This window comes from Perna viridis, chromosome 6 (assembly GCF_037379345.1).
Source record: "Perna viridis isolate PV_CMFRI_1.1 ecotype Kerala chromosome 6, ASM3737934v1, whole genome shotgun sequence".
NCBI lineage: Eukaryota > Metazoa > Mollusca > Bivalvia > Mytilida > Mytilidae > Perna > Perna viridis.
Genome location: NC_142450.1, coordinates 36,563,553 through 36,635,641, shown reverse-complemented (window position 1 = coordinate 36,635,641; position 72,089 = coordinate 36,563,553). Strand labels below are relative to the sequence as shown.

The window sequence follows — 72,089 nt, the reverse complement described above, 5'->3', positions numbered from 1 at the left end:
CTGAAATATAAAAGGCTTTTTCATTGGTGTTATTTTAGGTAGTTTTGTGAACCAATAGTCGATAATTAGACTATACTGATCCTACTATTCCGCAATGAAGGTTAGACGATACTTTGGAGACACACTACATCTTGAGTAAAAGCAATGGTTTGATGACGTTAGCTTTACTGAATATAACACGATATAAAATATGTTTGTTTTTGTGATTAGCAGCTCCTGCGTTCGAACAAATAAGTAATTCGTGCCTGACAGAGCTTTCAAGTTCTTTAAAACTATGACTTTTAAGATGGAAAAAATTCAAACGGGTAACAAATATTTTCATTCACATACTATTAGTCGACAGCACAATGCTTAATATGAATATTTTACTTGTTATGTTAATCAATCGATACGTCACTACGAATTTCAATTGCCCCGTGCAGGTCCGGGTGTTAAAGAATAGGCCTGCAGCAGCGCTAAGCTTGTCGTAAAAGGCGACTAAATAGTGCTCAGAACCCTATCCAGGGGCAAGGGCGCTTTGCCCACAGAGCAACTGGGATGTGTGCCCCAGGTGGTTGAATGGGGTACCCCTGGCGTGTTACATGCTGGGGTTGTCAGGCTATAATACGGAAAACCTGACCGCAAACCATAGTTGTGCACCGTGTTGGGAAAGATGCCACGTTCCTCGCACGTTAAAGAACCCTACTATAGTATTCTCCCGGAGTAGCAACCATAGGGCTCCGCCACAGGAGGCTAAATTGCCCAACCCTACCCACCTCTCCCTATTTCCAGTGGCAATCAACATTTGGCGACCCCATTGTCCTTGTGTCCCATCCCTTTTTCATTTCATCGTCATTTCATGTTCATTTTATCATCAATTTTATGTTCATCGTCTTAATATAGCTGAAATATTGCTGCTCGGACGTTAAACCCCAACAAACAAACAAACAAACAAATTTCAATTTGAACACATATGTCATTATTTTTACTAGATACTCAACTTTCGTAACGGATTTGTGTGTTAAGTGAATTTAAGCATTAAGTTATATTTTACAGGTGAACTGGAGGTTTTAAAAAAAACGTAGAAAAATGGTTTTCAAAACTTGCATGTTGTGTATGTGACACAGCTATATGAACATTTTCTTTACGACTTCAATTTCTGTTGGTCGGTTATATAGATTCCATGCAATAATACAAAAATCTTAACAAGCTGTCTTTGTCAGATGTGCAAAATCTGAAATATGTGATACACCCCAAAAAATGGCTACATATTTTTATTTTTGTAATTAAGTTGTTTTATGGGTCTATGCTATGAAATGTGTAATTATTCATTCAAATCTGCCTGCTCTTAGGAGTTAATCAACATTGAAATTTCAATAGATTCTATTGTATTTTAGTGTCATTTAGAGAGTTACCTCCCTTAATTTTGAAATATACAGTGCATTCTATATGATTTTTTTTTATCTCTTAAGACCAAGGTTATATGAAAAACTGAATGTTAATTTCTTTTTACGATGGCAATTCAAACAAAATATCAAAAATAAAAATATGTAGATTTTTTACCCATAAAACATTTTGCATGATTCTTAGCTGGAGTGTTACTTAAAAGCCTAAAAAAATGAGACAATTGACGACATGATCATCGATTTGAAGGCAAGAGTTTAGACAAGTAGTAGGTTGGACCTGCATATCAAAATAATACTCGAAATTTATGTTTTTAACCATAGGCATTTGTTAAGGCAGTCTTAATTTTAGGCAAAATGATCGGAAATGTATATTGTTAAGTTACAGGTTTATTTCCAACATTAATTACCTGGAATCCCTCGTTGTTTCTAACCTCTATCGGTGAACGACCATGGTCAAATTCTACTGTCAGAGTTTTAGATGCTTTGTTCAGGGTGTATGATGTTGGATAAGGCCCCTGGAAGTCTACACTAGAATCATTATAAGCCACTCCCAAAGCACCTAACATGAGACGTGCTGCTACATCGTGCTTTAACCTCGGGTGAATCCTGAAAAAAAATTGTTCAAATCGTCCTGTCTTAATTATTCACATATCTAATGGTTTAAAAGTGGGAAATTAGAGGAACCGAGATTCGAAGGATAAACAAAACGAAAATAATTCAATAATGACGACTAGAAAAAAGATAGAGACTCACGACATAACACACATATAGAAACAGAACTAAAATCTGGGAGCATGGCCAGTTTCACCTGTTAACAAATCAATTATCATGGTGGAGTTGAGTACACAATAAATTTAATCGTCTAGCAACATAACTCGGTTCCATAAGTCTAGATTGTAAGAAGTCAAGCAGGGTTACAAAAACTAGTTTCGGAAAATCCTGGCATATCATTTGAGCTTTGATTTGGAATCTTCATACGGGGATGCTGAAGGGATGTCCCCACAGACAAACTTAAAGTTGATAAAATCAAACAAGAAGTCACAGCGTTTGTGGTGTGTAGTTGTAGTTTAGTAATGAGTTCTCTCTTTCTGTTGATCTGTATGAGCAGGTCAAGATATGAGGCTGACTTAATAGTGTCTGTAGTATCCTTTATCTTAAGTTCTTTAGGAAAGATGTAATGTTTAAAACCTCCAAATCTAAGATGTTATCTGTATATAGAAAACTGTGATCTAAGGATTTGGCTTAACGATGTTCCATTCCTCGGATAAGAACACCGATGAGCCCCATAAGAGTGACGAAATATGTCAGAGAGTTTCGGAGAGCAATTTGTTTCCAATGGAATGCTGACCGTCTGTTAAAAAACATATCCACCACAATGGGCAAATATGTTGCAGATTGAACATTACAGCGCTTTGACAACATTTTCTTAGTTATACATGGACAATGAATTGGTATCCTGTTTTAATAAACTGGAATAAACCCCGTCAGGTAATACGTATTTATAAATCAGCTTATAGTATTTTTACATTCTGTGTAATCAGCCTTTTACGCGACTGATTTTTTAAACAGTCAAGTTATTGGGATGCTAATCTACCAGAGCTCACACAAATTTAAAACATGTTTGAAAATAGCTTAATTTTTTTATATTCTTGTTGGTAATGTTTTGGTCGATTTCGTGTTTGTATGTAGTAATTCAATACTTCATTAAAGCTCTTACGTTCCATGGGGTGATGCAAAATCTGGTAGATCTAATGCAACAGCCATGAAGGCATTTTTTAATCTGCTGTTAGGTACATGTCCAAGATTCGCCGTCTGAGCCCAACGGACTTGTGGAAACTGTCCAACTTGTGTTGTATTTTTGTTTGGAGCGAGCTAATACAAAGTAAATACTTAATAATATTAGAAATATATAATTTAAATATGTGGTTGTCAGAAAAAAAAACCAAAAAAAAAAACCAAAAAAAAAACAAAAACAAAAAACAAAAAACAAAAACAAAAAACAAAAACAAAACTTTACGAGAAGCAAACATTAAACACTAAACATAAATTACAATTCATAATTACATTATTTTACACTAAAAACATTATATATCTACACAAAAAACATGGCTCCATGTCCCACTTTCTAGACCTACCTGGACAAAACCAAACGGAAACATTGGGTTAGTCGTGTGTTTGGATTTTACGTAGAATTTAGATCGCCAATCACCTATCATGGCCGGAAAACGACAAGAATAGTCGAGTGGATTTCGGGAATTGGCCTCACCTATATATATATATATATATAATATAAGAGCACGAATATCCAAAGTAGAAAAATCTTTCTGAGAACGCAAACGTTTCTACGACAATACTTTAGATATTGACCATTACATCTGTGCACGTGACCGCATTTATTTTGATTACGGACCAGTTTGTTGTTCATTAGAAACGTAACGAACAAACATTAGTATGAAATTCTCGGACATACATTAAAATAATCAAGTTTAACATTGTAGTTTCATTACATATTTTAAAGGTTTTAGATACCATGTGTATACGTCTGTCAAGATGCATCGCCTTAATTACCTTGATACCAAAGTGCTCCAAAAATCGTTGTTTTGATTAAAGGATTTATCATGCCATTCCATAAAGTCGTATCTGACCGCTGAGTAGCCGGCGACCTTAAAAAAGAATTAAAACAACCTTGCTTTCTTTACATACTTTTTGCACTCTTGTTCTTTAAACTGAAAGTGCTATGAATCCTTATTTAAAATTATTTTGATTTGAAGTTGTATTCTACACGTGTAAATCACGTGACACTTTATTATATTAAATACTTACATGTACTTGCAGGTCTGTCGAGAATACCTATATGTATATTTTGTATAACGCACAAATTCAATAGCATCGGTCTTCAAGTTTACATTCTTAACGAATGGGTATCTTTCTGCGCACTTTACATGGCACAGAGGTTATGTAGTAGTTGCGAGTCATTTATAAACCGCTTACACTAAACAATACAAAAAAACACAGTTCTAGTTTACGTTTTTATATGGACGCACTCGTCTCATTTTTGCTTTCAGCTGTTTGAACACATTGAATCAGTCGATTGTATAAAGCCTTTTTAAGATGTGAATTAATGTTAAATTTGTTGATCTCTGTACGATGTAAGTTTTAACGGCCTTTATTTAGGTCTATTACGATACAATAATCATAACAGATGATTATTGGTTGGATGATTTTTTTTTACATCTCTTACGGGTTATAATGATGCTGGGAAGAGTTACATCTATGTAACGCCTCTGGAGACGACCACGCTTCTATAGGAGTTCCTCCCCAATCAGATTCCACCAGTCCAATCGGATAATTAACATGTGATGACAAATATTTTCCGAACAGCCAACAGACAGCAGAAAACGTCTTCAAGGACCCTACATCCATACAAATAACAACAATGTTATATCCAAAAACATTATCATTTGGATGAAATATAAAAATATGCACCATTATAAATTTTCAATATCTACAGGAGTTCATGGTAAATGCTTGAAAATGACAAATTAAAATATGACAATGGATTATGATAATGTTTGATTTTTTAATTTCAGACGAACAAATAATAGTCATTGTTGCCTTAAAAGGTAAAATTACCTCCCACCCCCCACCAAAAAAAAAATCCTTTGCAAAAACAGCTTAACTTACTTGCGCTTGGTATAGCCCAGTGATCTAAGCTAGAGATCTTAAAGAATTCATCCAATAGTGATGTTGAAAAGTGTGGTTGAGATTTGAACAACCTTATATTATGATAAGAATTTGCATCTGACTCTTCTTCTGTGCCATTGATAAGCTGATAAAAATATACATGCCTTTTGTTAGTATTAAATCGCAACAAGATCATAATTAAAAAAATAGACAACGAAACAATTGTTCCTAGGAGATAAAAAATAAATGTACTATAACATTCAAAATTAAGAGAGATAACTCTGTAAACAAAACTAAAATACAATAGAAACCATTGGATTTTCAATGTGGATTATCTTCAAAGAGCAGACAGATTGGAGTAAATAGTTATACATATCACCGTATAGACATGCAAAGCATCTTAATAACAAAAATAAAAATGTGTAACCTTTTTAGAGGTGTATCACATATTACAGAATTTGCATACTACTTAAATACATAGTAATGGTCAAGACCATGATGAATGTTTGGTAACACCCGTTTACCATAATGTTTGAAATGAAGACAGCAACACAAAGTAAATATAGTAAACACTAGTTAAACAAATGAAAAAGCGTCATACACGATCGACAGTAAAAGCCATGTTACTCTGACCGGAACACAACCAAACGTCGCCAAAAAGTACATCATTTAAAGTAAGGTTGCCTAGAGAAGACGAAGCAGTGATAACGTTTCCATGGAAACCTCCAGCATGTCTAACGACACCTTGCCATATGCCATGGTTATCTACTGTTACCGTATCGGCGTGTTGGTTGTTAATGTACAATTTTACTGTATCCCCGTGTTTTGGTGAATGGCCCCATATTGATGCACCAGTCTGGCCTTTTTGAAGGACCATGTGATTGGCATAGAATGATGAAAAGGAAAATGGCTCTGAAAAATATCATTTATAAGTGCTAAAATCCCCATATGCATGTAATCTTTAAAAATCACCAATTATTAATTAAGGAATGACCGTTATTTTTTTCGGTCTATGAAGAAATAACATCAATCACGTGGTACACATTAAATAACCTGCGTAGCATGCAAGTGTGCACCACGGGTATTGACATATTACACGGGCGCAGTCACATTACAAAATTTGGTCTATGATATGATTGACAAAAAAATTCGTCCAATCAAAAAAGCGTGCTACATTACATATTAAATATTTGCATCATATTTAAGAATTGGCTATGATAAAAATTTTGTCTGCTGAAAAATAATATAAATTTTCCATGTGCATACTGTTTATTGTGCGAAGTGCAATAAACAAAATATGCACATGGAAAATTTATGTCATTTTTTCAATAGACAAAATTTTTATCATAGCCAAATCTTATGAATTAATTTTAAACATATTTTTATCTTTAAACATGAAAAAGTAGCTCTGAAGTTAACTGAATAGGAGCGTGTCAATATTGTTTATCCATTGAGATATAACAAAATAATTTTAACCAATCAGATTACAGTATTTATTTCAAATTAATTTATAAATCAATAATCTGAAATTATTTTTTTTAAATTATTTTTTTCGGTTAATTAAAGTATATATTGTTCGTAATTACAAATGTTGATGGTTTCAGCATATTTCCATTAAAGTATATAAGTTTTATAGAAAGGAAATACACTCACTTTCGCTGCTGAATGCATCATCTAGAAGAGCAACAATAAATAGAAACAATATGTTCTTCATGGCGATCTGTAATGTCAAGTGAACCCGAAAAAGCCCTCAGTAAGATAAGAACATCTAAACGTACGTTTATTCAACGGTCTATCGCCTTACATATATACATTTGTAACAGATAGAACTAGTTAACCCAAAGCTATATGACGTAGTATGGAATCATCACAAGTTGGGAATGGTTGTAATTGACTCGGGAGGGGACAGAGATCTCATTTCAACATTCATATCCTTACTCGCCATTTTAGGTCGCACAGTTGTTGGGAATGGTCGCAATCGACCCGGGAGGGGTCAGCTGTTCCATTTCAACTTTCATTTTCTTTTTCGTTTAGACTTAAAGTAGGATTTTCAAATTTTTCTTAAAAGTCTCATAAATTCTACAACGCGCTGTAACACAAAGATGTTTCTATAAATATTTCAATGTTCTACAACATTAAACCAAGGAAACTAAGGAAAACTAATTTTCAAATAAACATTTTAAAAAAGATTAAAATAATACCCCAACCCCTATAAAACTAATATCAGTATGACGCAAAATGCACATTTTGCAGCATAACAACGCTCACATTAAGGCCATTCAGAATTTATATAACCGTTGACCCAACATATGTAACACAACAAAACGGAATGTGTGTATGTGTGTGTGTGTGTGTTTGTTTGTGTGTGTGTTTGTATGCGAACTAGATGTAGTGCAATACTAAAAACGACTTTGTTTATACGTAAATACAAATAATACCAATTTTTACTGGAGCAGGGTTATGTTGCTACAAGATTGAAGCCATCACTACAAAAGTTTTATGGTCGTCATCATGAGCTCGTGGATCGTTATGGTGTATCCATCTGCGCCATGAAAACTGATTTGTTCAACGTGTCATAGTTTTCCTTCTCTCTTTCGTCTACCCCGGACTTGACTTTTTATGAGAAGTTCGGCGGGTGTTTCTAGAAAAGCAGAGGCTTACCCTACCGTTGCACATGGTCCATGCTCTTAATTTTTAGTGGAGTCCGAGTTTCTCATTTGCTTTTGTTACTTTGTTTTTATGATTTTAGTTACTTTATGTTCTTTGTTGTGTGTGTCTGTTTTCCATGTCTGGTCTTTGTCCCTGGATTTCATTCTTTTAATTACCGCTATAACCTTGGTCCCTTGATTACACTTTACATATTGTAAATTTCGATATGCTGTACACGTGTTTCAAGGAGTAACCTGTCATCAGCAGCATTAAAATCAAATATGTAGGAAGATCATAATCAAAATATTAGTTGTATACAAGAAGTTATCATAACCAAAACTATCGAAAGAGGAAGTGATGCATAAAGGGATCACAAATCTCTATCTACTAGAAGAAGTTTAAAAAAATAGACAATAATTTGAAAATGGTATCCTTTAATAATAAATCAATTAAGGGATGTTGATAGATCAATATATAGGATTTGTTTGAACTGGAATGCTTCCTGTTTTAGTGGAGTCCGAGTTGCTCATTTGCTTTTGATCCTTTGTATGTATGATTTTAGTTGCTTCGTGTTTTTTGTTGTGTGTGTCTGTTTTCCATGTCTGGTCTTTGTCCGTCCCTGGATTATATTCTTTTGATTATGGCTATAACCTTGGTTCCCTTGATTATTCTTTCAAAGACTAAATTTCCGTTAAAAAACTGGGTGAGCTATATTATTTTATTATCAAAAACCTGCAAGTGTTTTTTTTAAATTTTTGTATCAAAGTATTGTAATGGTGAAAAACAATTGTTAAAAAGTTTGTGATGTCGATATCCCAGATGCAAAAGCCTTCCTCTGAAGAATCTGTATATTTTATTCGGTATTATGCCTTATTTACACCCAAGAGGAGCACAGACCACTGGCAATTCCTCGCATCTCACCCTGTTCTTTGCTAGTAGGTGTATGGTGTTTCAGCTGTGCCCCCTTTCATTCACTTTCCTCCAGGTTAAATCTTGGTCACCCCCTTTTATTTTCCACGAGTTGTCCTTAGTAGGGCTTGACATTGTATTCTACGTTTGCTTTTACGAAGTGTATGTCCATTTCAATTATTTTATTTCTTCCCAAAGGTGTTAATTGGTAATTTTATCTGGCCACCTTATGTGAAGAATGTTTTTCAGATATCTGTTTATGAAGATTTAAAGTTTCTTTATATTTGCAACTGTTCAACTCAAAGTGTTTGCTCCATTAATATTTCACATTGTTATTAAATATCTTTAGCTTTGACCTAGTTCTAATCTGACTGGATGTTCATACTTTTCTTATACCAAAACAGTGTAAACTTTTGTAAATCTTGGTTTTACGTCATAATCTGAGCAACCCAGATGGTTAACAATACTCCAAAGGTAATAATGATGTCACTTTTTTAATTTTTGTATTACCTTTTTCTACATTGTTGATGTTGATACGTCTCATAACTTTGGTTTCATTGTTGATAAGGAATCCGTACTTTGCTGCATTTTTATCTCAAATTGGCGTTTTTCTTATGTTTGTTCTTGGATGTGGGATAGAAGAACAATATCATCAGCAAAATCGAGATTAAGATCCCACCAGATACCATTTCCTTTTCCTGATATTATTTCTGTAAGTTCATTTAATCTGACACTTTATTACAAATACAAACAATACGGATAGCTGTGAAATGTAAATACTGTAGGAGGGGGCTCAAGGATTATCACCATCATGATATCTAGAAATATTATTAAATTATGCAACTTATCATAATAATAAGGATCTTCAAAGATTTAAACCATGACCTGTAATTCGTAACAAAAGAAAAAAAACCAACTCGGCTATGAGAGGAGCACAATTGATACCCATTTGAATAACAATAACCTGCCTTTATAGAACAGTATCATATCGAATCAATCAATTCAAAGCATTGATCATATCTATATATTCAAATAAATATATTTATCCCGTCTTAAATCAGTGAAAAAAAAGCCATTCAAGTTAATATGACAACTTTTCTTTCATTAGTTCATGCAGCAGCATTGTATACCGGGTATAAAAATCACAAGTCTTTACCGAACAATACGAAAATCATAAATCGATCTTATTCTCAAATGAATGTTTTAACGCTTCAAAAAGCGTTTTCACTAACATTTTCATAAAATTAATTACTTTTTTCATATTTGTTCAAGAAGAAAATAAGAAGTCAATAATCAAGAACATTTGTTTTTAAACATTTGTTAGAAGATGAAATAAAATGGTCATGCAATAGATGTAAGTACACAAAATGCAGCTGATTCATGATTTTTTTTAATTACATCACTCTATGAAGAGTATGAATTGGAAAATACTCGAGTTAGATATTTCGTAACGAAGTACGTCTGTATAATATCAACATATTATGGTGACTACATTATTAGCTACTTTGTCCACCTTCACAAAATAAAAGGTCTTTCCTAGTTCTTTTTTTTTTTTTGGTTTCTTTTCTTATTCTAAAAATTGGTAAATGAGTGTCATAAGACATAATGTTAAATTATCATATCTACCATGGTCATGAATTCATGAATGAAATTGCCCAGGGAACATCCATTTCTCATCTATTTTAGTACATTCAAACAGCATTTTAGCATCCGAATGATTCGTGTCCTTTTTAAACTACTAATGGCTAAACAAATGAGAAAGTCATTTAAGACAATTTAAACGACGGTAGGTGTCAATAAAGTCGTAGAAAATATTTTTATTCAAATTTTAACAGTATGTTATTTATGTGACGCCGAGTATAAGCAGAGAACTGTCCACTTAAGCTAGATAAAAAGCTTGAATCGTATATATCTTCTTCAGAAAATTGCAAAACAGTTATTGTGCACAGTTTTCTTCTGTGCTATAAACGATCGTTCTTGATCATATTGAGGCAAGTGTTAGCGGGATAGGGGTACCAACCTTGATCATATTGAGGCAAGTGTTAGCGGGATAGGGGTACCATCCTTTTGCTGAAATTGTCTTGTGTCTTGAAGTAGTTCAAATATTCATAACTTTATCTCATTTGAAAGCTGAGACGCTATATAAAATTGAAGAAAAAAAATGTTTGAAGTATAGTACTGGACACAAATTACTGATAAAATGGAGAAACAATAAATTTGTAAAACAAACTACCCTCTTATGATAAGGTCAGTATTGTCACCTAAAAACTATGTATATTAGGCGCATGAAATAAACATAAAAACATAAAATCGTGATGCAATGAATGTTTTTTTTTCAGTGTTAATAATCTAAAAAAATAACATTTTCCTTCATTTTAATGGTAATCATTTTAATGGTACGGAAGGCAATTTTCACTTAAATGGACATCAAATGCGTGTATTTATTACATGAGCTCATTCGAAATCTAAGATTGAATACAAATACACTATGTTTTAACTATGATATTTTAAAACCTTGACAACAAAGGGTGGAAAATCTGAAATTATGAAAGTTGACAGTTTTTTTTTCTCGATAATGTAACAATCGTAATAAAAAAACGTCAATCTAAGTGTCCAAATTAAGCAGATATGTTGGACACATCATTATCGTAAATCTAAATGCCCAAAATGTGAGTTTTCCAGTGTGAGTATGCTGCAAATGAGCATTTCGCTTCTTTCTGATCTCTGTTTTACAGGATAAGAGGCTATATTTTACAATTTTGTGAAAAATGTTAGCTAAAAATCTTTTTCCTGGTTTCATGGTGAACACAATTAAAATATATAATAAATACTACTAAATATGAGATGTCTTCGTTAAGCAATGTGTTGTAGAGTAGAATTTATTCGACGTTTTACGGAAATTAAAAAATCTTAAATTTAGCAACTTTTTATAAATTTAAATTTTACAAATGTAAACAAGCCATCTTATTGATACAAATAGTACTTGATAATGACAAACGAAATATAAACAAATAAACCACATTTCAGTGGAGCATGTAAAAGCATGACATATTCAAGTGGTTTGAAGTGATTTTTCGTTGGGTTGGAATACTTATTATGCATTTAACTAAAAATAACAAACAAGGTGTGAAATATTCAAGTGGTTTGAAGTGATTTTTCGTTGGGTTGGGATACTTATTATGCATTTAACTAAAAATAACCAACAAGGTGTGACATATTCAAGTGGTTTGAAGTGATTTTTCGTTGGGTTGGGATACTTATTATGCATTTAACTAAAAATAACCAACAAGGTGTGAACGCATCCTTTATATGCCACTAGAAAGCTGAAACTTCAAGATATCTGATGATGATAATATATGTTATTTGATTTACTCCGTTTGTGATATTCCATGATAACCAGTACGTTCGTGCAATTGAACAATCTAAGTTTGTTTAACAAGGTTGTGAAGAAATGTTGTTGAAATGAGATCTCTGACCCCCCAAGTCGATTGCAATCATTTTCAACTTTGTCAAACTAAAATGGCGAATAAGGAAATTAATGTTGAAATGAGAACTCTACCCCCACCCCGAGTCGATTGCGACCATTCCCAACTCTGAGCGACCTTAAATGACAAATAAAGAAATGAATGTTGAAAAGGAAATGTATGTTGAAATGACCATTCAGAACTCTGTGCGACCAACGGTACCGCGTCTGTGTTAAAAATTCGAACGATCACATTGAAATTACATACGTCACTTCCGATAGAAAGATGTTGAGCCATCATAGGTACCAGTCATAAAACATGAAAGTTCATCGAACGCTTTTTGTTTCCTTGTTCGACAGTTTTGTAAATGTTTAAAAATAGTACTAGTTGAATATTTCTGCAGTTTTCTTTCGAGAGTGTTAATAGAAGACGAACTCGTCTCACTCGTTTATCATTTGACTATAGAATCACAGATAACCTGATATGAAGGTATTTTATATTATGTGTTGTAAAATCTTGGTCGGCAACCAGTAATACGGCGTAAAGAACTGACTAGTTTTCTACCTTAAACAAAAACAAATGTTTATAGCCCACACCTTTGATAAAGTTATGAAGAAAAAAAATACAATTAAACTGTACCAAGCATTGTTGTCCTTAACACAATCCAAAACTTACGCCCTCTTACAGACTGCACCTGCATGAATCATTATTATTTAATAAATACTTATACTTTTTTTAAAAGTCATTTACTTTATTATTTAATTGAAGCATGATATTTAGTTTACAAAACGGCATGTGTGCTATTAGAAAATCGATATTTAGAACGTTTCCGTATTTTTCCCGGAATATATATAAAAAGAACGAGAAATGGAGTAAATTATCGGCGAATATTGCACTTTTAGTTTCTGTTGAATAGAATAGACAAATAATTATACTAAATGATAAATATGTTTATTCTTCTTTAATATTTCACCTTAAATTTATGACAATTAAGCTTATAGCTACAACTTATGGTAATGATAAACTGTCAATATATACATTCTGTATGCTATAGATAAATGATTATCTCTCTGTGAAGTCACTATTATCTTCACGCCCCCAAAGTATCTCAAAATAAATATCACATTCTCATTCTTAATTTCTCAACTACAATGCCTCATCAACATGTAAAGCATGGAAATATATAACGTCCTTTAGTGTCAATCCGCCACGAATCTGGAATGAATACTTTGATAGGACTTAGACAAAGCATGTACTACTATTTGATTTCCATTGTGAACGCAGTGATTGAAATTTGTGTTTTCAATATGTTTCGATATTTTCTGTTGTCTATCAGTAAGAGCTCATTAAATAAGTTTATCACTAAGTCAGGTCTTAAGCAGCTCATGATCATTGCCAGTTTCGGTTATCTCGCTTTGAACCAACCAAAATTCTTGAATTATTAACAATTATTCATATTAAAATGGTGCTACTATGGGTGTATTTATTTTAGGTTATTACCCACTAGTACACATTCATATTTTATTTCTAAATACAACGAAAAAGTTGTAACATTACTTTGTATAAATCGTTAGTCGAAAAGACTAGTGTATGCAAGAAGTCATTGGAAGATTTTGATAATTTAAGTTTGTGGGTACATGTAATACAAGCAGAGCGGGTTTTTTTTGGAAGTCTTCTATATTCTTACCTCGCGATTTTTTTACACAGTCGTTATTTAACCATAAATAGCTGTCTTTTTTTTAAAAAAAAGGCTACATCTATTGTGCTTTTTGAAATTGGAATAATTGTGGTCATGTTAGAGTAAGCATGGGAACCAAGGTAATAGCGGTAATTAAAATAATGTAATAAAGGAACAACGACCAGACATGGAAAACAGACATACACAACAAAGAACATAAAGTAACTAAAATCAAACGTACAAAGTAACAAAAGCAAATGAGCAACTCGGACTCCACTAAGAACTGGGAGCATGGACCAGGTGCACCGGTAGGGAAAGCGTCCTCTGCTTTTTTAGAAACACCCGCCGAGTTGCTCATAAAAAAGTAAAGTTCGGGGTAGACGACAGAGCAAAGGAAACTTATGACACGTTGAACAAATAAGTTTTAATGTCGCAGATGGATACACCGTAACGATTCACGACTTCATGATAACGACCATAAAACTTCTGTAGTAATGACTTCAATATTGTAGTAACATAACCCTTTCCCAGAAGCTATTTGTTAGAATTCAAGGGAGATACAAAAATTAGTTTCGGCAAGCTCTGGCATAATGTATGAGTTGTGATATGAACACTACATAGGCAGGTGCTGAAGGGATGTTGCCACAGATGAAAGGAAAGTTGACAATTATGAATGAAAAATCATCACGTTTGCCGTAAAGTTTGGTCAATAGTTTTCCTTTACCATCGATTTCTAAGATATCAAGATATGAGACTGACTTTACAGTGTTTGTAGTATCCTTTATCTTATTGAGAAGTTCTTTGGGGTAGATGCGATGTATCAAATCCCCGAAATTAGAATTGTTTCGCAAGAAAATGGATGAAACGAGAACATGAAGACATTGATTCTCTGTCAAAGTGGTTTAAGGCTGTGAGGTCTTTCATTTTGAAACGAATGAAAGTTTTAAATAGGTCAATGAGTGCCAATGATATATCAGTTTTAAAAGACTCCGATGTAGCAAAAACATTGCTACACGATATTCCTTCTTTCGGATCAGATCAGCAATAAAGTCAGTCTCATAAGAGTGAAGGAATAGGTCAACAAGTAGAGGAGCACAATTTGTTCCCATTTGAATGTCGACTGTTTGTTGAAAAACGTGCCACCACTCTAGACAAATATGTTGTCGATTAAAAATTACAGCATTTTGTGAACATCTTCTTCTGTATATTTGAAGATGATTTGGAATTATTTCTTACAAAGTATGACGAACTTCTACCAAGAATTATATATTTGTATCTATGTGTACCATCTTTTTTGGAAAAAACAACGGTGTATAATTTTTCTTTAAGTTAGAAATTTAACGGAATATGGGGAATAGAAGTATACAGTGTTGAAAAATCATATGTTTTAATGCTTTTATATTATGATAATAGTCTTGAACTGATTTTCTCCAAAAGATCTTTCGAATATTTCAAGATTCATTTTGAATGAAGTTGAAATTTAAAAACGACAACTCGTGAATGAAAGACTTGTATAAGTTTTTTTTATCTCTAAATAAAATTGAACATGTCCATTCAGAGGTTGGATGGAATCCTTTGCTGATACAGATACTCGTTATGCATTTACTTGCTTTTGTTACTTTGTGTAATTTAGTTACTTTATGTTCTTTGTTGTGTATGTCTGTTTTCCATGCCTGGTCTTTGTCCCTAGATTACATTCTTGTGATTACTGCTTTAACCTTGGTTCCCTTAATTACTCCTTCAAAATAGTTTAAACAAGAAGTAAGTAGAGGGAATGTCACTGGCAACAGCGGATTTATTATTTTTTGAAGTTTCTTGTGACCTTCCAAGTCTTTCAGTAAGACGTTATCTGCAATGTCATAGGTGTCATGGCATGAACATTTTAAATTTTCTTTTCATCATCTCTGGTTAAAATTAATAAAAGGACGATGATGCAGTGAAGTATACATTTTTTTTATGATTGGTATTTTATGCGTTTTGTTTGGTTTTTGTTTCGTTTCTCTTTTATTTTTCTTAAATCATCTGATAAAAGTTTAAAGGCATTATAAAACTTAAGATATTTGAGTTGACGAATTGACAGATTAAAAAAAATACGTTCAATTTGGTATACATTTCATATTTTTAATACATTTCACAAGTTCATCAGAATAATAATTGCATGCATGATATTTTAGTTACAGAAATAAATCAAATATCAAGAAGAATCCCAAAAATCCTGACGATCGCTCTTTCCACAACTTTTAGATATATATTTTTCAACAAAAGTATAGAAGCAATTACTTTGGTTATCATCCTCAATCATATAAATTCCGTCGTATTTCAAATAGCATTGATACATGTCCTATGATATTTCAACTCTTTATACTAAGACCCACCCCATATTCAGTTGAATGAAAGAACGTGAGATAAAGGGCACTACAGAAAGTCAATCTCATATCTTGAACCACACTTAAAGACCGACGGAAAAGGAAAATTTATGACCAAACTATATGACAAACGCGATGACTTCTTATTCCGCATTGCCGACTTTCCTGTCTGATTTTTACCATGCTAGACTTCTTAAACATGGTTATGCTGCTACAAGATTGAAGTCGTCACTACATAAGTTTTATGGTCGTCATCATAAACACATGGAGCGTTATCGTATATCCATCTTCACCATGAGAACCGATGTCACAGTGTTGCTTTCGTCTTTCGTGTAACCCGACATGACCAGCAGTGGAGATTTACCCTACCGGGGCACCTGGTCCATGCTCCCAGTATTTAGTTAAGTCCGTGTTGCCAATTTACTTTTTTTCTATGTACGTGTTATTTGTTTTTGTTTTTGTTTTGTTTTTCGTTTTTATTTTTGTGTTTCCTCTGCCTAGTCTTTATCCTTGGAAAATATTCTTTTAATTTCCGCTCGAATTTTGGTTTCCTTGGTTACTCTTATTCAAAGCAACGTCAAACTTTACAAGAATGAATGAACATGGGTTTTCCATATTTCCATCCATTTGAAGAGTAAACCGTTCCCAAAATGATTGAGTGGGTACTAACTAATACATGTAGTAATGGTTGCAGTCTCTGTGACTTAATTATTTTGGGTTAATTTAAGCCAAGAGGTGCTAGCACAAAAAGCTTGTTTGAAGTACATTTTTTATAACATAAGTGAGGGTTAAGTAATTATGGTTAGTAGGAAGACAAATCTCACTCATTAACTCAGCCTTTCCTTATTCAGCGAATGACGTAAGATGTGGATCCTACTTCCGTTTTATTACAAACCCGGATCGATGTTAAGTGCTCTTTGTTAAGAAGTGCAAAGTTCAAAAGCTGATTGTGTTAATTTGGTAAGATGCTTTAAACAGAAAGCTAAATAGTTTTTTTTAAACTTTCTTTTTTTAAACAAATTTTGGGAATTGATATTTTATAGTCTGTCTTAAACTTAAAAGACAAAAAAATTATCTGATAACTCGATAACGTGGCCTATGAAGGTCATATGAGAGGAAGCATAACACGTGAACATATTCCGTGCGCCACAACTCTATTTACCCCCAAAAGTAATCTAAAAAACATGTTTAAAAGTTTTAATTTAATATTTTAAAATGATTGTAAGTAAAATTGGGTCAAAAATATATCTCCAATAAGATACTTAGTCCTTCAGATGCAGATAAGTGTGTATTGACAGTTTCCTGACCTAATTACAGCAAAAATTATCCTATTTAAATATAAGTATGAAAGTACGAATTTTGTAAAATGTTTGAACATATTAATATAGTCTGTAAAAAGTTGAAAAGGTAATGAGATCTTGTAAAATCTACAGTACCAGGTATACATTAACAATTTGTATTTAAATTTAGAAAGTCTGGTTGATACTGTAGCATGTTAACTTTAATCCAGAGATTAACTTGACAGTCTTCTAGAATTTTCCGACTTTTCAAAAGGTCTAGATTTCTGTTACTACAGCCGGGAAGCCAGTGACCAATTATGTACCTTCGCCCGTTACTCTAAAGGTTTTTCGTCCAAGGGGAGACAATGAAAATTCCACCAGAGGGCGTAATAATCGTTGAGCATTGAGTGTTAGCACGGATCAACTAAATTTAATCGAATAAGCATGATTTTCTCAAAGTACTTCGGGTACTTCGAGAAAATCATGCTCATTTGATTAAATTTAGTTGATCCGTGAATATAAAGGAGAAAAAGTGAAAGGAAATAGATTTTTCCATGTGAAAACAAAATTTGAATCTTTAGATTTTGATCGTTCATAAAATACTGGTGTTGAACTCAGAGAATTGCATTGCTTTCACTTTCGGTACCAAAATATGGCGGGAATTCCCAGGGCCTATAAATACCTGATACCTGACCAATGATGTATACCTTGGACATTTCCCTTCCGAATGATACCTAAATAAAACCGTCACTCGAACCCCATGTTATAAAAATAGACATTTGTTTTGACCCTGGTCCAGGACGCCATTACCGGCTGATGATAAGACAGGGGAGATACTGGTGTAGCTTAGTTGAATGTATTTTTCGTTTATAAAGTAAATTATTATGCATTCTTTTATTTGTTTCTAATATATTATATTTTGCCGGATTCATTGACTTGACACACAGTTTTTCGATCAGAGCTTAGTAAACTTGTACTGAAGTGCAGATGATGGCCATGCACGAAGAAATCATTTAAAGTTAAAAGTAAATGTTCACTATGTGTTAGCAAATACCTGTATAGGTCTGGGGGGATCCAAGGCGTGCCAGGCGTATGCCCCCCTCCATGAGTTGGGGGGCTTGTTTTTTTAGCATAAAACAGCTTTTTCTCAAATAGCTACCTCACTATGCTGATGATAAACTTCCCCTTGCCAACCTGAAATTCTGGATTGAAACTTCTGCACGAAGTCTAAGGTCACAATTTTCAGAAGTTTAGTCCATTAGAACTGTGTATTGAACTAGCCCCATGCTAAACATGAGATCAGAATTTTTTTACCAATCTAGTAATCAGAATATATTGTAGAGAAAAACTCCCACCAAGAGAAAATGAAATATAAATATAACAGGTACAGGATTCTACCATTTCTAGATTTTTATCATTTACTTTGTTAAACCTCCCTTTTGAAATTCAATTATATTCTTAAACATTTGTTTAAAAAAATTCGAAAGCATTCCTCATAATTTTCTTCATCCAAGGAAAATAGTACATTCAATATATGTTATTGATTTGTGGAGAAAGATTTATATCACACTGCTGAATTTTTTTACTTTAATACATTTTTACATATACACAAAGTTCTTGCTTATACCTCTGGTGCTTTCATTTTTTTTCAATCCTATGTTCATAAAGCAGTCAAGGGCTATGCATATTATAAATGAGAGAAAAAAGGGGTCAAGTTTCCAATTATTATCAGCATACCGTATAAATGATTGAATACTACTAAGACCTATAACTGTTTGAATTTTCAGCAATAATTTGATGGAAATTTCCCTAATTATTAAAAATATCAAGGAATAGTACAACCGTGTCCACTGTTTTGGTATTTTTGAAATAGTAGATTTAGATTTGCCAGTATATAATTTTCTTATCCTCGGAGACACATATGAAATATAAAATAAGTGTTGGAGATATAAAGATAACTAATAGTGTGTTAATTGTTTATTTCATACCGTAGACAAGTGTTAGCTTAGTATTGTTGTGTAAGAAAAAAATACTAAAATGGAATTATCCTACTTGATTATTGTGGGTTTTTTTTCTTTTGTCTACGATAAATATGGAGAAATCATACCAGTAAAATGCTCTTATTGTATTTCTTCTCTGGTTAATTAACTAAAAAGGTTTAAATTAAGAAAACATTTTCTAGGCCTACAACTCTTTAACATTATATTTTGTTGTTGAAAATTCTCTACTCTCCATTCATTAAGAAGTGGTTTTGACTATTTTGAACTTGATAATTACAAAAAAAATATTAATTTCTCAAACCATCTAATGAGGAATCCCAAAATAGCTTTCCTGTTTTTAGAAACACTTCTCTAGAATTGTCTATTTTTGCATTCGATTTATTCGAAAAGTTCCAAATGTATCAAACCACATAAATGCCCATCACTCGATTTGTGAACGACAAGTTTCATGATTTAATCGGCGCATAATGCCTCCCAACTCTATACATGACGTTGGATTTCTTCAAAATAATATAAGAAATAAGTTTCCGTTCGTAATGTATAAAGAGTAAGTTAAAATATGAATTATCCAGGAGGCTACAGATACCATTGATTATTTTTTTTTTGAAATACGACAAGTAAGTGAAATCACAGTTTTCAATCGTGCCGTTGAAACGATAAAAATGACGTCGATTTAGGACTTGAAATCACTTGACTTTGGACGTTAGAAAGAACTCTCCTGTGTCATTGGCTTCCCGGCTGCTAAGCTTTTAGTTTTTTTTTTTTTTGCGGACTTCGATAAATCTGTAATTACCGGGCCCGGTTTCATAGAGAATCTCATATTGGGATTTTCTTCAAATTCTTCCTCAAATCAACGACCAATCAAACAACATGAAATTGAAGAAAAACTCAAGGATTTATTGGCCTGGTCTATACGTTGGTACAGCGACACGGTTAGAGAAAGCGAACTCGTAAAAACCTAAAACTTTATTGAAATTTTGTAAATCTAACTCAGACAAGTATTTTTTTTGGAAAAAAGCGGCCATAGCGAATGACCTCAGCTCTTTTAAAAAGCTAATCCTGTAATAAAGATATCTTAAATATTACATTAGTTTGTTATTACTAGTATAAACTGTAAAATGTTGTATTAATAAGCAAACACTTTTCTCCGTTAACCTTCTAGACAAGATGGCAATGCCAGTAAGCAAGAAATACTATTTCGAAATAAGAGCGACAAAATATGATTATTCAGTAGATGTTGCAATGCAACTATCCGAGGGTTCTGTATCCCCGAGTTTAATGGCATACATTACTGTGAATCTCGTCACAAACTGAAGAGCAGTTAATTATCATGTCTTGATATGTGACATTTTCAAACTAATTTCCAAGCCGAGAAAATTAAGCAATTTCTCCTAAACCAAATTAAAAGTAGTTTGAGGATTGCAAGGCATTTATAATATGATTTAAGATATTTGATTAAGCCGAAAAACCATGCAAAATAAATAGAGTATTTTTTTTTATCTTATTTAATTAAATAAAATGTTGGAGAACAAGTTAACACAGAATTCTAAAACCTAAATGTTCTTATCTTTCTACTAAACAAGAAAGCAATATGATAAAACATATCTATGATCAGTTTTTCGTTGTTTTTGGTACATGCATGACATTTAATGTATATCGATTTCAGAGCTATATGGTCATCAACTTTTAACTCTTAAAGTCTCAGAGTTTTTTTAATGTCTTATCACGTACATGCACTATATGTAATATGAGTTCCAGAGATGGGGCCTGCTCTGTGATCATATTCAAAATTTTGTTACATCTAAGCACGTCCATGTACTTAAATGATACACATGCGTTTATTAAGACATACGACGTATGGACCCATGAACAAGTACAGCATACAAGACTCCATCTCCTTAGTGTTTGGTTTGACTATCTTCCTCATCTTAATTTTCACAATTAAACTTGCAAGCTTTTTCTCAAAACACTCATTCATTATATCTTACTACAATTGATGGTTGAACAGTAACCCAACTGGTGCACGTGTTCAATATTACCGGTTTTTAGTAGTTTGGGTTGCTCTTTTTCTTTAGTTTCGGTGTCTATTATCTTAGCTAATTTTGGTTATTTATGGTGTTTTTATACCCAGTCTTAACTGGGATGTGTGCCCCAGGTGGTGGAATGGGGTACCCCTGGCGTGTTACATGCTGGGGTTGTCAGGCTATAATACGGAAAACCTGACCGCAAACCATAGTGGTGCACCGTGTTGGGAAAGATGCCACGTTCCTCGCACGTGGAAGAACCCTACTGTGGTATTCTCCCGGAACCATAGGGCTCCGCCACAGGAGGCTAAATTGCCCGACCCTACCCAACTCTCCCTATTTCCAGTAGCAATCAAAATTTGTTGACCCCATTGTCCTTGTGTCCCATCCCTTTTTCATTTCATCATCATTTCTTGTTCATTTTATCATCAATTTCATGTCCATCGTCTGAATATAGCTGAAATATTGCTGCTCGAACGTTAAACTCCAACAAACAATCAAACAAATATACCCAGTCTTCGTTTTCGTAGTTGAATACTTATCCTGATCACGTTGCTTTACGATCATTTCCATTAGAGCCTTCGTCGGGTCTTCCTTCCCGATCATGTTGTCTTCTAAAACTAATTCCGTTGTATGTTTACATCAAGACTTGTTCTTTGCCTTTATTTCTCTTTATTTATCTCTAAATCTGTGACTTTGAAAGCAAAATATTTGTTTAACATGCTCGTGCATTGTAAGTTCATAAAATGAATGAATTATTCATTTTCATTCAAATTTTGAAACAAAGGCTTTTGACATTCCAATTGTTAGAATGTCAAAAGTTGTAACAGAAGTTTTCACGTTCTATAATCATGACAAATGCATTCATTCTAGGATAATTATTTATTCTATTAATATTTCAATAGCAAGGAACATGACAATTAAATATTTAAAACTGAGCTTTGTGTTACTATTTTATAGTCAAGACATCACTTTTCATCTGTTCAAAACAAAACGACGAGGCAATTATACCCCATGGGATACAACTTCTTGTGATAGCAAGTACGAACCATTGTCTAGTCGAGGTGGGGCTAGGATTTTATCCGAGTTAATTTCTTTTCAGCAGCAACCGGAGTTAATAAAATGTTTGAAAATCTACATTGTTAAGTAATGGGAGAAATATTAAATCCTAATTTGCTCTCTGTCCATGGTCGAGTAAAATATTTTTTTAGCTCAAATTTGAATTTTATTTTTTTTCAAAATAATCCCCGCCGTCCCCGCCGCTGAGTATAAAAATGATCTTTGCCTAACGGTATATATTTATACACTAACCAAGATATAAAATGATAGTTTGTTGCATTTGAATATGAATTTATCATAATTACACAATTCGAAAGAGTAATCAAGGGAACCAAGGTTATAGCGGTAATCAAAAGAATGAAATCCAGGGACAAAGACCAGACATGGAAAACAGACATACACAACAAAGAACATAAAGTAACTAAAATCATACATACAAAGTAACAAAAGCAAATGAACAACTCGGACTCCACTAAAAACTGGGAGCAGGTGCACCGGTAGGGTAAGCGTCCTCTGTTTTTTCTACAAACACCCGCCGAGTTGCTGATAAAAAGTCAAGTCCGGGGTAGACAAAGAGGAAAGGAAAACTATGACCTGAACACTGCAACTGCACAAGCTTATTTGTGTTTTTATTTTATCATATTAATTATGTAATAGCAGTTTGTTGGGTGTGACCATACCTTTCTACATCTTACTCCTCTTGAATATTTTAGTAGCTCGTTTATTATTAAAAAAAAAAGAAAAGAAAAAAAGTAATAAGCAAGATGCACCATGTAACTTATATAGAGTTTCCACCTGAAGCTTGACCAAGATTCATCACTTTGTTCTATATCTTGTACTTAGTTAGGATATATATAACCTATAATACTTTCAGTTCGGAAAGGGAAGTTTGGTACATGTAAGAACAGTCTTAAGTTTCATAGTCAGAGTCGAGTTTGTTTTTTTTTCTTTTTCAAAGTTACCATTTGATGAAGATTCGTTTCTTTATCAATGACCGATAGGATTTTCTTTATCAATGACCGATAGGATTTCAAATTAGTATATGAAGATTTCTCTATTATACTGTCGGTATTTAGACAAAATGGTTGCTTTTCATTTATTTTTTCAAATTGTTAACACAAATCGTTCCACATCGCACCAAACATCTGGCACACCTCGAACTACGCCCTAGGTTGTTTGCTTTACTGAAAATTACAGATGACGCACTGCTATAAGAGAGTTGGTTTCACACTTTTCTTTACTTTTAAAACTCTTTTCAAATAATGCAAATGGAGTTTTTCTATATCTAAAGCTTTATGATTACCCCATACCTCACTACCGTAATTCAAAATAGGTGTTACATATGTATCAAATAAGGACAACATTGTCTCTGTGTTGAAATAGTCATCGTGTACCTTGCTGAATAAATGATAAACAGCTTTCCGTCCTTGATCAGACAATAATTTTTGACTTTCAGTAAAATTACCATTATATTTCAACATAATTCCAAGATATACAAATTCATCACAGATTTCAATAGGTTTTCTATCTATGAACCATTTTTCTTCAGTCTTGACAATACCTCGATGTCTAAATACAACAATTTTAGTCTTTAATAAATTAACATACAAGTTGTATTGGTTTGAACATGTATTAATGACATCAATCATTTTTTGCAACTCTTTTTTACTTTCGCTAAAAATCACTGTATCATCAGCATACATTAGTAGATATAGACTAAGAGCTTGCAACTCGTATGGAATACAATCTTGTTTTATTAATTCTATTTCAATATCGTTTACATACAATGCATATAAAAAGGTGATAAAGACTCCCCTTGCATTAAGCCAACATTACACTCAAAGAATTCGGAAAAAGTACCGTTATGTTTAGCACATGACTTCAAATTTGCATACATGGATTTGATTAAATCTAACAATTTACCAGTTATACCTGATCTAGATAATTTGAGCCATAATTTTGAATGGTTAACACTATCAAAGGCTTTTTTGTAGTCAATGAAACAACAATACAAACTTTTTTGTTTCTTAAAGATTTAGATACGATGGAATGTAGAGCAAATATTGCGTCGTGGGTACCATACCCCGGTCTAAATCCAAACTGCACATCAGTGAGTACACTGTTCTTCACTCCACTTAGTAAGTCTTGCATTTATTATAGAAGTAAACAGTTTACCTAAGTTTGACACCAGCGATATGCCTCTGTAATTTCTCGGGTCATTAGCATCACCCTTCTTAAAAATAGGTACTATTGCACATTTTACCCAAAGTTCAGGAAAATGTCTAGTTTCAAGAATAGCGTTAAATAGTTTACACAAAACTGGTAATATTACGGGTTTACTATTTAAAATGTATTCATTCAAAATATTATCTACACCTGGAGTTTTATTTGTATTCAATCTTTTCACACTCTCTTCTAATTCCTTACTGGTGAAAGGCATGTCCAATTCATCATAAATACATGTATTATCAGTGTTACCGCTTTCAGGATTATCTTCATCACTTAAAGTCATCAGTTTTTTAAAATGTTTCACAAACTGATCTGTTGATAAATCGTTATTAATACGCTTCTTCCGTTTTTTAAATTTACCGTAGAATCGTTTTGGGTTGATCTTCTTCATCTTTTGAAACATATCACCTTGTCCGTTTTTATAACGTCGTTTTAATTTATTCTCCATAGTCTTATATTTTTGTTTTTCTAAATTCATTTTAAGTCTGTTTTCATTTGAACGATTTGCGTTGAATCTTTTCAGTGCACTTATATAGTTTATATAGAGTTCTTTACACTCGTCTGTTATCCACGGTTTATCACGTTTCATATTACATGATGAGTTAGCGTTAGCACAGTTATCACATTTAACAGTACGCCATTCGTTTGTTTTTGTAAATTTTTCAAAACCATCACATAAGAGTTCAGTCATATTCGATACAGCGTCATCGATTTTATCAGGATCAGGAGATATACTTTGACACAGTTCATCAAACTTGTGAGCGTTTGCCAAAAGATCATGGTTTATTTCCTCCCTCGACTCGTCATTCCATCGTATCGTATCATAATTTATCGTTTTACATGAACACTTTGGTTTAGGAACGAAAATTTTCAATTTCAAATCTACCAAAAGCGGAGCATGACAAGAAAAGGTATTAAAATCTCCAACAATCAAGTTGTCTACAATAGAAAATCCATTATTAGATAATAACATATAATCAATAATGCTACATCCATTTTTGTTTTGAAATGTATACTTTGAACTTTGATCTCCAAATCGTCCGTTACATATTCTTAATCCAGTAGATACACACAAATCTAATACACGGCGACCGAATGTATTGGGTGGTTTAAGGTCCTCTGTTGTTCTATCATTTAAAGGTTCATTATCGTAATCAATTAGATCTTCGATCCTATTAACTATATCTATATTCAGATTGTCCTGCACAATAAAGTCCGGCTTGTTACCAACTCGTCCGTTTAAATCACCCATAACGGCTATGTTCCCTAGGGCTGAATAATGTTCAATCTGTTCTTTTAAAGCGTCGAAAACGTCTATTTTGTATTTCGTATAATAAATGTTTTTGTTAGGAGGCATATAAATTGCACAAAAGTATAAATCTTTACCATCATACATTACATTTTGATCAATTCTAAACCATATCATGCAATCAACACAGCAATTTTCGAATTTTAAATATGGATTTAACCATTTTTTATAGAATACAATAACACCACCTCCGTTGCACTTTTGTCTGGCCACGTATTTCTTTTCATAACCATCTATATCAAATTCTTTAGGACATTTAACCCAGCATTCATTAAAACATACTATATCATTATTGCGCAATATATCTATGAATTCCACACTAGCGAGTTTTTTAACCAGGCCCTTCGAAATATTCCATGAACAAATTTTAATCTTTGAATTATAGATTTCACTTTGGTCACCCTCCGCAACTTCCTATCCCTCCCATAACTTTCCTTCCACGAACAACTTGTCGTCCACAAGATACGCCTTAATTTTTTCCCGTCGCTTCTGAAACAATATAGGAAGAAGTTTTTTCCTTTTTTTCTAGAACCTCGGGTGGATATTGCGGACTGATCCCAAGTTTAGAGCCTTTTAAACGATTTGACACTTTGCTAACTAAGTCTCTATCAGTTAATGAATCGAATTTCACGACAATTGGCCTGGGCTTTTCTGCATTCGTTTTCTTCTTCCCTAGTCGGAAGGCACTTTCGATGCGTAACGCGTTTTTCGCGTTTTTAATCTTTAGCATATTTTCGCAAAAATCGAGAATTTGCTCAACACAGTTTTCATCGGTTTTTTCCTTTTGAATTCGATTTTCGGTTTGTGGTCTTTCTGCTTGTGTGTTACCTATCTCCGTGGCATCTCTCTTCTCCTCGCTCTCGTTCGTGTCCATAACGTCGCTCGTCATCGGTTTTTCGACTATACCGAAAAAAAGTAAATTGTTCTTAAAATGTTGCATTTCAACATCGACAAGTCTATCTTTGACATATTCAACATCTTTATTCATGCATTTGTTTGATTCTATTGCCTTCGTTAGATTATCTAGTTTACTTTTGATCGATTTTTACTCATCATGGACATTTGACAAAAACTGGGCGCTCTCTTCTAGAGTACGTATTCTGTCCTTACATTGAGTCAACTCTTTTTCAACGTTTTTGAATTTCGTGTCAACAGTATTTATACGTTGCTCTATTGAATCGAGTTTTGTCAGTTTATTTTCGACCCCTTTCACTCTATCATTCATCTCTAAAAGTAATGTTTCGATCCCGAGCGATATTGGTGGTCGAGGGGGAGGCGGCGGGGGAGTGCTTGGAAATTGTGGAAACTGTGGATACGGTTGATATGAAACATTCGAATGTATGGGCGAACTTGTACACTGAAAACCTGAATTCATGGTGTATTGATCGTAATGTGAACGGTTTTCACCGTTTACACAGGCTAATGCTTCACTAATTGTCTTCGATAAAAGTACCTTATCGTTTTCTTGACACTTTCCTTTGTTTCCTTTATTTGTTTTAGCCGGTGGTTTTTGTTGATCAGAACTCGAGCTCCCGCTTGTAATGTTTCCTCTGTCGTTATGTATCTTCTTCTTCCGCTTTTTGGTCATCACTTCATATAAATATTAATCCATAACAATGTCTTTCACTATAAATTATTTACAATTTTCGCGATATTTTTTTCTCTGTTTAAATTTTACTGCCATTTTAATCGCGCATGCCCACAATACAATGGGTCCGAGCCACAAATGTCGTGACGTAATTAACTTGAAGAAAAGATTTCTTGCCTTCATTTTATTTAATCTTTTTTTTTCAAATCGAGGAACATTGCATAATTATGAATTGGATATTCCCGACTGAAAGTGATTATAATTTAGATAATAATTAAAATGTGTTACCGAATTTTTTTTTCGAACAAAATGCTTTTGTTTAAACAAGGTCATACTTTACATACTTGCATTTATATTATTTCAGTATTTAGCGACTTTTGATATAGGCCGTATTTTTACTAGATGGAGGAGTACATGTAATGGAAGGAGTCCTGGAAATGACCCAAAATACGTTTTAACATAGACTTTAGTCTCAAATATCATGTGTTGCCAAGTTGCACTCTTTGAACTACAGGAAATCAGGTGAAGATTTCGGTAATTACAATGAAAATAAAGCTTATCAGGTGTATGTACAACCATGAAATGGCTGTCTGAAACATTGTTTCCCTAACTTTTTACAAACAAGAAAGTATGAATTATATGTATCTTGACCTGGTCAGTGATTACAGGCGGAATTCCTCTCTTGCTACTTTTTTTATTTTCTTTTCTACAAATAATTATTACTGGGCATCATATGGTGCTCATTAGTAATCTTATTGACCATCTTGTCGGGTTCCAAAAGGGTCAGTCAGGTTTATGTTCATAGTTATAACAATTCATCATGAGCTTTGCGATCAGTATTCATACATATTGAATGTTCATAAAGAATTACAAAATTAATACCATTGGTATGGTAATTATATAATGGTCTATAATAATGGGATTATGGTTTAAGATCTGATTGTTCAGTATGACCTTGGTGGGTTATCATCAGGTTTCATAATCATAAGTACATGTTTTATGTAATTGATTATAAGTGTTATCCGGTAGTGTTAATTATATACAAAGTCGAACATTTAGTATAACAGTTTTGTTGCGCTTGATATAGTTTTTATCTTAGTTATATTGTTACTAAGTGCTATAACGTATCACGAAGAAAAATTGAATTCAACAAGTATTCGGAAAATATATTTGAATTTTAAATAGGACGGAGTGCATCGATTACTAGTATCATACTTTCAAATATTAGTATATGTATGAAAACGTACTTCGAGATTACATGGACAAAAATGAAGGTAAATATATATTTTTCTGATACCTTTAATGATTCCATCGGATTACATTTTCAAACTATCGGATATTAAGACGATTCCATGTATATTTTACAAGAATATGTAATATTTGATTTCAAAACAGGCTCAAATCGATGAATTTCCAATCAGAAAACATGAATTATAAATCACATCGAACAGTATAATAAATTTGCCCAATAAATGTTTGGAATGAAGTAATAAACTCTAGAATTATGATACCAAAATATTTGTCCATCTTTCTATAATGGTAGTTTCCATTATTGGAAAAAGATTGCTGTTAGTGCTATTTCCTCTTTAGTAAACAGACAATGTACCCTGTAAATAAAGCCTAGCTTGGAATCGATTGTTAAAGTCTATTGGATAGTTGTTCCACTGTGTGGGATTTTAGCGAATGAAGTATTGGTAAAATAAAAATCCCGCGGGACGGAAGAATTCCGTAACAGAAATGATATTTTCCTACGACAGGTGTTGGGACATATCGACCTTCCAAGAATAAGCCTTTTATCATTTCAGGACATTACTTATAATTTTAATTGCTATGGAATGCTTGTTATTGTGGCAGGATATAGCATGCTTATTCTTTACTGTTAAAGGGCTTTTATAAAGTGTTATAATGGATAGTGTATCTTGGCAAGTACTTTTACAAAGGCGTTCGTCATTCATTTAAGTATAGTAGTGTAAAATTTATTTCATATATATACACATCGTACGTTTGTAAGCTTTTTCTTTAATCTCAGAAAACAGCTATGGATTTTCACATATCAGTTTTAATGCGCATTGGTTTGGTAGTACTGTACTTAATTTATTTCTCAGAAGGAAATGGGGATAATCAAAAAGCTCGAAAAGATGGCGATATTATAATTGGTGCCCTGTTTCCGGTACACAAGGCACCCCAGAATACAAGTGTTTACACAAGAAAGTGTGAAGAGATATGGGAGCAATATGGAATTCATCGTATCGAAATGTTTTTAAATATAATTGAACAAATAAACAACGATTCAAGCATTTTACCAGGCATTATACTCGGTTACGACATCAGAGACTCGTGTTGGTATTCGCCCATTGCATTGGAACAAAGCATAGACTTCATTAAAGATTCAATCGCCGGAATGGAGGCCGAAGAGACTAATTTTACAACAGGCGACCAATGTACCAAGGACTCTGAAAAACCTATCGCAGGACTTCTCGGTCCAGGTTCTAGCTCTAATACTATACAGGTCCAAAATTTACTACAGCTTTTTGAAATCCCACAAATCGGATACTCTGCAACGAGCATGGATTTAAGTAACAAAAACCTTTACGAGTATTTTCTGAGAGTTGTCCCATCTGATGAGTATCAAGCGGAGGCCATGCTGGACATTGTTATGAAATTTAATTGGACGTATGTAGCAGCAATACATACTGATGGTGAGTATCAGTTAAACAAATCTAATTCTCACAAGTATCTGCGATTTCAGGTGGCCCCAGTATTTCCTTTGAAGTTCCTGTATATAAAGAACATCATTCAGTATTGTCCATTTTAATTTGTATACTAGTATTATAATAGTCGGTCTTAACAAGTTCAATACACATCAATATGCTTTTAACTTACTTACTTACTTACTGCCCTTTACGCCACTGGCATGTAGGGTAGCAACGAAGTTCCCTTCGTTGCTGTTTCCGTAACATATTCTTTTTTTACAAGTTAGGGTTGTTAGCCCTAAGCTTAACCCCCATAACTTGGAGGACCAGTAGATTTTCTGTAGGGGGATCCTTCCCTTAGATGGATGCATCACCATGCTAACGAGTACAATATGCTTTTAAGAAGCGGACTAAAGAGTCACTCGTACGGTTTATTATGTGTTTTTGGTCGAACGAAAAGTTCTTGATCAAATCTTACCTTCGCGAAATATTCAACTTGAAGTTTCATTTTAGACGGTTATTAACTTCGAGAACGATCCGTATCATTTCCATGATAGACACTTAACAAGAAGGTTATATTATTGGTATTATTACTAAGTGATTTTCATATTGGCTGAGATATGGATCCAAGGTTTGTTATATTTGCCTGAGGCAATGCTGAAGGTCAATATAACAAGCAGAGGATCTATAACTCAACCAATGTGAAAATTACTATGTAAGTATACCTTTATCACTAACTATTGTTTATGAGGCGTAAACTCCCCAAAGTCATTTAAAAATAATGTACAATGTATTAGATTACATCGACGTGACTTACCCTTTAGATTGTCTCTACTTGCGCTCGTCTTTAAATTAAGGTTCCACTGTTGCCATGAAGACGTTTATAACTTTTAAAGTCACTCTTAACATCTACAGATTTTGTTACATGCAGCTAATAAAGGGTAAGATGAAAGGTCAATCATTTTTAAAAATGTGTCGTAATATCATGAAAGGTTTTTGTTGATCTATTCCTTTACTACATTGGACTTAACAAAATTGTAAACGTTGTTCTATACAAACAATAATAAATTCTTCTTGAAAATTGTGTAGTTTTCAACGTCTGTTTACGTTTCCAAAAATCAACAACACCTGGAAGAACTCTCTAAAGTTCACGGGAGCTTCGATAGTAAGTCTAGAGGGAGTCGAAACTGGTAATACTGGCAATGCAAAACCCCGCCAAATACGAAAAAAATCGGTATTGGCCTTGTAGATTCGCACATTAGCTTTATAAGATGAAATTATATATGTGGCAGTTTTATCCATAGTTAGTCAAATATATTCTTAATTACTTCATTATAAATATAGTGTTATTTAATGGAGATTTTCACATAAAGCATGTATTAGGTTCGAGGTACATGTAGCCGTATTGAAAAAATACCACATGCCATCACCATAAATACTCAGGAGAAAACAATACTCGTTCATGATATTGAAATGAAAACCCGTATTGGACTCTGACTCCTGCGACTGTTCATACAATGATTTCAGGTATTGTACCCTAGTTATATGTTAACCTATCATTTCATTTTATTCAGATGATTGTTTGATCAAATTCACTGCATTACTTGACCATGGAAATATTTAATAGTAGGGGTACCTCTTTTTCTAAATTACCATTTAATTTATATCAAAAGCGTCATCAGCTGGGCCACAATATACAAGGTTCACCTAGACTAGACTGAGTTAAATATAGACAATTGCAATTGTTTCGTGTCTATGTACTCTATGTATGAAGAATTTATATTGAACACATGTAGTAAGTCTTTACAATTTAATCAATTGCAATATTTGTTTTTACTCAGTGATTAAACTATACATATGAAATCAAAAGAAAATATGAACTGGATTTTTCAAAATTACCGATTTAATCGTTAAAGGCTAACTCCGTACTTGCAATGATTAAAATCAAGAACCAAAAAGTAAAAAAAAAAAAAAAAAAAAATACTTGATATAAAATTCCGAAGTGGATTTGTGAAATTGTTTTATATCAGTTTGTGTACCCGTCTTCATAAACCTCTTTCTTCGTACAAAATTATTCCTTTCATTCTCTATAGCTTCAACTATATTTCAAAGAGAAGAAAATTGTTGCTTCTTCCACCAATAAGACATTTCCTTAATCAGATGCAAATACATTAATGCACTAAATTCAAATTAAGTCTCAGATGACGACCCATTGAAGTTGCACCTTGTATTTTGAAACTGAACTGACAACGTTTACCAGTCAATGTAGAGAGTATGCAGCGTAATCTTGTTATCACGTAAAGTACAGAATTTTGTGACGTAGATTAAAATTCCGAAATTTTGAATGTGCTTTGTAAACAGTTAACTTTTTCAAATCTGTATGTATATGATTATCAAATACACAAGAAAACTGTTACTACACATGACTATGCAATACTGAGGAGCTGTGCATAACTCTTAAATTTTCAAAAGCCACAGTTACCTTAACGAACCATATTTGAACTTTTCTCATTCTTCAAGTTTGATGCACAAAACTATCTACAGTAAGTCTTCCCACCTTAAGAGAACTGGGCACATAAATGACTGGTGGCTTGCACACTAAGTTTTGTTTTCAGTATGCGCAGGTATTCCAAAATGGATTTACTGTAACGTTTGGGACATTGGTCAATAACAAAGAGACCAACAAACAGAAAAACGACAAAAGGAATACATGTATTAGAAACAAACCACATATGAGGAAACCCATGAAGACAGAAACTTAATACATAAGCAATTACAATGTAACACATATCCGATTTTATTTTACCTTACCTTAGACGCTTGGGACCCCACTCATAGTTATTTTTTATTCCCCGTTCAATCTTAGAATTATTTCTACACGAACTCATACGTATCTGATGTCTTCATATGGCCTCCTGTCTATTAATCTCTTTTCATTTGTATCACTGAACCATGAGAACACATAATAACATTTTATTGGTAAACAGTAAACCATTTTGGATGATTCCAGTATGATATTTCAATTTTGTATAAGTCACATTATGGAAACAAAGTGATTTGATTTGACTGGCAGTTCTATAACTCTTGTTTGACACATTTAATAACTTTTAGATTTCTCTAGACAGAAATAAAAGCGCGATTGAATTATTGACTTGAAAACCGTTTTAATCAATCTTAACTAGATGGGGTTCGCTGATTATATTTATACATTGCATCAAAAAGAGTTCAACTTATTTTCAGACATCTTTACTTTTGTACTTATTAGGCGATATATATTTGGTTATTAAAATAACCAAAAATATTAAAACGTTCTTATTGCCAGTAGAGTTCCTAAAGTCATCAGTTTCTTCGCCTCTACATTGAAAAAGAAATGTTATGTTTTTCTCAACTGTAAATGTTGGTCATCTTTGAATGCGACCATTTTGGATTTTCCGCGAAGACTGGAGTACCATTTCGTTACTTTTGCAAAACCCATATTTCAAGTAATGATAAGATCACATTTCCATTAAACTGCATTCATTTGAGATGGCAGTCATTGAGAATTTTTCAACATGTCCTTTCATTTTTCAACAAGTCCTTACATTTTTCAACATTGTAATCAATTTATTTTATGAACGTTTTGCCCGTCTTTGAGTCGATAGTCTAAAGACGAGCAAGCTCCAAAACAGCGTCACTCTAGATGATGTAAACAGCCCTCTCAGAAAATACAAGAATCTTGCAAAGTCGGGAGAAAGTAAATGACTTTACGCGACGAACATTCGACTGTCCAACGACGTATGGATTGAATAATGTCCGAGAATATCGCTAAGGTCTGCCTGCAGCGGTTAGTAAAAGATGAATTAAGATATCTTTTAATATTGATATCTTGTTATCTTAAATTATTAAATCAGATATCTTATTTAAAAGATAATAATATACAAGTAGATATTATGTCTATCAATACAGACATCTGAAAATAAAATGAAATAACAACTTTTATATTCAGTATCTTAACTAAACAAGATCATCTTCTTTTTCGAATGATTTCTTAGATAATAGGCAATATGTATATATTTAGTTGTAAATAAAAAGAAGACTGGCACTAAAGTACATGTATGTGATACAGCTCCTGAACGTTTCAGCTCGGTAGGTTTGAGTATTACGAGTGGGAGTTATTAAGGCTTTAGCTGCATAAATGTTTAATAATAACGTATTTGATATACTACTGGTAAATTTATATAGACATTTTCCTGTGGGAATTTTATCTAGGGAAAAAATGACCGACTGAACCTATAACTATTTCTAAGTAAATCTTGTGTCTAATGTGTTTTTTGCGTGACAACTAACGTTCATTACGACTATTTGAATTTACTAGTTTAGTGCATGATTGTTGTATTGTATTTAACTTTCGTCTTTGTCTAAAGTTTAAAAAGAAACATAGGATGGAAAAATTTGATCAACACGTCGAAATGATTCAAATGCTAACTTTTGTTTTCAATTCTTTATGAAAAAAGATCATTAGGAAATAGCACTAGTAGAATTCTTCGATGAAACATATATCTCAAGACCTAATATTGTATAATCATGACGTCGAATTTTATGATTTTTCTAGCAAATTATCGTTTCCAGATTGATATTAATTCATTTAATTTTTTTGTTCAAAATAAATGCGGAAATTAATATTGTTAATGTTTAACTTTGAAGCAAGAGAATAATAAGTTTTGGAGTTTTCCGAAACTTTTTGTTGAGGTTTTAATTGCAATTACGAATTACTGTCTGAAACTTAATAATTGATTGCTATATTAGCGGGTAAAAGTATACATGTATGCTTTACTCTTATTCCCTAATTTACTCATTACCTATTTCTCTCAAATTATTCAGTTTAATACTCGGAAAATCACTTTTCGTGACTCGAATTCATTTTTGATTTTGCACTTATCATTAAAAACCCTATCTATTCGTTAATACGAGTTTAGACCTTGTCTATAATGGACAGGTGCGAGACTTCTTATTACACGCTAACCTGATTTGAAAGTTCAAACAATCACTTCCGAATAACGTAAGTCATTTCCGACAGAACGATTTGGGAGCATTCATTTTTCAGACATTGCAAATACAGTAGAACTCTGTCCCTGTAAAAGTCACTCGTTGCATAAGTATCGTTTTTAAAGGGATACCTATCTTTGTATCTCAATAATGAAATTCGTTTCAACATCCTCATGTAGAAATTACATATCTGTATGCTCAATTAATGACTAGAATTCATACATAATGAATTATATCCTATAAGTTATACGGTCGTACTGGAATCGACACAGTACAAGGGACTTGACTTGATTATAGGTAAATGGTTAAAACTGATTCGAGTGTCTGACCTTGCGAATGGAACACGTAGACTATAAGAAGTAAATTTAATCATAATAGGTTATTGTCTGAAAAATAAATGTTTGTCTCCTTAAAGATTGTTGCTACAACAAAATAAAATATAAAATTTTAAAAAATCTGATAAAATGGCTTGCTTAGATACCAAACGAAAATAGCATGGAGGCTGATATTATAAAGTAACAAAGGTAGTGTCCAGATCAGATATATACAAAACAGCCACTACATTAGACCATCGTTTATCTGTTAACCATTTGCTCTTCATCAAACTAATTAATGTGTACATTGTATGATATAAATCTAGTAAATCTAGAAGTAAACCACTAATTTAATTAGATAAAGCTGTAAACATGGAGTAAAAACCATAATTAAATATATAGCATTTAACTCGGTGCCAGAATATTCTAATGTAAAAATATTTGACAGACAACATAAGCAACATTTTCATAAAAATACTTATTTGATGTTGTTAATTGATAATTTAAAGTCATCTTCCAACACTGCACACACTGCTTAATGTGTTAATATCAGCGAAACATAAACTTCTGAATAACATGTTCTGCACACTATTCTTATACACCTTACTGTCACCATATAGAACATTGTCGAAAATATCAAAATATCTATTTGTACTCGCTTCGGGAGATTCAGGTTAGCTCGAGGAATCCTCGCTATCTGACTGATCCTAAAGTCGTCAAATAAATTTGAAATTTTCCGGGAATATAAATGTATTGTATATTTATGTGTAATTTGATAGAAAATGAACAGACCGATGCTATCAATAAGTTCCTGATTTATAGTGCATAATTATGTGACTTTTTTTTTATGTTACTACAAAACGAACAGACAAAACAGAACAATATGAATAAAAAATGAAAAAAGAGCGATTCTCCATTGTAGGCAAAGTGACTGTTTTCTATCTTATAATTTACATGGGGTATTGATCCCACGGTCGTCTGTCACATATTTCTCGAACATATACAGTAAATATAGCAAATACGAAGAGACGCAACTTAATATCCCAAAATGAGTTTGACCTAATTCGATTTGTCATTTTCTCGTATGCATATTACATCCCAAAGATCATTAATATTCCATCGATTTCATAATGAACATCATCATCGGGACTAATAAATGCTAGTTGCATGTTATAAATGTCCTCCTTCAGTCAGTTCAAAATGAATGACAAGATTTCTCTAGAGGTTTCGTCGAGTAATTCCACGTAAATCTCGGTCCTCTATGAGTATTCCATGTGATTCTTGTTTCAGAACACGTGATATGACATATGCCATTTGTCAATGTGACGGAGGTGTGTGATTTCTGGCCTGTTTAGTGAAACATAATGATTGCTATATAGGAAATATGTAAGATAGGATCAAAAGTACAGTTTGCGGACTAATACGTTGTATTATCGTTTGAACAAAAGAAACAAGAATATGAAATCGTTTTTGTAGATACAACAGATATTATTTTATGCTATTTTAAAATTTTAGAATTTAGAAGACAGAAAGATAGAATATGTTTGATGTCTGAGGACATTTCACTGTATTTGTATTGTTTAATACAGATCAAGCCATGAATCCGTTAGTTCTGATTTTTCACCTTTAAGCCTTTTCTGCACATTTAAACCATAAGTTTGCGGAGTTAAGTTTTCTCAGAAGAACTATTTCATTTGATTGCCTTGGAAAATATTCTGCACTAGACAGTCATTGAAAGCCTAAATGATAAGCAGTCTCTCGACACATTCCCATCCACTCAGCAATGTAAACAAAATATGTTAACGTTAGAAATAAATGATATTTGTTTTAACATCTCTTGTGGCATTATCATTCTAAGATTCATATCGATTTCACAAAACGTGTCAAGTAGCATGCCTTTGGGACACTGAACAACAGAATAGGTTTATAAATAAAGAAGATATCAATATTTCAAACATGTCTTATAAAAATAGCCTGTCTAAATACAAATATAAACAGTTGTAGACAATACAGAGTTGTAATAACAAGGAATGCAGACTTTTTTGAACTGATTTTTAGGTGAGTTTTATTGTGTAGTATTTTTCCACAGTGGCAAGATCTTAAAGGGGGAGGCGTGTTATAACGCCAAAGTACTGGACTTGAACCCCGCAGCAATTTTTGCGCCTGTCCCAAGTCAGGAATTTCTTGCCATTGTATGTCTTGTTTCGTTTTCACCTTTAGTTTATTTTTTTATGTTACTTGAGTAGATAGGGGCAACTCTTTCGCTGTGCCATATATATAATAATGTTTTGGGGCCAGCTGCAGCCTGAAGATGTTCTCGTCGTTCATTGAAGCATTGATGACTAATGGGTAACCTGGGGCTGACGTTTTCAGCCCGGTGTGGTTATTGTCTCTTTGACACATACACCCTACATATTATCATTATACTGTAATTAGCCATGACCCTCTACACGAACGCTTGTTTGTAAAGTATTTTTGCACCAAAGAGAGATGTTACTTCATAACTGGTAATCATAATGACTTATGAAAGAGTTATGTGTAATATGAAACAAAACAGTCATTTACCTCTAAAACTGTTCAGACTAATGAAAAACTTTTGCTATTGCAATTATTTTTTCTTAATTGTAATTTATAACCGATTTCACACTTTTTTTCAGGACAGAAATAGGAACTAACTCTTATTTAAACGAAAAACTTTCGACTCAAAAAACCAAAGGTTCCCACCCTCAGTTCCGCTATGTTCATTCAGAAACGACATGAATTGAAGATAAAAACTCGTGAAATGCCCAGTCTTTAATTAAAATTGAACGAGAATCTATTATTCTTTTGTTTTGATGGGTATACAAGCGATTAATTTTTAATGTCCATTCAATAGACAAGTTTCTACAATTCAAATGAAATTCCAATTCATGCTTAACACTGTAGATTAGATATTTACAGTGGTGCACATTATGCAATACTCATGATGACCTCAGAGCCCCGAAAATATCCAACGACGAACTTCAATTCCGCTATATACAAGTCTTTATATTATGCGTTTATGCAAACCGTGTTTGTCATTTTTATAACATTTGTGTTGTTATGCATATTTTGCTTATATACAAACAAATTCGTCGATACCTTCATGATGCAGTAATGAATCCATTGTAGGTTTATACCTCTGAAATTAAAGTTCATTCCTCAAACTACCTAAGCCAGCTTAATGAACATAATGCATACTATTTTACTCAACGTTAATTTTTGATATAACAGGTATCAAGAAAAAATGTATTAACTACAATGCATTTACATGATGGATGCTGTCATTCCGCCTTTATTCTTCCTTTACATTCAACCTCTATTTAAAACGTAAAAAAACTTGCCTGACATACATACATACACATATACATATATATAAAATATATATTTGTTCTCTTGTTTTGTTCGCTATTTTCAGTTGTTTTTATATGAAAAAGCTAGTTTAAACAAATATATATCTTTATTTCCGGATTCGTTGATATGTTTTATCTTACTGTTATGTATTCAGATCTAAATTTTAGACCAAAATAGGGGAATTTTCAAATCACATTCTTCGGTGTCTAGAATTTGATCATAACCAATCTTCTGAAATGTATCAAGTTTGTATGCATTGTCCTATTTGTTCAGGTTTTGGCATCTATAGCCGAAGTTTAATTTTAATGGATATCTTACCCTTTAAGACCAATAGTGAGATATGACGATTCTATCAATTTATAAGTCGATTATTAGTCAAAGAAATAAAGTTCGTGGAAGTATTAATATTAAGTTTGACCTAATTAACCATATTGATAACTTATTGAAAAAAATTATCCCGATTCATTGTATTGTATAAGGTAACCATCTGTTATTATATGATTACATTCTGATCTTACTTTGGTATCTACAGTAACCAATCAGTAACCATCAAAGGTCGAGTATTATCTTGTATGTATTGATGTCCACAATAATTATTAAAAACAAGCGTTTTACAAATAACAGTCTCAATGCATAAGGAATAACATGATATGATTATTAACACAAAAGTAGAATTAGAGATGCTTTAAAGGATATTATTACACAAATTCTGGTATATTTGTTTTGAAAAGCCTAATAAGAATTTGTTTTTGCCTTAATTGAAAAGTCACGTACATTTCTAATTATAAATAACAGTTTTTCGTATTTTGAATTTGAAACTATTTTAAAGTCAATGACATATATTATAATTGGTAATGCTATATGTATGTTTGTATCGTCACTATAATTGATTGGTATCTTGGTATCTGACAATAACTTCAGTCACAAAATCTATAAAAATGAATGATATAAAAATAAGAGTATAAAAATCAGTCGTAAAACAAATATATGTTTATAAATTATTTTTATATATCATTTCCAGTACTAAATACCGTTTGATATTATTTTTAACAAGGACATTTGTATAGTGTCATAACCGACAAAGAAAAGAACACCAAATAATTGCCAAAACTAATTAAATTACTGCAAATTTTGTTTTTTTTTTAAATTGTATAATGTATCGTTATTTTCATTTCAATACTTTTTTTATAACATATCAAATTGTTTTGTTTCCTATCCTTAAAATACATATAGATATTATCGTTTGTCTAGACATAACCATGTTTCTGTATTGGACAGCTGAGGAGTTCCTGTATAGGTCCTCATATTTAGTATTTCCGACATAATTTGATTTGATAGAAGCTAAATATGTCCATTACTGCTTGACATGTTATTCTTATGCAATATTTTGAGATAGCTTGTTTTTAGGAATTAATTAAATGTACTTCTGTATCATGCAATGTAATGAACTTATTTTTATTACTACAAGCGACAATCAAACTATATGATTAAAATAAAAAAAAAACTCAAAAACTTTCAATAATATTGGGAAATATGCATATACATACAATTTACAACAAGAATATGGGATAACAACCAAGTTAGTTGGGCAGATGTCTGGCTTTGTTTGTTCCATTCCTTTTGCTGAATCTATCATACAAACGATTACATCGTGTGGTAACTCTAAATACAGAACAATGTAAAACGCCCTTCTAATATGACATACGAAAGGCAGTCTACATTGCTATTAGTATATCTACATACGTTTCTTTTGACACATCTAGAATCATGATTTAAACAGGAAATAAGTCTTGTAAATTGACAAGAAAATTGTCTAATTTGATGTATGACGAAAGACACTTGATATCGTCATGATATCAACTTCTTTTAATCTGTTAAGGATAATGAATTGAAGCTATTTTAATAATTTGTACTTTTTCATATGACACTGTATGCAGGAAAAGGTATAAAAAGTATGGTAAACTATAACATATGTATAAACATTGTCTTGGGAGATTTGACATTAACAGAAAAAGTGCTAACAAACAACTTTAGCACAATAATCCTCACAAAAATATCATAAGTGATGTAATAAATATTAAAAAATCAAAAACTGAGGTCTTCAAAGTCGCTTATAGTCAAATATTCTATGCCACAGATTTTGGCTTACTTTCTACATCCGAAATGGCACGAATGCGCTATGCTCTAAAATCGGTTGATTTCCGCTAGAATCTTGGTTCCATTGATATGATTACTCTTTCGGTACCGTGATGACCCAAATGTTTTCAATCAAAACAACTGGTTACCAGCTACCTGATTAAACAACTGGCTATGGCTATATATGGATGTAGATATCGGGCATCTTGTATCTTTTTTAATTTGCATTTACAAAATAAGATATGGGTATCTTGTACTAATGTATTTGCGTCTGTTTAATCCCTCTAGATAAATGGTTTCCATAGTCTAGTTCATATAATGTTTCCTTTGATAATTGGAAGTATGATATTTAACTGAGCCTTTAGATAAATGTCACAACTAAAACATTACCAGCGTGTTTATGGCTTGTATAATATCTCACTATTCATACCTGATTGAACGAATTTCAGACTCTTTTACTCGAATAGTGAAGAGGTAACCTATCGTGTCATTATATGCGTAGGAATACAGAACTACTTGAATTAAATATTTCTAACCGTTTTGCCCTTCTGATAAATACAAACAGTTACTGACATTTACAAAGCATACTTTTAGTTTTACACACACAAAATACCTGCGATTTTGCATGTTAAAGAATAAGATTTCTAGAACTGTTAGGAAATACAAACTTACATCCGAGCTAAGTAAAATAAACGAAATAATATAATTAGTCCATTTGTCAGCTTGTTCATTGATAATCAACAAGAATGAAATGTTCTGACTACTCCTTAATCAGCATTTTTAATATATGAATCTGATAATGAAATCAGCAATTTTCAAGAATTTAGTTATAAACCAAATCTTTTGATCTTCATACTTTTAGATTTATGTAAATTATAACACTTGTTTAATTCTTGTTTCGCACGTTTTCAATAAGGTCCATTACAAGTGCTTTGTAATTTTTATGGGGAGAATTCGACTGCACTGAACTGAAGTTCTTGGAAACTTTGAAATCACCATCGGAAACCAAAAGAGAAATGCACTGATCTTAAAACAGAATTGATCGAACCAAAGAATCAAAACAATATTGCTTTAAGTATCACATGTCAAGCTATTATGTCATGTGATAGGCCAAGTCACAAAAATAGACGAAGATAATTCGAATCGTTATTTAAATCTCTATGTTTTAGATTTATTCTATTGATATACAAAATCTAACCTCAATGAATCGTCTTCTGTTAATATTCCGACCGATCAGATTTATAGTCAAATAATATTGTTACCGATATGGTTTATAGGTCTATAAACTATCACCATAGGATATGAACTAGACATGAATGACGGATTTTGTATTGTTTATGGTAAACTATCATTTAAGTCAGTTTTACGCGGTAGAGGGAGAGGTATTACAGAATAAATAAATGCTAAATATGTCTTGTATAGAAAGTAATTGTACCCTTATGCATAATTTCTCATTATCATTACAATTCACATTTTCCTAGTTTTCACTCCCATTTTTGTGGGCGTTCATATTGTAAGTGATGTATTTTTTTGTGTGCTGTCTTCAACTCGGCGGGTGTTTCAAAAAAAAGCAGAAGACGCTTACCCTACCGGTGTACCTGGTCCATGCTCCCAGTTTTCAGTAGAGTCCGAGTTGCTCATTTGCTTTTGTTACTTTGTATGTATGATTTTAGTTACTTTATGTTATTTGTGTATGTCTGTTTTCCATGTCTGGTCTTTGTCCCTGGATTACATTCTTTTTACCGCTATAACCTTGGTTCTCTTGATTACATCTCTTACACCACATTTTTTTTCAGTAAAAAACTAAATCTTGAACTACGCCATTTTTAATATCGTTTAATTAAAATGTTTCTCGCTCGTCCAAAAAATTATAAGACAAACTTTTAACGTTAATATATTTAATAATTGTAACGGAAAATATTGATATTACATCGATTTTGCTACACAGTAAGTTGATATTTTATTTTATAACAGTAACCCCTTAGGTTAAATGCACATGTTAAAGAATAGATGATGCAACTGGAATTATGCACTTCAGTAACTGAAGAAGAAGTATATTGGCACACCTTCCTATTACTGATCAATACCTGAAGAAAGTAAGATAAAATATTTAATGATTCATGATATTTCATTTATTAATGACAAGTTAATCAATCTGCTTATATGTTTTACTCCTATAATTAGAAGTATCTAAGTTCTATAATTCTTCCAGTTTGAAGCCAATTAAAATAGAAAGCCTTGCGTTATCTGACGATGCTACAATAATTAGAAACTGATTGTATTAGATTAAAGCCTTGATGTCGTTAATCATTGCAAGAATCCTATAACCCTTTTATTGATTCTTTGATTGTGTTAGAGTTCAATCTCAAATCGTAATAATTGGTTTATTTTTTTAGAATGTGATTAAAGCCTTAAATTTATGTTTAAACTGGAATTTTTCATGTATAGAGTGAATAATTGTGTCCAATTAATTAATCAGATAATGCTGTTATTGACACATTTTATGAAAATTCGAATTCTTCAATCATATATGATAAAATCCTATAAATATCCTACTTAAACATAAAATGACAATTTGCTCCTTCTTATCATTTTTTGAACACATCAAATGCATCACATCGTTTCCTACATAATACAATTTTCCATGAAGCATGTTAACTTGTTATCCTATCGATAGAGCTCCTTGTAATATTATGTACTTTAAAAATAACTCATTAAATGAACCTGAAAGCAATTCATCCTCCATTTCTGTACCACAGTGATTGGGGTAAAGAGTTGGTTGCTAGAAATTGTAAAGATTTTTTTCTTGAATTAACCTTTTCACAAGGACTGTTATAGAAAGTTTATCTAAAATAATATTTCTTATTTTAATTGTTTATGACTCTGCTGATGGGAAGTGATTTATTGAATACACGTGTGCAGCATATCCAAATTGCAATATTCACATCATTAGTTTTTCTGTAATTAAAGACAATATAGTGTACATCAATTAGAACTTTATTCCAAAACAAGTCCTATAGTGCCAATCTATCCTGTTATCGGCTAGCAAAATTCTCCGAACACCCATGGTGATATCTTTATCATAAAAGTTATGGTCATGAAGCATTATTGATTAACAGAGTGCAAATTTAATTTTTTCTCCATTATCGCATGTCAGAAGGGATAAGCTAATATCTTTCTCAAACATACTTAACAAGACTTCCCAAGATATGCATAAATCAAGTAGACAGTCGCAAATACATAGTAGACCACTTAGCAAAGTAATTTAATATCAGGAATGATGTACTATCAGTAATGTTTAATGTTCCTGCCACGGAATTGGCATTATATAGGCTTGCTCTCCAGCAATAACAAATTTCCTGACAGGGTTTTACAATTTGTTTCCAAGAGTTTTTTTCATATTAAGAACGTGTTACACATCGACTTACAATTATTGAGGACATTTCTTCGATATTTATTCGTCTTACACTTGTCAACTCTGTTATTATAGTTAATGATATGGATTATTTGCAAAGTATCTGTTTTAAGTGATTGATATTTCCAGATACATTGTAGATCTTATCATAACGCTTAAAAATGTTTTTTTTTCTCTGAAGAGTACATTTCAAAGTAGGTTTAAAAAATTGTGAGGTATCAATTCAAGTGCAGTTGCCTTTGTGTTCTGGCCAAATCACGAATTCAAATTCACAAAGAAACTTACAATTTGCAAAATAGAAAATTGTGAAACTCGGGTGAATCCACGAAATAAAAAGTTCAAGAAATTTGACAAACATCGAAAATTGATATCCAAAACTGAAAGTACCTTCAAATTACAAATTAGCAATCATACAAAAAATATAAATAGTTATTTTAGTACCAGTGCATATAACATCATTCACACACTGTCTAAAGTAGAGGCGATTCACCAAACTTACGACTTTTTTGGGGCGTCTACATATATTTTTACGTAATTATAGACCTTTTTCGGAAACAGCTATATACTTTCTATAAAACCATACATTCATCTCCAAGTAGAATCAATCAACTTAAACCAAATCAAGAACGGTACATTTTGTTTTAATTCGGAAGTGAAACAACTGAAAGACAAATTTAGACTGGTTACGTAGTATGTAACTATTTCTGTATAAAAAATAAAGCAAATTTAGTGAGTTTTGTTTTATTGGCATACATGAATCATTCCCAGTTTGACTTTTATGAAGACTGCTACTTAAGTAAATAAAGATAAAACTAGCTATCATTTTAAGGAGGAGTTGTATAAATTTGTCCGTCTTTCACAGTTTCTTACCATTATCAGAGTTCTATATATGATGGATGTTTTTTCTAGAATAAAGTATGATCGAAAGCAAACTTAAAGGGAAAGACCACTTTCTTCATTTAGTTAGGCTCATATGAAAAAATCATACCAATGAAACTAACACAAATAACCTTTAATGCATTATGATTTTTTTCTAAATTGCAAAATTCGAAATCTTTGAAACATATGTGCAGAAATCTTTCATTTGAAGGAATTGATGGTTTTGATCATACGCAGACTTTATTGATTCTTGACGATAGCTTCCGATTAGCTCGTGACATCATTAAGTCGGTTTTGTACTGATACATGTAGTGCATATGAAATTTTAGCATGTAAACAAAGAATATTCCGTAAATATTTCTACTACCCTAAGGAAAGAATATTCCGTAAATATTTCTACTACTCTGTTTTTTAATCACCAAAACATGCTGTCTTGGCAAGCATATGCTTGCACAAATGATAAATAAGAAATATTCAAAAAAAGTTTTGACCGGCAACACGAATACTCGGAAGCCATTAGATTTTCCTCTGAAATAGTAGTCTTACAGCTGCAAATCCCGTTGTTTGTCAATATTTCCTGACATTTGCTTACCGGTTGTGCCTCAATCTCTTCTTCTTTGCATTTTGGGTTGAAATTATAAGGGAAAAATCCCAAATTTCCGCTTTCCTCAGAGATCGTAATCAATTACCAATTTACTTTCACGTTACAAACCGACTTCGTGACGTCAAAGCTGAACTGATCACAGCTGAACTGCTCATAGGCGCAGAAATTCAAATTCCTTAATTATTAATCGTGATATTAGTTAACAAAAGGAAATTAATATTTTTTTCAATTTAATTTTCATGAACTTTATACAGATTAGTTTCAATTTTTATGGCTTAGTCTTCTCTTTTAAAATGTGTTAATTTGAGCATTTAAGAACAAAATGCATCTCAACTTTAAAATCGCTCTAACAAAAACATTTATTGTCTATTACTTCGTATTCTTTTAAAGTAATGTTTTTTTTTTTTAATATAGATTGATTCTTGAACTTTTTAAGTACTTGGTTCTAATGCTACTGACGATAATAATAACAATGTGATCGATATGTTTGTATTTATTGCAATTTAGCAAAACAAATAAGAACAATATCACATAGATTGATTACATCTTCTAGTACATCAAAAACAAATCCTTTGTTAAATTTGAACATAACTGTCATTGATTGCCGGATATGAATCCTGTAACTCGTGGCTGCTACTTTTACTATGGAGCACGTTTTCGGTGTTTACGTCTGAAATCTATATCAGGTTCTTACCTCACTGAACATGATTCAGAACGCTGTCAACTTAAATAGGATTGAGTATTTATTATTTCTCTTGATATAAAATAATCTCTACAGTCTGATATTATTCTTTAAAGGTTTAGGGTTACATGTTTATAGTTCCATTAGTCTATTTTGATCCGAGGAATCAGTATAAAAGTCAGAAACATCCCAGACAACGGGTTCCTTTCAATCCCATATGAAGACATACAATAGTTTAGATCACAGTTGAATGACGGTACAGTTTGTTGCTTCAGATATCAATCTAAGCTTGCTTGAAAGTCTTCAATGTTAAGGTAAACATGTCTCTTTGAACCTGATTAAAATAGAACCACTGATAAGGGAGTTACTCACAAGCACTAAAAATGATAGCTTCATATCACGTGAATTAAACGAAGATACATGATATTAGAGTGAAGTGAAGTATGCGTTAATAAAACTAGTTACAAAGTTTAAGTGAAACGTTTTCAAAAAGTTAATTTTTAACAAAATGTGTGTACCACATTTATGAGTAAGCATGAAGTCATCAAACATAGAATATCTGTTAACTGTTGCTTGAAATACAAATGAATTCAGTAGTTAAAAGTATTCATATTGTGTACTGAATATTTTCGGAAGTGAAACCTCTATCAACTCAATTGCTAGTTCATATTATATCAAGTACTGGTATACTTTACAGATATGGAATTTCCAGATTTACATTAGAAAACACTTTTACTGGAATAGTAGAAAACAATCAAATAAAACCGTAATGTGTTGACTAAAAATATTATAAAACAAGTACCAAATGGTACAGTGTTAATAACATAACAAGGTAGGATGACATGTGCCAACACACTTTTCCTTTATTTAATGCACTTTTTACGTTTAAGACAATGTCACTATTTAAATGTAACAAAGGAAGTTTATTAACATTCTTGTAATACAAACTAAACGATAAAAGTTTTATCGAGTCAACATTAGAAAAAATGACATTATTTTTTTAAGAATGTTTAAACGCAAACTTATCAAAGAAATATCTAGTTGTTGTTCTTGATAGTTACTGTTTGGTTTCTTAATGTTTCTCTACACGAATTCTATTTTCAGGTAGTTATGGTGCTAGGGGGATGGACAGATTCAAGAAAATGGCAAAACAATACAATGTTTGCATTCCATTTGACGAAGGTGTGGCGGGTACGGCGACCACAAAGGATTTTGAAGTCATTGTCAAGCAACTTGTGAAAATTAACAAAGCTCGAGTAATTGTTTGTTTCTGCGAGGGCAGGACGGTTCAGACACTCCTGCAAGCAACTACAAATGTATATGGTGCTAAAAACCACTTCCTTATTTTAGGCAGGTAAGAACGATCTGGCATAAACTAACTTATAATGTACACCATTTAGCTTTCTAGATAACAGAAACCCAAGTCGGGACTTGATTTTCTTGGTTGTATAGTCAATTTTGTAAACCAATTTTTTTTCAGTTTGGAATCCGGGCTCGGTTTTAAACAACCCAAAATGGTTTTCACCTGATGTCTTCCCCGATTCGAAAATGAAATAAAGGAAGGTTTAACCTGAGGATTCTTATGACACCATTTTTTTTCTAAAGTTTTCTAAATATGTTAGATGTTGAAATGTACATGTACGATGAATAATGCTAGACAACACAATATTGACAAGCTGTCTTCGACGTTATACCAAAAATAGCAAACTTAGAAGATTTGTTTTCTTTAGTTTAAGAAAAGCTGTATTATTCATGACAATGCTAACATACACATAAATACATCATGTTTAACGGCCTATTCCCGTAATAGCACTGCTACGACGTCATTAATTTGCATGTATTTACCATATACATGATAAAATGGAGGAAATTTGTGAGCTTTTGTCTTCTCAATATAATTAACGAAGTATCAAATGAATTGTGCTGTTTTGACTAGCATTTAGTCATAGTTTTGATATTAATGGATTATTCCAACAATTAAGGGTGTTCAATACAATTTCCTTTATTGTAAGTTGTGTTTTAAAGAAGGTATTACTAATCACTTTTTGCTGATATTTTTTAATCTAGAACTAGTACCGGATAGCACTAAACATTTCATTTTCAAACCATGAAGTGAATGTTAACCTATTTAAATCAGTGTATAAGTTTGTTTTGGACACAAACACACAGCTATACACATACTCGAAAGTTTAAAGTACATACCTTTATTTTAAAATATTCGCTTATAATTATTTATTTAGTAATTAAGGGAGATGAGTTCCAAGTGAACACTTGCCGAATTCCAATTGTATTTAAACTCTGACTTAAAATGAGAGAAACTGAACTCTTGAATTAGATTCTTCCATAGTACCACTTATTATGCGTACTTTGGTACTGACTATCAACAATCTTAACAGTTCTTCACTGACTCGAAAAAAGGCCATAAATGTACCATCTTGTTTTCTAAACATACGTTTATTCCTTACAGAATGGATTACAAAACAAAATATAGCCTTGATGGGGCAACAGTTAATTGTATATTTATATGTAAAACACACACATATTAACAACTTTGTTCAGCACGACTTGAAAAAAGGTGTCAATACAACGGCTTGACACACACACACACACACACACTGCCCCAGCATTGGCGTCGCTTTTATTACGATTAAAAAATAAAAGGTGTTTATAGTGTAGAGACATTATAATAACTGTACATAACCCACTAACTCTCTCTTTTCCTCTCTGATTTGTTAACATATTTTGAAGTTACAATAGGCTTCTGTTTTGTTACAAAATCCGTATACAGACATAAACACATAGGTAGTTTGTAGAAAAAAATGATAGATTGGCCTATAGTTCTATGTTATTGACCAATACTCAAGTATGAACACAAACATATGTATGCAGTTAAATGTTAACTGTGATCCTCCAGTTGACAACCAAATTATACCGAATTCTCGAAATGTAGCATTACGTAAATTGTTTATTATCTTTTGTATCGGTGATGCTGTGAAGATAGAAAACTTGTGGAAGTAATTTAGGAAAAGAAAACATAACTGTACAGCTGACATCCAATTTCCTGTTATTAATAAATCTTACTCAATCCTTAAACTGTTCTTATTAAGGAGTGTCACTTTGGTCAATGTACAACGATTGGATAGATACAAACAAAAGTAAGATGATTTGTACTCATATAGGGACAAATATAGAAAAAAAAGCAAAAGCAAAAAAAAAAACAAAACAAAACAAAACAAAACAAAACCAAAAACAAAACTAAAAAAGAAAAGAAAAGAAAAGAAAAAACAATGCAATCCTTATTTTGCATTAATGTCTCATTTGAATGAACATTTCGAAATAAGATATTTCTATATTGCTCCTAAACGTTCACGTGCCAAGTTATCATTGCAACATTCATAAGGATCGTGTGGTATATTTTGCCACTTGTTAAAATACAATGTGAAAATGTGCAAAACTTTGACCTAGCCCCATTTCTGGTCAAAGTGCTGGGATACAAAACACCTGGCATATCTTGAATTAGGAAACTGAAACATCTTTTTTACAAGATATTATATTGAAAAATGTAATTAAATTCCATGACCAGCTGTCCTTTTTTGGTGACAAAAACACTTAAACTTGACATTTACAAGTTTTAAAGCCCTAACTATATTCAGATTAAAATCTTAGAACCGGCCAGTTTCCTTATCCATAACGAATTAATCAATCCACATCAGTTTTGTGGTCCAAAAAGGAATGCTAAGAAAAGTTCTGAATATTTTTATACCTTGGTTCCCTTGATTACTCTTTAAACATATAGGCTGAAACAATTTTCAACAAAAAATTTGTTAGTTTTTCTTATTTAACCAAGGTCATCATGTCAAGGTTAAAACAGACCCAAAACACATGGCTTTTCTTTTCTTTTATTTATTCAAATTTTATTTGATCACCACTTTAAAAGATATTGACATATTAATGGACAAGTTTGCACTAAGGAAAATGGATTTATTTTTAATTTTTAAATGATTTTTTGGGGTAAATGTTTCATGAGTTCGTATGATACTGAAAATATGTTAGCCAATTATTTTTTGAATTTTGAAAAAAATCAGTTTTTTTTTCAGTACTTTATTAAAATCATATGGACTAAAATATTTTATCTATTAAATTCGCCTGTCTTTGCCTGACACGATATGGACTTATTCGTGATTGTTTCTTGAAAAGATGAAGGTGCTTCTCTGTTGGTGCATAATTTGTTGTTTCGGTGTTCGTTTTTTTCTCATTTTCTTTTGTCTTCTTCGCATTTTAATTCACTTTTTATATCAGTTGTCATCGTTTCATCTTTAATCCTTGACTTTCTGATTTTTTCATGCGCTTACATTACATTCGTATTCTGTCATTTATACAGTGAATATGCCCATGGCCATTATGTTATATGATTGGACATATAAAAAAACCCATATTTTTCAATCATGTAAATAATGTTTATATACTATCATGATATATGATATGTAAACATGTTCGATTTTCTCTATCTATAAGTATTTAGTTTCTTTATAAATAAATGTAATATATAAAAAGGATATTTTACGACAAGTGTTCCCATCTAAATTTATAATATCTTTAATGGTGTAAAAAACTATAAGCCTACTAGCCAAAATGACCTAATTTTTTTCCGTGATAATGCAGGAGCTTACCTAGTTTTCGCTACGTTCTGGTATTAAAATAATAATTTGTGCTCATAATGTAGCATTTTAAATCTGCGAAGGGTTTAAATAGTGTTTTTTTTCTATAAGTATATACTGTACAATACAATGTAGTCTAATTATTAGGCATGGCGAACTATGTTGTGTTATTGTTTCATACCAAACCCCTTCCATCCACACTGGAGGTATCTTTCATATATCCAATTTCAAATTGCCATGTTTTTAACACAACTTGTTATTCAGTCATTATTCAACAAAACTGGTGGTAATTAATTACACTTCGGAGTATATGTAGAAAAGAGAAATTTTAAACAAAAATTCTTCTACAGTATTAAAATTTTCAAATGTTTGCTCATAATAGACGGTTTTTTTGCATTTTGAGCTGATCATTTCATCTTAAACATTTAAGGCCGACGTAAGCAGTATCAGTTCTTTGGAACATCTTATTCACCAACCCAGTTGATTCTAATGCTGCTGATGAGAAGTTACTCCTCGAAACACGTGTACAGCATATCCAAATTTGCAATAATTGGTATTTTTGAATTACGTTAAATTATTTTTGAAGTTTATATCTTTTTACTAAAACATTTCAAAATGATTCAACGTGTTTGGTAAGAAAGTGTCATAATGACGTCGTAACATCATATACGGGCGATCATTGAATTGTAGAACAACTTCAAACGGAATAGAAATTTGAATGATAAAGGATCGAAACAGAATGTTTTAATGTTAATATTTATTCCTTTTGTAAAAAAAATTTAACCAACTGACAAAGTCTACAAAGTGTTTCTCTGAAGCATTGCTTACAGAATATACCATAAAATATGTCTGTTCATTTATGAGGAAAAAGTCATTTATCATATATGGTGTGAAATATCGTTGTGCACTATACGTCTTCCGACAGCAAGCTGTGAGTGAATCAAGAAACTTTTATTCAATAAAACCAATGGTAAAGTACAATTCTAATAAAGGAAACAATAGTAAGTGAAGTTTTCTATTGTTTTAGTGACGGTTGGAATGACAGGCCAGACGTCGTAAAAGACCAGGAATCAGTAGCGGCAGGTGGCATGTCAATTAAACTACATTCCCCCCTAATTGATTGGTTTGACGATATGTTCCAGAACCTAAGTCCGTATACAAACGATCGGAATCCGTGGTTTCAGGAATATTGGCAGGAAACGTATAAATGTCGAATCCCAGGTGCTAAACAGACCAGATTTAATAAAACATGTACAGGTAAATAAATAAGGATCAATCTTATTTCAAATTTAAGGCTCAATTTTAATATAAGCTTTAAAAAAATCCGATAACATGCAGTAACAATCATTACAGATCACACTGAAATATTCTTCTTGACACAAATAAACAGATTTAGCAGGTGTATAAAGTCCGGAAATATAACAGTTCTCCACGGGTGGCGGGAATATTTTATATTAATTATACAAACGCACACCAAACTGACCCAACTGACAGCTTTATAGAAATTCCAATTATAAGTGCCTTTCCTATCTTAGAAAAGTTTTGCTTCGATTTAAATACTACAGTCGGGGCTATATTTTTCCAAGGCTGGTAAGGTTCTTGAATAGCAAGTGGAACAACAAAGAAATTGTCAGTGCATGCAACTTTCACGAACTTTTTCATGAATATTGCATGGAACCTAAAAGAATTAAAGGAGTGCATTGAAAACGACTGTATAATGTCAATGATAAAAATTGCTGCCTATCTATTTGTTTATTGATCTTGACAAGTGTAAATTTCTGCTGTGTAACTTCAATTTTAAGGCTGTTCCTGCTAACTACCGAACATATTCCGGTTAGGCTGATAGCTATCACTGGGGACCATCTGAAGAATAACGCTTTTTTCACATACACACTTGTTGCATTTGACCTCACTTTATCCTCGCTATAAACAGAAGCGGTAATTTTGCCAAAAACTAGTCTACCACTCAGGAACAGAATTGAGTTGAAAATAAAATAATACGGTTGCTTTTACAATATTTTTGTAATTGAAGGGATCTTTGTAATTTAACTATAGAATAAACCTCATAATACCAAGAAATTGCTGGTTATGTGTCGCATTGCAGTTGTCAATTTGTTATCCAAATAGGTTTCCTTTTCTTTCATTACGCATGTTTCCGGTGCGCGACATGTCTTGTGACAGATTTGTAGGGAACATCAATATTAAAACATTATATCTAGAATATAAAATCAAAACTTCCATTTACACATTATGATAAATGTGCAAAAAGTTGTTGAATATTATGTCATTCCGATAGTTCCCTGCTGTAAAGACAACGGTTTTTTAACAGAATTACGTCAATTTGACATTCCATTATGAAAGGTTTTAAATCTTGTCTTGTAATTGATGTACATAAATGTGTAGCGTCGAATTAAGATACCATTTATACTTAATGAAATTAAAAAAATGTACCCCAGATTGGTTACTAAGTTGTCTTTATGATTTCAGGTAAAGAAAGAAATTCAAAGTACGTTCAAGATTCTAAGCTTGGTTTTATACAGAATGCTCTGTATACTATGGCATATGCACTTCATAGCATGCACAAAAATTTATGTAATGGCAGTCCGGGAATGTGCACGGCAATGTCACCTGTAAGAGGCGCGCTTTATCTGAAATATTTATTAAACGTTTCCATGGTAACTTACAGCAATGCAAGTCTATATTTTGATGAGAAAGGAGACCCGCCTGCAAGGTTAGTATTTCACAAAAACAGTATCTGGTCCATTTGTTTTATTTTTGAAAAGAGAAAAGATGCATGAACTATGAAATATTATCCAGGAAAGATAGTAAATATTAAGTTCAAATTTGAAATAATCATGACCTTGTTCTTGTAAAATGAAAAAAAAATACAACAGGAAGTTCTATTTTTAAACATTTATAAAACAGATCTCTAAGTGGTTGTATGAATCAAATTGTCTACAAAAACCATTGCTCTTAATTTAGCAATTTGTTGAAGTTGTTAGATGTATGTCATGTGATCAATCAATTTATTTATAAGTCTCATTTTAATAACAAAAAAAAAAAAAAAAAAAAAAAAAAACCCAAAAAAAATTAAAAAAAAAACAACATCAGTAAATGTGAAAATGGTCGTCTGTAAGGTTCTCAAAATGCAAAAACTATACATTCTTGTCGGATAAAAAATCAAAACAACCCAAAACATTTTTAACAAAAACATAGTAAAAACAAAAACTACACAAAAACAATACAGAAAAAAACGAACACACCCACGAAAATCCCATTTCAAATACTGCTTTCCTAAGTATAATTGCTACACGTACAAACTTGGTATGTCTGTAGGTATGATATAATGAATTTCCAAGAGATAGCAGATGAATACGGAAATGTCTCCTACAAGTATGTCCAAGTAGGGTCATGGGAGACTGGACACTTAAGTATTGAGGAAAACAACATATTCTGGCCTAGAACTGGAAAGGGCAAACCTATACCGTCTGTATGTAGCGAACCATGTAAAAAGGGGTACATTAAGGTATGTCATGCATTGAACCCCTGTACAAAAGACACATGAAGATCATTCACATTATGGTTTATGGTAAATTAAATGTTAAATGGAAAGAGATATGATTTTTTTCAGCTATTTAGTATTTTTTTTTTAAAATCGCTGTTTCGGATTGTTATGTTCCTCTCGAATAAACATCACAACGGTCAAAGTGTAAAAATGGTAGTAAAGGAGTTATCAATGGAACCAGGATTCTAGCGGAAATCAAAAGAATGTAATCCAGGGACAAAGACCAGACATGGAAAACAGACACACGCAACAAAGAACAAAAAATAACCAAAAGGTACATACAAAGTGACAAAGTAAATAAGCAACCCTGACCACAGTACAAACTGGGAGCATAGAACAGGTGCATCAGTAGGGTAAGCGTCGTTTGCTTTTCTAGAAACACCCGCCGAGTTGAAGACAGCACACAAAAAATACATCACCTACATTATAAACGCCAACAAAAACCGGGAGTGAAAAAACTAGGAAAAGTCCAGAGTAGACGAAACTTTAAGGAAAACTATTACAAATTGAACAAATCAGTTCGTGGCGTTTGTCGTAAATGTGGTCAATACTTTACCATTTACCATCGATCTTTAAGTGTAGGTCAAGATATAGGGCTGTCTGTAGTATCCTTTATCTCAACTTCTTTGGGAGTAGATGCGATGTATAAAATCCCCGAAACTAGGATTTTATAACGATAATACGTCATCTATATAGCAGAAGCTGAGATTACAGGATCTAGCTAAACGATATTCATTCCTTCGGATCAGATCAGCTATAAAGTCAGCCTGGTAAGATTGGAGGAATGGGTCAGCAAGTAGAGAACCACAATTTGCTCCCATTGGAATGCCGATTGTTTGTTAAAAAATCGTCCACATACTGAACAAATATGTTGTAGATAAAACATTCCAGCATTTGGAATTGTTTTTTTTTACAACGTATGAGAAATCTCTACCAAGAACTACATAATGAAGTCATAATAGGAAATATTATGATGACGTCATTACTTAATTATCAATAATTTCTTGTAATTTTGATCACAGATTTTACTTTGAGACACTTTTGTGTAGTGCATTACACAAAATCTCATTAATTCTTGTTCTTTCAATTAGTTAAAGTGAAGGGTCAAATCGATTGACTTTATAAAAATGTACATGTTCTTGTAGAGTATCGAAACCAACATCAAGTGTTGCTGGAAATGTACGCAGTGTGAAGAAAATGAGATCATGCTGGATGAAGAGACGTGCAAACCTTGCAGCAAAGGATGGTGGCCTAACAGTGATTTGACAGGTGAGTTATATCATGTCGGATGAATAAATCGAGAGTGAGAGTAAAATCACGAGTTACAATAGTGGTATAACTATGACAATTTAATAAATTTACAACGTCTAAATAATGCTGGAATCCCTGACACCATGTTCATAAGAGGAAGAAATTCGTAGAAAAACCTCGGTAAAGATGGAATCATGTTAAGAATTGGGAACATCGTTAGGAAACATTGTCAGGAACATATAAAAAACAACAATAGACAAAAAGTTAATACATTTCAAAGAAACTTCGAAGCACACACAGATGGTCTAGTACATAGATTGAACTCCGGTAGTCTGGTATAGAGAGGGGGCTCCGGTGGTCTGGCTAACAGACGGAACTCCAGTGGTCTGGTAAACAGAGGGGGCTTCGGTAGTGTGGTTTACAGAGGGGACTCCGATGGTCTGATCAAAACAGGGCACTCAATTGGTCTGGTACACAGAGGGGACTCCGGAGATTTGTTACACAGAGGGGACTCCGGTGGTCTGGTTAACAGAGGGGACTCCGGTGGTCTGATAAACAGAAGGGACTCCGGTGGTCTGGTATACAAAGGGGATTCCGGAGGTCTGATATACAGATGGAATTCCGGCAGTCTGGTATAGAGAGGGGCTCTGGTGGTCTGATAAAAACAGGGGACTCAATTGGTCTGGTACACAGAGGGGACTCCGGAGATTTGTTACACAGAGAGGACTCTTGTGGTCTGGTAAACAGAGGGGGCTCCGGTGGTCTTGTAAAAACAGAGGGCACTCCGGTGGTCTGGTACACAGAGGGTACTCTGGTGGTCTGGTACACAGAGGGGACTCCGGTGGTCTGGTACAAAGATGGAACTCCGTTGGTCTAGTAAACAAAGGGTACTCCGGTGATCTGACTGGTACACATAGGGGACTCCGGTGGACTGGTTAACAGCTCCTACTTCTGTGGTTGTGCACACAGGGAACTCTTGTGGTCTGGTAAACAGAGGGACCTCTGGAGGTCTGACAAACGGAGGGTACTCCGGTGGTCTGATACACAGAGGGTACTCCGGTGGTCTGGTACACAGAGGGGACTCCGGTGGTTTGGTACACAGAGGGGAATCCGGTGGTCTAGTACACAGAGAGGACTCTTGTGGTCTGGTAAACAGAGGGGGCACCGGTGGTCTTGTAAAAACAGGGGACTCCAGTGGTCTGGTACACAGAGGGGACTCCGGAGGTCTGACAAACAGAGGGGACTCCGGTGGTCTGGTACACAGAGGGGACTCCGGAGGTCTGACAAACAGAGGGGACTCCGGTGGTCTGGTACACAGAGGGGACTCCGGTGGTTTGGTACACAGAGAGGACTCCGGTGGTCTGGTACAAAGAGGGAACTCCAGTGGTCTGGTACACAGAGGTGACTCCGGAGGTCTGACAAACAGAGGGCACTCCGTTTACTCTAGTAAACAAAGGGTACTCCGGTGATCTGACTGGTACACATAGGGGACTCCGGTGGACTGGTTAACAGCTCCTACTTCTTGAGTAGTATAGTATGAGTTTTAGAAATATCATTTTTCAGGAGGTGCAAGGCGGTGCACACCTATGCGCATGCGCATGAAGTCACATCCGGTGACCCTGGACCAGAAGTGACCGGTAGAGGGGGGACCGGAAATGGACCTTGGGTATGACTGGAAGTGGAGCTTGGGTGACCGGAAGTGACCGGTAGAGGGAGTGGGACTGGAAGTGGACCTTGGGTATGTCCTGAAGTGACCCTTGGGTGTGACCGGAAGTGATCGGTAGGGGAAGGGGGCCGGAAGTGGACCTTGAGTGACCGGAAGTAGACTTAGATGGGGAACCAACAATGGGAACATTGGGACCTTTTGATGTAGGAAGGGGGGGTCTTAAAAGTTTGGAGGGGGAAACCACCTCAATAGGTATCCTCATTAAGTGTCCTAGTTAGTGTCATTATATAGTATAAACAGGTAAGTATAAAAAAGGGGTGTATTATGACAAGAGTTATCTTTCTTTGTTTATATTGCTTTTTTTTATTTTTACATTATCGTTCATTGTTTTTAATTATTTTTGTAAATTAATTGTAATTTCATTGTCTTTGTGTAATAATTGAATGGGCACTTTGTATAGATTTTAAATTTTGATTTTATTTTCTTTGTGTTCAATGGATTGTGTAATTTGAATAGATGTCTCACGGATTAGACAGATGTTTTAAACATTTTACAGGTGATTTTAATAGCCCGTGTATTGATTTTTAACCACTTTTTATTGTGCTTTATGAATACATTACAGGTGTAAGGACATGTTGTGCAATGTTTACAACTGGAAAATAAATTTTTATCATTGTTTTGATTATTTTTGTGTTAATATTTTTTGTATTTAGTTTGAAATTTTGACTAACCACTAATGATTATACTGACTATCGTAAGGTATACATTTGGAACGTTAATAGCTTTTGAATGGTGTATTGCCTTTCATTTGTATAGTCTATTTGTATAGCCCTAACCCTAAACCTAACTCTTTCTTGTGTGACTTTCTTTCTTTTTACTCTTCGTATTTTTGTTACATCTAGTACATTGCCTTATTTATCTTACTTCTCATAAGCGTTTGATAAATATAAAGTGTTTATTAAGCATCGATAAAATATCGAAGAAATAAAGTTACAAAAAGAGTTAGGGTTAGGGTTAGGGTTAGAGTTAGCGTGAGGGTTTGAGTCGGGGTTAGGATTAGAGTGAGAAAAATAGAAAATTAATCAGATCAATACGAAAACAAAACACTAGAGACTTGGGATTATAGTTAGTGTTAACACAGGGATAAAGTAGGGTTAGAGTCGGCGTTAGAGTTATGGTAAGAGACATGGTTGGGGCTGTGGTGAGAATAATAGAAAATGAAATAGAACAAAATGAAAAACAGAACACTATAGATAAGGGTTAGAGTTAGGGGCAAGGGTTAGTGATAAGATAATGGAAAAGCGACCACAGCAAAGATTATAGTCAGGGTAAGAGTCAGGCTTAGGATAAGTGTTGAAACAATAGAAAAAAAAACAACCACAGCAAAGATTAGGATTGGAGTTAGGGTCAAGGGTTAGGATTATATGATAGAAAAAAACAAACAGAAAAAAGGATTAGAGATAGAGTAAGGGTAAAGGGTAAGGGTTAGTGCTAAACAATAGAAAAACAAACAGAACAATAATACCGAATAGACCTTAAGAATACATTAAACATAGTCACATGACTTAGGGTTAGGGTTGATGAGGTGTAACGGTTTACATACAAAAGACAAGTCTAAAGAAAGTTAGGGTTTGCAATAGAAAAATTGTAAGAGCAAAAGTGAAGACTAGACCTAAAAAACAAACTACAAATAGTCACAGTTTTAAACTAGATAATGTGTTATGATAGGGTTATGGTAAAGTTGGTGAGTAAACATAGAAAAGACGGGCTAAAGTTAGTTAGGGCAAAAGCTAGGATAAGTGTTACATTGAGGATTATAAGTCATGGGTTAGGGTAAGATTTAGTGTTAGATCTCGGGTAAGTTCTTCCAACTTGGATACGGTTATATCTAGGGTTAAGTCTTCACTTGATTACATTTAAATCTATTGTTCGGTATAGGGTTATGTCTACACTTCTGATGTACAGTTGGGACCAGGTCTTAGTATTTGTCTAGGGATAAGGTTATGTCTAGAATTAGGATTATGTCTAGAGATAGATCAAGGTTAGGTTTCGGTTAAAGTTATATTTAGACTTGGGTCTATGGCAAGGGTTTAGTTTATTGTAAAGTGTTGGGTTAGGCGTATGGTTATGTTTATGGTTGAGGTAAGATGTTGATGTTTGTCAATGATTTTGATTAAATTCGGCTTAGGGTTAGGGGTTAGGGTTAGTGGTAATGGGTAGGGTAAGGGTTAAAATTAAGTGTATGGTTGAGTGTTTGATAAAGTATTGGGTTACGCATAGTGTTGTACATAGTGTTGAGGTCAGGTTAAGGTTAGAGTTTCAGATAAGGTCTAGTGTCAAGAAAATTGTTAGAGTCAACCGTTAGTTTTAGGCTCAGGTCTATTTCAAAGGTTAATTTTATGGTTAAGTGTTGGGTTAGGCTTAGAGTTATGTTTAAGGTTGGGATCAGATGTTGATGTTTGTCCAGGGTTAGGGTTAGGATTATGTCTAGAGATAGGTCTAGGTTAGGTTTCGGTTAAAGTTCGATCTAGACTTAGGTCTTGTGTTTAGTGTTTGTTTTGATGGTTTACCTTGATGCCTTTGATTAAAGTTATATCTAGAGTTACTTATGGGGTAAGGGTAAGATACATGTATTTGTTTCGGTTCTGGGTTATGTTTGGGGTTAGTGTTTGGAATAGACTTAAAGAGTTTGTATTAAGGTGAAAGATACTGACATGATAAAGTTAGAGCTAGGGTTAGGGTCTGAATATCAGATAAGGTCTTGTATCAAGAACTTACTAGAGTCAACCTTTAGATCAAGGATCAGGTCTATGGTAAGGGTTAAAATTATGGTTATGTGTAGATTTAGGTCTAGGGTTATGTTTAAGGTTGGGGTCAGATGTTGCTGTTTGTCTAGGGTTATGTTTAAGTCCTAGAGTTAGGTCTATGTCAGGGCTTAGACTTTATGAAAGTCACACAGAGTTTGTTAAGGGGATTTGGGTCAGATCGTTACTTGTTCGGGTTCGGGGTTATTACTTGAGTCAGTGTTATATTTAGATAGTTAGCGTGCAGGTTAAAGAACTAGGGTTAGAGTTTCTGATAAAGTCCAGTGTCAAGAAAATTGTTGTAATTAAACGTTAGATATAGATTCGTGTTAGGATTAGCGGTATGGTTTAGTAAAGGGTTAGGGTTATATTTAAGGTTCGGGTCAGATGTTGATATTTGTCCAGAGTTATGCTTAAGTTCAGGTTAGGGTTAGGGATTAAGGTTAGTGGTAAGGGTTAGGGTTAGGGTTAGGTTAGGGTAAGGGTAAGGGTAAGGATTAAGATTATGGTTAAGTATAGTGTTAGGGTTGAATCTTTAGAATTGTGCAGGGTTACATGTGTCTATCGCAGGTTTTGTATAGGTTAAGGCTTGGTGTTAGACCTTTGTGTTATGAATTTTATTGTTAAAGAAGTAAGGATTAGAGTTAAAGATAGACATAGTTAAGATTAGGATGAGTGAAGGGGAAAATAGTTATTGGTGATTAGAATAAGTAGAGTAGAGACAAGAGTCGTTAGAGTCGGGTGCACGAGTCAGAAGCCGGAGTAAAGAGTCGTTAGAGTCAGGAGTCGGAGTCAATAATCGTTAGAGTCGGGGTAGGAGTCAAGAGTAAGAGTCAACTCGGAGTCAAGAGTCGTAAGAGACGGGGGTAGGAGTCAAGAGTCGTTAGAGTCGAACGTAAGAGTCAAGAGTGGGAGTAAAGAGTCAATTTTAAGGGTAAAAAGAAAGAAAGGGGAGATAAAAGACCCATACATATCCTCAAAAAGGTAGGGGGTAAAGTATGGAAAGAAATATTTGCGAGAAGACTTGCAAAAAATAGTCTTAAAGGTAAAAGTTAAATAGAATTGTTATCATTTTGTTCTCAGTTGTCGAAGAAGAAGATCGTCGTTTACAAGATGTCCACGACTTGTCCAGAATGCAAGATGATCTTTACAAGGAGGTATAATATGAAACGTCATTTTAGGAAAACTCATGGATACCAAGCTTCAATTGATCTACCCCATCGGAGTGCAACCAGGTGTTCTTCTTTTTCTTGGCCATCGCAAGGATCACTGCTTCGATCACGCTATAAAAACCATGCAAACAGACCAATGCAGGCCACATACGCATCCTGTCCAGCAAAAGACAACCTTAGAAAGACAGAATCAATGCAAACTGGTTTATCGGACTATTATACTTTGATGACAGAACTACACCAATATGCTTTGAGGAAAGAAAACCAAGAGACTTTGATGAATGGACTATGCCAAGACCCTAATACGAAAGGGCTACCTCAATCGATCCAGGATGAAACTCAAGAAAACTTACCCAAGGACCCAACAGACGAAAACTTTTTCATACACCCGACAGATGATCCCTTGCTTTCGTCGTACCCAAAGGATAAGTGGACGACTATTTCATGCCGTGGGCCCACCCCTTTACCTGTGTCATAGCAGGACCCACCGGAAGTGGAAAAACGATGTTTGTACGTCGATTCGTACAAAACGTTAAGCACAAGATGATGCCTAGACCTGATCCGATAACGTGGTGCTACGACGTGTAACAGACTATTTATGGAACCATGGAGGATGTCGACTTTGTACAAGGACTCCCCGACATTGACACATTGGATTCCAGAGAGAAACACTTGCTTATTCTATACGATATGATGAATTCGGTCACCGAATCTATCTCGCATCTTTTCACGAAATATTTTCACCATAAAAATATAAGTGTAATGTTGTTGGTCCAGAATCTATTCAACAAAAACAAGTGTCACAGAACCATCAGTCTGAATGCCCATTACTTGGTTCTGTTTAAAAATCCCAGACGTATCACAGGCCATGACTATGGCCCAACAAATGTTCCCCAAAAAGACAAACTACTTTATGAAATGGTACGAGTGTGCCACTGCCAAACCCCGGGGATATTTACTGATCAATATGAAACAAAGCACTCTCGACAACTTGAGATTGAGAAGCAACATTTTCCCATGGGAAATTCAGGATGTGTTCTTGGATGAAAAAAAGTATATATGGAGATGAAAAGGATATGTGGTCACCTCGTGAATGACCCGCGAAGGAGGTGGACGCACCCGGAGCAATAAAGATTTACAAGATAGTTCCCTGTCGAGGAATTCATTTAGAAGAGCTCACCAGACGTGATGCCATACACGTGCAATGGACGACAGAACGTGCACGACGCAAACCAAAGAATGAACTGCCAACAGAAAAGAATGTCCCAAAAAGACCTGCTGGGGGAGGGAAAAAAGCCAATAAAACAGATGTGACGTCTATAAATGGAATTGTATAGAGAGGAGTTTGTAACAAACATCGTGTAGCTGTTTTACGTAAAACGTACAAAATCAGAATACAGGTGGAAACCAGAGCGGAATCCTTGTATAAGACTCGATGACCTTAATAAATCAAGAAGGTTACAAAAGTTCAACTAGATGAATCATATTGATCTACGGTGACAGAACCTGAGAGGATAGTTCATCAAAAAAAAGGAGGAACTATATGGAATATACAATGAAAACCTAATTCAAAAACCAGAAGTCATGTAAACAAAAGGAAGTGAAGATTAAATAGAGTGGAAAAGACAGCCTTGAGGTCAACGATACTCGGGCGGCAAGAAGCCTCATACTAAAGCGGAATCATAAGAAGATCGGATCGTCAAATTACTTAAACACTTAAATTACAAGTCTAATTCTATCCCTAGCCCTTACCTAATCTTTGTTCTGGTAGTTTTGTTTTCTATTGTGTTAACACTAACTATAATCCCAAGTCTCTAGTGTTCTGTTTTCGTATTGATCTGATTCTATTTTTCTGACTCTAATCCTAACCCCGACTCAAACCCTCACGCTAACTCTAACCCTAACCCTAACTCTTTCTTGTGTGACTTTATTTCTTCGATATTTTATCGATGCTTATTAAACACTTTATATCTATCAAACGCTTATGAGAAGTAAGATAAATAAGGCAATGTACTAGATGTAAAAAAAAAAGTAAAAAGAAATAAAGTCACACAAGAAAGAGTTACGTTTAGGGTTAGGGCTATACAAATAGACTATACAAATGAAAGGCAATACACCATTCAAAAGCTATTAACGTTCGAATTGTACACCTTACGATAGTCAGTATAATCATTAGTGGTTAGTCAAAATTTCAAACTAAATACAAAAAATTTTAAAACAAAAATAATCAAAACAATGATAAAAATTTATTTCTTAGTTGTAAACATTGCACAACATGTCCTTACACCTGTAATGTATTCATAAAGCACAATAAAAAGTGGTTAAAAATCAATACACGGGCTATTAAAATCACCTGTAAAATGTTTAAAACATCTGTCTAATCCGTGAGACATCTATTCAAATTACACAATCCATTGAACACATAGAAAATAAAATCAAAATTTACAATCTATTCAAAGTGCCCATTCAATTATTACACAAAAACAATGAAATTACAATTAATTTATAAAAAATAATTAAAAAACAATGAACGATAATGTAAAAATAAAAAAAGCAATATTAACAAAGAAAGATAACTCTTGTCATAATACACCCCTTTTTATACTTACCTGTTTATACTATATAATGACACTAATTAGGACACTTAATGAGGATACCTATGGAGGTGGTTTCCCCCTCCTAACCTTTAAGACCCCCTTCCTACATCAAAAAATCCCCATGTTCCCATTATTGGTTCCCCATCTAAGTTCACTTCCAGTCATACCCAAGGTCCACTTCCGGTCCCCTCCCTCTACCGGTCACTTTCGGTCCCACCTAAGGGTCACTTTCGGTCATTGGCCACCGGACGTGACGTCATGCACATTCGCATAGGGGTACACCTCCTTGTACGTCCTGGAAAATAATACTTCTAAAACTCATGCTATACTATTTTCTTGTGTGACTTTGAAACAAATAACATATAAAGTAATTTCATAGGAAAATTAGTATTCACTGAAAGTTTAGATTATTTTCGTTAATGGAACTAATGGAATTCCAAAGTGAAGAATGTCAAATCCAATTCTTTCCTTTTTAATAATTCGAATTGTCGACAAGTGTTGAATAGAGGAAGTTTTTCCGGCACCAAGATGATGTTTAGAATCTTAAATACATGAAATTTCAAATCTAACTGATTTTTAATTTTTTCATATTCTGGTAATTTTATCATTTATGTTAATCATAAATGATTCAGAATCCTATCAAATGTTGTAACACTGTATAGAAGATTGCTATTTTGTTCGGCAACTCCGTTAAGTAAGAACTTGGTAAAAAGAAACAAACAAAAACAAACAAACAAACAGATAAAACGAAAGAAAAAAAAACAACAACAAAAAAAAAAAAAAAAAAATGTTTTTCGAGTTTCTTTTTATTTGTTAATAAACATTTTATCTCAGTTTTGCTTATTTGTTTTATTCTTAAGTGCAATTTGGAAATATAGTGATAGAGTTGTCCGTATTTCATCCTTCCGTCCGTACTTCCTTCCTTCCGTAACACTAGAGGGCCCATCTATTATCCGCTATTCTGTTTCCTTATTACATATTCCCATTGTGCACCTCCTATTTTAGATTTCGATCCAAATCAATATGGAGGTCAAAAGTGCATGTTACCAAGTACTGAGTTGAAATTTGAGCGAAATTTGAAATTTCAGTAGGTGATCATTTGTTCAATGTACATTGAAATCTAAAAAGCATTTGTGAAAGGTTACTTTGTTTCTTTCGTTATGATTTTAACTGAATTAAAATATCGTAATGTGGCTCTATTTCAGCATGCCAAAAACTACCCATTGAAAACATGAGTTGGGCCGACAGTGAGGCAATGATAGCCCTTGCCATCGCCTCGTTTGGAATCTTTGTAACACTGTGGATAAGTGTTATATTTATGCGACACCACAACACACCAGTGGTTAAAGCATCAACGAGAGAGTTAATGTATATAATTATGATAGGAATACTGATAGCGTTCTGTTGTAACTTTGTTCTTGTTGCGAAGCCAACTATTGTCACGTGCTATTTCACGAGAATTCTACCAGGACTTTCCTTTGCAATGGTTTACGGAGCCCTAGTGACGAAAACTAACAGAATAGCGAGAATTCTTGAGGGAACAAAGAAAATAATTACTAAAAAACCTCGTTTTATGAGCGCATCTTCTCAAGTAATTATCACCTGTATTCTGGTAGGAGTCGAATGCGCCGTTATTACAGTAATGTTAATAATAGAACCAGCTGACTGTAAATTGGACTATCCCGCTACAAAGCGTGTTCGACTAATTTGCAACACCACTACCATGGGAATAGTTGTTCCTTTAGGTTTTGATCTAATCCTTATATTCATGTGCACTTTATATGCCGTGAAGACTCGAAATCTTCCGGAAAATTTCAACGAGGCTAAGTTTATTGGCTTCACTATGTACACAACATGTGTCATTTGGTTGGGATTTTTTGCTATTTACTTTGGAAGTGAACCAAGAGTTTTCACACTATCTATAGCTATAAGTCTTAGTGCATCTGTCTCTCTGGTTCTGTTGTTCTTTCCTAAAGTCTATGTTATTGTATGGGCACCTGAGAAAAACACGAGAAGTGCTTTCACAACATCAAAAGATGTTCGATGTCATTTTGGATCCATGTCCTATAACTCTGTGGATAAAATGGACGGAGCGTAAGTAAGAATTAGAATACAAAATACATTTAATGATGTTTCAGTGTAGGTAAGACAATACATTCACCCTGTCCCTTATCGTGTTAAGTCAAATTTCTAAAAGAAGCATAGTGATCTTTGTTCTCTTAGCTTTAATGTTGTATTACATGTATATATGCATAATTATTTTTTTCTTACATTATAGATTTTTATTGATGTTTGAATAACTGAAAGAAATGTTATATGAATATTATGAATTAAGGGTTGATAAAGTTAATGCGCCTTTACCATGCTAAATTGTTTCCTTATAAAATTCCACTCTTACAAAATCGATAGGAAAGAAAACCTCATAATATATAATATTACTCGTTACCTATGCATAGAAAAAAAAAACAATAAACAAAAATAAACAACAAAAAAAATAAAATGAACTAAAAAAATAAAAAAAAGTAAAAAAAAAAAAAAATGGAAAAAAAAACCCAATATGAAAACGTTAATGACGAAGACACATCAAGTCAAGATTTGTGCAGAATTACGCCCTGATACCATTCCTCACATACTTGGGTACAAATCTTTAGCCTTTTATTGATTCAAGTTCTGGAATTTGTAGTCAGTAAATGTAAGCATTTTAAAAGTACTACGCTACTACTAGTGCTATAACATATGGCAAAACTTTATATAGAGATGCTTTGAGTTCATTTCAAAGGAGACACTTTTAACTGTTAACATAGAAAACGAGCATACAAAACGCACAAGATAAAAGACAACTTTTTTTTCAAGGCTCGGGATCGAACGAAAATACCTTTTTATCGCACATACTGAAAAGAGCTAAAGATCACACGCAAAGGTATTAATGATCAAAACAAGGCGATATTGTGATTCCTCCGAGTAATTATTTTTCTGAATAACCACGCGAATCAATGTTATTGTGTAATTATTGCATTTTTTTCTTCCTTCTTTATCGCAGACGTATTTTGAAAATGACTTAAATATGGAAAATTTTGCAACATAAGAAGTATTACTGTTTATCTTCTGTAATTAGCTTTTAACAACAGTCATAACCAAGGAAGACGATAAGATGTTTGGCGTCATTGATTTCTGTGTAAAACCCCATGATTTTTTTAAGGATATTGACGGCTTGAACGTGGGCAACCTAACAAGCATTACATCAACCGAATAATTACCAGTGAATGCCTTGTAAAATTATGAATACTGCTATTGTTTTCGACTGGAAATCGAATTCACTTCAATTATTGGATTTTAAGAGCGGGTTCTTTGACAACTCAAATTTTAATTGCTATTTCTATTAGACAATTTAAGGAAACGCTTCTCCAAGTTGATTGAGTTACATTTCAAGTATTTCTCCAAATATCAACTCATCGGAGTCTTGTACTTTTGAGTGTTCGATGAAATTTTCTTTTCTAATTCAATTTCATTTGTTTAGGGGAAAGAAATTATGACAATAGAGCTGTGGATGTAGTTAAATTGAAGAATAGGGACAATGTAAAGGAACGCTGAATTTCCTTCACCAATAACGCGTCTAGACAATTAAGTCGACAAAGGGTCACTTTTAGATATCCCAAAAAGAGGTGCGAAGGGGAAAATTTAATCTGTTCATTTCATAAAATAGAGATAAAGTGAAAAAAAGATGTCGAAATGGACAACAATATATTAAGTACATATTTACTTGAAGACAATATCCTTTACCAAATAGTGCTCTGTTTTTTTCAGCCTCTTCTAATAATTTGATCTGCACTTTCATCTTTGTCTATTTATATGCACAAAACGGTTTATATCTATCCAAAAGTGTTATTCCCATTCTATTACATCTTAAGAATCATCAAACAACTGAATGGAATAATTTTATTTCTTTTTTCTCTTTATGTTTATCACGTAACTTAGCTCTCAGATGATAAGGGGATATGTAAAAGATTAAAAACTAAAGCGGAATGTAAAATGTGAGCTCAAGGCCACCCAAGGGTTTTCAACGGATGAGGAAACCCATGCACCGCTTCCATATTCGGTCGAAATATATGTCTCTATTTACATAAAGTATAATCGAATAATTATAAAACATGAAATCGGATATTAGAAGAATATTTGCAAAAACCATCATTGTATGAGTGCTGTTCAAACGACAGAAATCGGGGTGTACTATTGAAACTTCCCTAAGGACGTGTTCAATGCATATCTAATATGATATGGCCCTAAAATACATGTACATCTTATCATATAAGATCACCCCAGCGAAAACTTCTTATTTCAAGTTTTAATAAGTTCTCATCTGTTAAAATATTGCCAGATGAATTTGTTTATATACTAGAGCTGTTTATATATATTTAGAATTACTTGTAATATGTCCGAAGTAAGGACAAATCTTGGGATAGTCTTTTGGCGTGCCTTGAACCTTAATTAATACCACTTTTTCACTTTTAAGTGTACATATGTATACTCCTACAAACAAAGTTTGTGACATATAAGAATAACTCTGTTCGTTCGTCTGCCTGTACGTTTGTGTGTTCGTTTGTCCGCATATCTTGTAAGCACATTTCATCTCGAACCACTCAATGCAGCTTAAGATTCTTACATTCTTACTTGTTGAAACTTCGTAAACCCAGATTTTGATGTTAAGTTTCAGAAAGGATAGGATATATATATATATAAGATTACTGCAAGTAAATCTATCCAATTGACATGATTCACGTACCCAGGCGGGTTTACTTTTCTGTGAACTTACAATAGATCTAGTTAATTTCCAAGAAGTAATAGATGTAAAAAATGATAGCAATAACTAACAATTATTCAATACGAACAAAACAAACGAAAACAAAAAGTTTTTTTTAACATTCACAATTTAACATCATTTCGGTTCCAATACTAAGAGACAGGGTCTTATATGGCTGAATAATTAACTGCGTTGAAAGTGGCTTTCTCAATCTGGTGCCCTTCGAACTAAATTTCATTTACAGTGAGTGTATCATTATCATTTGACTTTTCAGGGACAAACGACTTTTCGACAAGACAGGAAATCCGATCTTTAGGAAAAGGTCAATATTTGGTAAACTTAAGCCTCACCCTCATGAACGACTACAGACAGCTTCTTTGCCACCAAATTTTAAACTAACTCGACAGAATTCTACTCATGTGTATGTTTCAAGTGAGAAGAAGAAATTTCCTTGGACTCGCTCAGATGCTGCTAAGTCGGACGATGATGATGGTCGTCTTAGCACAATAAGCTCTAGAGATGGATCTCGTCAGAGCAGCGAAAAACGGAAAAATGGTCATCGCCAAGATTCTGAATGTCAAACTGATCATGAACTTTATCAAGCGTTTGTTTTAAACGACGGGGTTCGACAAAGAAAGTTATCGAATCATCCTTTAGAATGTATAAGGCAAGACAGACATGATTCAGATAGTTCCATAAATAGTGATGAAATATTTTTGTCACATCCCCCGTCGAGTGCACAAGAACGACGACAAATGTGTAGTAAAAATTCACAGAGTGACGACACTAGCCCATTGCTAGGCAATGAAAATGAAGACGAATCTGTAAAAGTCAGATCAAATACAAACGAGTACTCACAAAATTTCTGTATGAAACACTTAAAAAGAAAAAGTATAAACGGCGCAACCATAAAGTCATATTCGCCGCCAGAAGTTTCTAGCAACGAAAAAAACGAACTTTACTTGCACCATGTAAGTAAGATCAAAGACTGTAACAAAGCAAACACATCTGGCCAGGGTGCTGTTATATCCCCGACGTGTAGTGCTAAAGATAAAATGTTTCCTGTTTCGCAAAATCCAGAAGTGCATGAAAATATATCTTTTTTGCTTCAACCATCTTCTAGTGCATTATATGCGAGACGACTGAGAGAATCTGAGGTTCGGCGACAAGATGATTTGTCATCTTATCTGAACAACTCTTATGATAAATATCAAAAGCCAACGAATTTATTCGGCACAAACCAAGGACAAAATAAGTCACCATTTCAAGATGCATTCCATCAAAATAGTTCATTTAGTAACGTTGAATCTTTTCCAAAGACTTTAAAAGGTCAAAATGATCAAAGTTCACCTTGCTTGACTCCCGAAAGTAGCAAGATGAACCCACTTTCAAATGAACAACGAACCCAGCAATTTGAATCAAAAAGAAATCAAACATATCATATCGTTCCATCGAATAACAGTTCAAATCAGTGCCCTACTACTTCAGGTTATACATCACAAGACTTAAATCCACAGAACAGTTCATCACAAACACCAGTTCTTTATACAGCAGACAATCAAACCATTGATCGAGGAAAAGTTAGAAGTTCTTTTACCGATTACGAAGATTGTGATCTCCATACCTATACCAGTAATAGGAAATCGCCATCTGAAACAAAAAGTGATACCGACAACGCTTCAATACTTTCTTTTAAAACTTATATGAAAAAGCGGGGTATTGAACTTGACATTTCATCAATCAAATCAAGTCAAGTTTAATATTCCATCGTTAACATGTTTGTTCCATGTTTGTTTTCATGTTTCAAAAGTTAGCTTCACATAAATAAAACAGTACATTGACTTTTTTAACTTCGAATTGCTCCATATACATGCCTTTTTGTGGGACATCAAATTCTGAGGTCCGAGTTGTGTACTTACAAATGTACATTAATATGAAAACGAACAGTTAAAATTTGAAAATGTATGGACTGGAATACCACAACAGATACATGTCGATGTTGGTATATTTCAAATGTGCTTTAACTTAGACCTATTGTAAAAGTTTTCCATGATGTAAATTTTGAAAATTCAAGTTCAAACGTTAAAAGCAAAGACTCACAAGAGTTGCATAATTTGCTCTTTTTGTTATTTCTGGAACCCGCTTGACGAAACTCCACATGACACAGTGTTCAAATTGTTCTTCGCGGTCTGAAGTCAGAATATCATATTTTATTTGGCGGTCCCAAAAGGCTCGAAAAACAAATTCACAAAGTAAAAACACAAATTTTTAATTAATTAATCTTGTAATTCAATTCGTTGTATGTCAAGATAATTTTGGAATAATAGAATGAAATTCGTCAGTTTAAAAACAATTTTAACGATGCGAAATACGAAACTGACGACGAAAACTCACCATCTTGTTACATTTTATTCTATATCTTTAATTTTCAATAAATACGTCTTAAGCTGTTTTATGCATATTATTTGTCCTTATTTGCATATTTTATGATTTATGCATCTGCTTTGACAGTCTCTTGTGTTTTTTCTCAATTTAGAATAATATAGAATAATTTAGAATTAACATGTAACTACATTTTAATATGAATATTGATGTGCATATATGGAGAAATTTTTAGAAAAAGAAAACGTAGAATTTTAATGAAAAATAATTAAATTAAAAGCAGTAAGTTTTCAACAAAAAGGTGACCTCATTTGGATATTAATAGAATGCATTTCTACGGTCTCACTAATTACCGACAAGAAGCAACAAGAAATTGATTTAGCGACAAGAAGCGAAAAGAAGTTTGAATTTGCGACAAGAAACTAAAAAATACCGACAAGAGGAGAGAGACT

The 72,089-nt window shown here is 33.3% G+C and overlaps 2 protein-coding genes across 2 annotated transcripts in view; one reads left to right on the top strand and one right to left on the bottom strand.

Moving 5' to 3' along the window:
• Nucleotides 1-6,879, bottom strand: part of LOC148614773 (sialate O-acetylesterase-like) — a 7,144-nt gene extending 265 nt beyond the window's left edge. The window contains exons 1-8 of the mRNA XM_088589109.1: nt 6,723-6,879; nt 5,671-5,981; nt 5,070-5,214; nt 4,627-4,798; nt 3,954-4,048; nt 3,521-3,651; nt 3,103-3,257; nt 1,793-1,991 (exon numbers count right to left, since the gene is read on the bottom strand). Coding sequence (XP_088445235.1) covers nt 1,793-1,991; nt 3,103-3,257; nt 3,521-3,651; nt 3,954-4,048; nt 4,627-4,798; nt 5,070-5,214; nt 5,671-5,981; nt 6,723-6,783 — 1,269 coding nt within the window. The 5' untranslated portion in view covers nt 6,784-6,879. The remainder of the gene's footprint in view (nt 1-1,792; nt 1,992-3,102; nt 3,258-3,520; nt 3,652-3,953; nt 4,049-4,626; nt 4,799-5,069; nt 5,215-5,670; nt 5,982-6,722) is intronic.
• A 21,813-nt stretch (nt 6,880-28,692) lies between these two features.
• On the top strand, nt 28,693-71,699 carry LOC148614772 (metabotropic glutamate receptor 1-like). Its single transcript, XM_088589108.1, has 8 exons — nt 28,693-30,323; nt 47,849-48,098; nt 52,430-52,659; nt 53,890-54,133; nt 54,739-54,928; nt 56,113-56,236; nt 65,663-66,551; nt 69,530-71,699. Exons 1-8 carry the CDS (start codon nt 29,663-29,665, stop codon nt 71,013-71,015), a joined length of 4,074 nt encoding a protein of 1,357 aa, XP_088445234.1. The 5' UTR covers nt 28,693-29,662; the 3' UTR covers nt 71,016-71,699.
• The last annotated feature ends 390 nt before the right edge of the window (nt 71,700-72,089 follow it).

What these genes read in the sequence shown, in the direction of transcription:
- LOC148614772 (XM_088589108.1), top strand. Translation starts at nt 29,663, where the DNA reads ATGGATTTTCACATATCAGTTTTAATGCGCATTGGTTTGGTAGTACTG. An exon ending in GTAAAAAGGGGTACATTAAG is followed by an intron (nt 54,929 to 56,112) that starts GTATGTCATGCA and finishes ATGTTCTTGTAG; the next exon opens with AGTATCGAAACCAACATCAA. An exon ending in GCCTAACAGTGATTTGACAG is followed by an intron (nt 56,237 to 65,662) that starts GTGAGTTATATC and finishes GCTCTATTTCAG; the next exon opens with CATGCCAAAAACTACCCATT.